The sequence below is a fragment of the Bacillus rossius genome, chromosome 12 (assembly GCF_032445375.1).
Source record: "Bacillus rossius redtenbacheri isolate Brsri chromosome 12, Brsri_v3, whole genome shotgun sequence".
Lineage (NCBI taxonomy): Eukaryota > Metazoa > Arthropoda > Insecta > Phasmatodea > Bacillidae > Bacillus > Bacillus rossius.
Window position 1 is genome coordinate 40,193,148 of NC_086339.1, and position 72,089 is coordinate 40,265,236.

General features: G+C 35.6%; 2 protein-coding genes across 2 annotated transcripts in view; both read right to left on the reverse strand.

Moving 5' to 3' along the window:
- Positions 1 to 28,045: 28,045 nt before the first annotated feature.
- Positions 28,046 to 52,889, reverse strand: LOC134537964 (inositol monophosphatase 1-like). Its single transcript, XM_063378983.1, has 6 exons — positions 52,824 to 52,889; positions 40,304 to 40,437; positions 39,548 to 39,810; positions 38,703 to 38,814; positions 34,352 to 34,509; positions 28,046 to 28,158 (listed from the first exon to the last, which is right to left on the reverse strand). Exons 1-6 carry the CDS (start codon positions 52,887 to 52,889, stop codon positions 28,046 to 28,048), a joined length of 846 nt encoding a protein of 281 aa, XP_063235053.1.
- A 9,569-nt stretch (positions 52,890 to 62,458) lies between these two features.
- The window catches only part of LOC134537965 (inositol monophosphatase 1-like), a 20,876-nt gene continuing 11,245 nt past the window's right edge, over positions 62,459 to 72,089 (reverse strand). The window contains exons 2-6 of the mRNA XM_063378984.1: positions 69,301 to 69,434; positions 66,935 to 67,197; positions 65,349 to 65,460; positions 63,671 to 63,831; positions 62,459 to 62,571 (exon numbers count right to left, since the gene is read on the reverse strand). Coding sequence (XP_063235054.1) covers positions 62,459 to 62,571; positions 63,671 to 63,831; positions 65,349 to 65,460; positions 66,935 to 67,197; positions 69,301 to 69,434 — 783 coding nt within the window. The remainder of the gene's footprint in view (positions 62,572 to 63,670; positions 63,832 to 65,348; positions 65,461 to 66,934; positions 67,198 to 69,300; positions 69,435 to 72,089) is intronic.

Consider the following 72,089-nt stretch of genomic DNA (forward strand, 5'->3'; position numbering starts at 1 on the left):
TAAATTTTGGAGAATAGTTGTAAATAAATATATTTTGTAACTTATTGTCTTGGTAGCACAACTGGCTACCTGCATACTTCGTCAAAATGTAAATGCGTATTCACGCTTATTTTAAATTTACTTACGATTGCAATCATGTAAGTATTTTTTTATTGATCATGTATTTTATAATGAAGTCATTACCTGACAAACGAATCGTATTAACGAATAAATGTTATGAATGAGCTGTTTTGTTTATATTTTATTCCTCCTGTTATTTAATTTTGAGTCCACCTCTATATGAACTTGTTAACACATTTAGCTTCATATTATCTCCCTAAACAATTTTAGGGCTTTGTTTTTCTTAATTTCTGCGCCTTTCATACTTGTTAGTGCGTAGATTGAAGAGTTGTTGTGGACGATTTAACCGGGATTCAAACCCAGAACCTTTCATATTTTTGTATGATTACTTTATTACTATGAAGAAAAATTATTTGGACGTATGACCGAAAATTTAGACAACGCATGTTATTTTACAGCATTTCAAAATGCACCATATTTCGTTTGAAATTTTATTGTACATTGCAGAGATCAGTAATATTAAACAAAATTTTATTTTGGGAAATTTTTAAATTAAAAAATAAGTAACATTTTCTTTAATTTGGGATAAAATATTTTCCAAGAAATTTAAGTAAGGCTTTATTTATTCTCTTGAGGTCAATGTTAACACATGTGTAAATACTTCGTGCATATATTGTGTCTACAGTGGTTTTAATTCTTTGTTTAGTAATTTGTTTTAATTTAATACCATACGTTTGTTTCACACCTTACATCCAGTGCCCCTGATTTGTAGCAGCCCTATCATGCTTGGTGATGTGCGTGTTGCATACGTTCATTTTTTTTTGCAATTTTTCAATAAATGTATTAATAGAATTTCTCGAAAAAGGGAAATAACTCTAGGTGACATATTAACATACTTTTGACAGGCCTGTAAAAATTACAATATTAAAAAGTGTCACAAAAATATGACAAATAAGGGCGCTACTCCCAGTTACTTCAATAGTACATTACGAAAGTGCACAATTTGTGTTGGCTTTATCACATTTTTCTATTTAGATTTGTTATATCTTTAATACGGTACTATAATTTTAATTAACAATTTGTTCAGCTTTAGTTTCAAAAACGTATACCTGACTTGGGAGCACATTATGTACATCATACGTTGTTTATTTCTTAATTATATTTTCTTGATGAACCAGAATTTCGAAATTTGTAGATTAAATTTTGACTATTCATTTATAAGAAAAAAAGTAATAATTGAGTATATTTATTAAAATCTTTAATGCTTAATTTTCCTACCTGTACTCTGAACTTAAACAAAGCGGCATATGTCATCTGAAAATAATTTATAATCTAAAACTATCAACTTTTAATAGAATGTTAAGACCCAAATATAAAAGAAATATTGCCTAACTGTTTAAATAGAAGTATCCAAAGAGACACATTTCACCTGTTTATGTAAAAAATAATTTTACTGTTAGTAACATTCTTGTGTCCGCTTTCCTTGATATCCATGGTGGTAAATTGTTTTGTCCATTGAAAATAAAATTGAATTTAAGCATAATTTGTATAGTTGTTAACAAGTTCTTTTACTATTATATTTAAAATAAAAATTTTTGTTTAAATTATAAATAAAATACAGATAACATCATTTTAAAAAAAGGTTACTCTGTTGATTGAAACATTGGATAAAACTGTTCAATATAATAAATAGAATTTCTTTGGTTCGCACTAATAAGTAAATCTTTTTATAAAAACAAATATTTTACAATAAAAAAGAACTTGAAAATATTAAAAAAAAAAACAACGTTAAAATTTAGAACTGGTATTCCACAACGTTGATGTAAATATCTTGCAGCGAAAAAGGGAAAGAAAGAGGAAATGCAAAATAAACAGACACATTCAGTCGCGTGAGTGCTGATCACACAATCAACGTTAACCCTCTTTTTCTAACAGGAACTTGGCCTGCAGATAAGTGAGGGTTTGGCTGGTATTTCGTGTTTACATGACCGGCGTATTTTAATGAACAACGAATCTCTCACCTTAATTTAAATTTATGATTTCAACTTACATAAAATAATTATCTAAATAAAATTTCGGCATATATATACATATATAGCATGACATGCATAAGCTTTTATCTGTGTTTCTCTTTTCCTGTTTATATTCGTCCCCCACGGCAAAGTAATTAACGGGCTGGTACTAATTATTTCGTTCATCAACTTCCATGTTTGGTGAAAATTATGTTTTGACGCATACGTTACGAGTTTTGAAAACGGAAATTGCTTCGATGTCCCGGAGCTGTTTGCGAGCTGTAAGTCACCGGAGTGATGTGGAAACACAGCGAGGTAATTATGTTTGCACGGGATATTTAAAAAATACAGTAAAATTACATTCTGTACTTTTTACACTGTCAGGACACGGCGTGACCAGTAGTGCTTTACGGAAGGTCACTCGTTATAAAAGCCAGTGAGTTGTAGACATTTTAATAGGGCAGGCGTGTGTTAATACAACAACAATTATATTTCCACGTTTTACTGCTAAACCCTGTTATTTACTATAAATAAAAAGAAATATCTATTTACTATTAAAATAAATTGGTTGTCTGTAAAGTCGGTATACGGATGATAGTTTAACGTAACAACGTCATAACCAAACATTTATGAAATGATTGCATACTTTTATGAATAAAATTGAATCATTTTTATTGAATTATCACTATTTTGTATGGATACAAAGGAGTGAAATGAAATCTACAATTTAATTGATAAATTTCTTTTATTTGCACTCATTAATTCAAATACGTTTATAACTTTAACGAAGAGATTATTTTAACTATAACTTTTATACATGTTTGCTATTTAACTTCTTCCAATCTGTGTTATTCTGTTAAGGATAGGTCGATGATAGAAAAAGTAGGAAACGAATGGGAGTGTTTCAAGGACAATGTGAAGGAAAATGGTTACCCAACACCAAGATGCAAGTCAAAAATAATATATTTGCACCACGGACTCTGCAGCAATGCTAGGAGGAACGGGTTAGCAAAGAGCAATGAAAATGTTACAGTGAAATGCATGAAATCAGAATTACGCCACGGACTCGGTCGCAATGCTAAGAGGTTCAGGTTAGCAAAGAGCAATATAAAATGAGCATAACGGGACACAGCGAAACGGGACAATGTGCTCAAAGGGACACTTTTTCGTACGTGCAGCTGGCGTTCATCGATTTATTAGACGTTGTCACGTCAATAAGTTTTTGATATTATTTTAAAGGAAATTAAATAGTTTCGAGGCACTTATTTTTATATGAACTTAAAATATGTGTCCCAATAAAAATTAATTTAAAAAAAAATGTCTGTAACAGTTATTTATTTATTTATTTCATGTTTTAATTCCCAAATATATGTATTAAAAATGTAAGGAGTTCAGTTTTGTTGTGTGTTTAACTCCAGAACTACCGACTGCTCACGTGACGCACTCATGAGGCGATAGTCGAAGTTCCGTTATCTTACCCTTGGCTCAAACCCGAACCAATACCAATGACATACCAGTCGGTGTCGATAATGTTAAAAATCACATTTACCTACATTTATTTTTTATAATATAATTAACATCATTTATAAAAAAATGAAATGTCAATAAAAATTTATCAATGTCAAATCGAGGATTGAAATTGATGACTATGTGGTATAGCAAGGAACCTCTACATATAAGAAGCCATTTAAACTTTCGACACTTTGCTAAGATTTGAGTGTACCAAATTTCACGTGATTAAACTTAGATGCCAAGGTGACAAAGAAAATAGCCGCAAAAACATATAATATGTTAATGAGCCAACAATTTTACTGCAAAACTTTCTTGCTTGCCACTTATATTTACATATAGCAGGCTTAGAACGAACTTTATCCGTATTACGAAGTGCAGTTGAGAATGATAAGGTACACAAAGTGACAGAGACAGGATGGTCCCACCTCTCACTCCTTGGAAGTGTGGTTCTGGCGAAGGGGGAGCTAAATTGTTGCCCCTTGGAAGGGCAGCCCTTCAGGATTTTTCTGGCAATGGTTTGTTTGTACAGCGACTGGAAGGGCAGCCCATCCAAATTTTGAAAACATGTTTATTTAAGTGTTTAAATAATCCTGAAAACTTGCCCCTTGGAAGGGCAGCCCATCAGGATTTTTCTCACAGTAGTGTTTAAAAGGTTGTCTGAATTGTTGCCCCTTGGATGGGCAGCCCTTCAGGATTTTTCTGACAGTGGTTAGTTTGTAAAGCGACCGGAAGGGCAGCCCTTCCAGTATCTTAAAATGTGTCTATTTTTGTAAATTTATAATCCTGAATTGTTGCCCCTTGGAAGGGCAGCCCATTAGGATTTTTCTGACAGTAGTGTTTTTGAAAGGTTGTCTAAATTGTTGCTCCTTGGATGGGCAGCCCTTCAGGATTTTTCTGACAGTAGTGTTTTTGAAAGTTTGTCTGAATTGTTGCCCCTTGGATGGGCAGCCCTTCAGGATTTTTCTGACAGTGGTTAGTTTAGGTTATGTTAGGTTAGGTCAGGTTAGGTTAGGTCACTTTACAAACTAACCACTGTAAGAAAAATCCTGAAGGGCTGCCCTTCCAAGGGGCAGCATTTCAGTCGCCCCCTGACGAATACACGCTTGAAGTCACTGCCAGTTGGAAACGTGTTGGAGTTCCCCCGTCGTGATCAAACCCTCATCCCGTCTGTGAATCTCACGGTGACTCAACTCGCCCCAGCCGAGAGAAAGTCGACCACTGTCTCCAGAGCAGTGGAACTGACCGAGTGCTCTCTGGCCTTGACGAGGCGAACAACGGTGGAAACCACCATGTTGGATTCAAAATGTTTTAGTTATCACTAATTTATGATTGTCCATTACCAAAAATTTGCGTTCGTAATTTAGAGAGCTCCAATGAAACGGGTTAAATGAAGAGAAACTTCTTTGCTAAGGGGGTAATCATTTTCGAGCGTTACGAACATTCCGATCGCATTAAGGAAAATAGCTAGGTGCGTGGTGGGGGAACAGGGATAGAAGGGGTATAGTTACGTACATGGTGGGGGAACCGATAGAGGAGACAGCAGGTAAGGATAGAAATTACGCAGCATACTTGCGCTCTTGCGCTCTTGCGCTCTTGCGCTCTTGCGCTCTTGCGCTCTTGCGCTCTTGCGCTCTTGCGCTCTTGCGCTCTTGCGCTCTTGCGCTCTTGCGCTCTTGCGCTCTTGCGCTCTTGCGCTCTTGCGCTCTTGCGCTCTTGCGCTCTTGTTTTAATTCAAAGAATCTACAATTCTTTTATTCGTGTAAAAAAAAGTTTCATTTTATTTGAGGTCAAACACGCGTCCTTACTATTCTCCATTATTATCTCTAGTTCTCTTAAAACATATGAGGAATTTATCTTTATATATAAATAATAAGCAAAAATATTCTTTTCTGTCATTTTTTGTAGTATGTACTTTACACATCGACAACAGCACCACTTCACTGCTCTGATACCTATTCTACGAATTTCTGGGCTACGTTGCCACTACTTTATTTAAAAGCCTTGCATATTTTTCATAACCTGGCTACTCATTAGGCCACATATACAGAATTTTGGTTACACACTAGGCTACACATTTAACAACAAACAACGCGACGCACATTCCCCGTCACCAACGCACAAATCTATCCATGTTTACTAACATCGAAATACAATCCCTCACATTATATCCATCAGCGACACATAAAAAGTTATATACCAGTTGCTGAGGTAGGATAAACAATAGATATATATTCACCTACAAAAGTTATAATTTATCTACATATGTGGCTCCAAATGACCAATGAACTCTGGCTTTAAATAATTTCTAATGGCTCCAAATGGCTGAACCAGTGGGAATAATAGGTTACAAAAACGGGCTCCAACTGACTTTTAATAGATCTACTCAATGATCCAAATGACTACGCAATTGTTCCAAATGGCTCCATATGGATTCAAATAGCTACACACATGGCTTCAAAAGGTTTTAACTTGCTCAACCTAAATACAAATGGCTTAATATGATTTCATTTTGCTACACATGTCTGTACATATTTTTTTTCTGTCTAAAAATTTGGCTAATAACATTTATACATACAGCTAAATAAACATTTGACTACGCATGAATAAACACTCTCCACGCATCTACTTTGCTACACATAGAAGGTTTTTGTTACTCGTTTAGCATCACACTGTTAATGATGGCTTATCATTTGGATATTGATACACACAGAAATAATGATCTTTAAACTCACTATTTTATTATTTACTTAATGAAATAAGTCCTAACCATTTTTAACAATAGACAAAAAAAATTTCAATACAATTTTTGGACATACACCAATGCTGGTTTAAACTGTTTGCCAAACAAAACTGTCAGAATGATAAAAAAAAATATTTTTTAATAGGCAAGAACGTATAAAACCAACCAAAATCAGCCAATGTCAAATGTCAAACGATTAGACAGCACAAAGAATACCGTGAAATGAATTTTTCATAATAATAACACAGCACAGACAAACGTAGTGGGCTGTAAACGGCGAAACAATTGCAGCAAGAATAGTAAAAGCATACAAACAATACAGCTACATAAAGACAAACCAAACGATGATGCTCTACAGAAAATCTGTTGATCACAACGACGTATATCCAAACCATCAATTTTAAAGCTGATCCTTCTCTGAGGACATATATCATAAGAGAAGATTCTATTTTTTTTTTACAGCCGGTTTTCCTTGAGGTCGTCTCTCTCCTCTCGGCATGGCTCTTTCTTCTAGGGCCAGCTATCCTCTAAGACTGTCTATCTCATCCAAAGCCGGCTCTCTTTTCTAAGGCCGGCTCTCGCCTCTGAGACGGTCTCTCTCTTCCTGAGGCCGTCTCTTTTCTCTAAGACTAGCTCTCTCCTATGATGCCGGTTCTTTCTTCCTAAAGCCAGTTCTGCCCACTAGGGCCAGGTCTCTCTTCTAAGACCTCATCTCTCTTCTAAAGCCTGCTCTCTCTCCTCTAGGGCCGGCTCTCTCTTTTACGTCCATCTCCCTCCTCAAAGGCTATCTCTCTCTTGCTAGGGCCGGATGTCTCTTGCTAAGGCCAGCTTTATTTTCTGAGGTTGGCTCTCTCCTCTGAGACCAGGCCTTTCTTCTGAGGCTGGTTCAGATTGGTTTAAAATTTTCCGAGCTGGGTTGAAAACTGCAGGTGTAATTTTAACAAGTGGGTTTATCTTGTGAAGCCAGAGGCAAACAAAGCAAAAAAAAAGCCCTTGTGTACACTACGACCATTTTTCTCCATTTAACCAATCTATAAACTTCCCTCTCTCACAAACATTTTTTTCCTAGCGGGGTCATTTATTTCGCATAAAACAAGTGCTGGAAACGAGCCCTAAAAAGTCATTTATCAAGCGACAGTGTTGCTTGTGTCGCTGATGTTCTCGTATCAATGGAGTCGTGTGCGCCGACAGGCCGGTAGTAGGTCGGACGAGTGGACAAAAGCTCGTGGACGTGCAAAAAGGACACAAGTTCGTGGATTGGGGCTGTCTTGCCTGCGGGATGCACGGCTTGAGAGAGTGGTGTGTGGGGTGTCTCGTAACGATGGGTCGATAACATAGTTCGTTTAGCACTGCTACTACCTTGGATGCTGCTATTAGTATAATGCGTAGAAATTGTTGCCAAGCAGCGAAAATTACCCAAATAGTAACCGGAAATTAGAGCTTGATTCGTGCATTCAAAAATCAAGCTAAAAAAGTATATATATTTTCTTGACACCACTCGGCTTTCCTTAAAATTCGAAAGATTTTTCTAATATTTAATTATTTTTAAATTTATTGTAAAAATCGAAGGATCAAAAAATTGTGACATATGGGGAAATGTTTTTTTTAAAATATTTTAATTGTTTAGTTCTTTTGTTTCCTGGCCTTTTAATACTATCGTCAAATGTAAATTTTTCAGTGACTTATATATAAAACGTTCTACGAATCAAAAAGATTTACGAGAAAAATATTGCGCGTTTAAAACACATCAGAAAAAGAAATTAAACTTTTGTTTTAATACAAGAAATATCCGCCTCTCAATGCAGCACTCTAGCGTGATCCGCGTGATATTTCGATAAACAAGGACACAAAACGAATTCTTCTGCAGCAGGTATAGAATATCTTCTCGGCACCTAAATAAAAAAAAGTATATTTTTATCTTGGTTAATGATTTCTGTCATTTAAATTATTACTAGTGTCAATATAATTGTAGATTTACTTGCTAAGTAAACGTTTATATACATTTATATATATATATATATATCTTTATATATATATTTCTTGTGTGCGTGTGTATGTCACTGAACTCCTCCTAGACGGCTGGACCGATTTTGATGAAATTTTGTGTGTGAGTTCACGGGGATACGAGGATGGTTTAGATTCACAATTGGATATTTTATCTCGATTCTGAGTTAAGAAAAACTAAAAAAAACACGCTTTAAAAGCAAAAATTGCAACGCATTATTAGAAGCCATTAAGTTTTGCTATTGTAAGGAACTAAGTAGAGAGTAAGAAAAAAATAAAGATCCTGACAGTTTATAGCGTCGCCATATTTGTTTCAATTTTCAATACCCTTTTTGTATATTACAATTTAAATTGCAGAAAAAAATCATGTTTCATAGCCACACAAATAGTGAGGATGGTTTAGATTCACAATTGGATATTTTATCTCGATTCTGAGTTAATAAAAACTAAAAAAAACACGCTTTAAAAGCAAAAATTGCAACGCATTATTAGAAGCCATTAAGTTTTGCTATTGTAAGGAACTAAGTAGAGAGTAAGAAAAAAATAATGATCCTGACAGTTTATAGTGTTGCCATATTTGTTTCAATTTTCAATACCCTTTTTGTATATTACAATTTAAATTGCAAAAAAAAAAAATCATGTTTCATAGCCACACAAATAGTGAGTGTGTGTCATTTCTCTATGTCCACGAGGTCTCGCCGCGTCAATTTTCTCCTTGGAGCGAACCCGTCCGCTTAATTAAATAAACAGCTTTTATCGTTGAATGATTTCATGATTTATTTAATGAAAATATGCTCTCATAAAAAAATTAGTTAGATAGACATTCAATAGGTGTCTTTCTCTCACTCTCTCTCTCTCTGAAATGTATGTAGCTTGCTCGCGGGTCAGTAATGCAGACAATCTTTACATTCTAGCTCGAGACGGAAAAAACAGTAAATTTGGTTTACAAAGACATTTTATGAAGTGTCTTCCCGTCATTACATTTGAAAGTAGAAACATATTTACTCAAAATTTAGGTAGTAACATATTTTTATTTCAAAGACTGAAATAGAGGTGAGAAAAATTATCATTTGTGAACATAAGAAAACTACTACAACTGTATCAACTGTTATGTTATAATGTTTAAATTTCTAAATGGTGCAAGATAATACAAAATTCCATGCGGAAAAAGTCGTGGGCAGCAGATACGTATAGTTATAGGTGTGGGGCTATGCATGCTGATTTTTCATATACTGCATGGATGCGAACATGTAAGAATACTCTATCTATCTTACTAGAATAAAACAGTACTTTTTCTGTCTGTCTGTTTGTACGCAATTTTGATGAAATTTTGTGTGTGAGTTCACGGGGATTTGAGGATGGTTTAGATTCACAATTGGATATTTTATCTCGATTCTGAGTTAAGAAAAACTAAAAATACACGCTTTAAAAGCAAAAAAAAAAAAACTAAGCATTGTTGATAATTAGCCTCCATGGCAACGGGCTTTTGCATTGTTGTTGCCTTCTGCGTAACCATGGGAAAGGTTTTTGGTAACGGCAGTGGCGTGCCCAAGAGGAGGGGTATGTATAATGAGAAGATACAAAATGTCCAGCGTAGAAATACTTACCGCCATATCCATATCTCACAAAAAGTACATTTGGGCAGGACAATGTCTGTCGGGTCCGCTAGAAAGATATATAGAGAGATAGAGATATAAATAGAAAGTTAGAGAGAGTTATAGAGATATACATAGAGAGATAGAGAATTAGAGAGATAAAGAGAGATGCTTAGTATACGTTTAAAAAATTACAAAAAAAAATTGATTAAGGCATTGCAACGCATGCCGGGCATTATCTAGTATATATATATATATATATATATATATATATATATATATATATATATATATATATAAGTTTATCACATTTTGCGAACACGAAAACTGTCGAAATTTTTCACACATCAGTTCCAAACTCATACATAAAACCTATTAGTGAAAAATCTCGGTCGAGTTCATTCATAGGCACTATCCGACGAAAGGGTTAGAATTGGGAAAGGTTTTTTTTTTTTTTGAAAAACAGAAAAATTACTGTATCTCACATAGTATGGAAAAAATAACATCAGTTTGAATATATTATAACTCGTTAAACATCCCAAAAAATTGTCTAATAAGTTTCTGACACGACCAACCATACCTGCAAAGGGTTGAAATAACAAGGGTTGGAGGAAATTAAAATCGTAACTCCCTTCGTTGGCACAACATTGAATTCGCACAGCTTATGTATTGTATTAGTCTTATAATTTATATCTAAAACTTTTGTCTGAAACATTTTTTGACGTGATAACGTCTTATAAATCTATGAACGTCGGCTGCGCGCACGAAAAATTGTCACGTTCCGCCTGAGCCGAGCGTGTAAGAACCGGCCAACCACCGTGCGAGAAAATCTTCTATACTATCAAACAGGTTAAGGTGGGCTTTTTAACTAATTGTTTGTTATTATATTTAAAAAAATTATTTAAATTAAATTTGCAAAAACTGTAAATAATATTTGAAAATTATAAAGTATGCAATTTTTCATCAATGTTTTCTTATGGCGTTATCACGTAAAATTATCGTCCGGTAACCGACTTTACAGACAACCCTTTTTGACGCATGCGCCGTATCTCTCTTCCACTCGATTGAAACAATAATCGATTTGACTTTTCAATCATGTTTTCGTCGTTTGAATTATTAATATTATATAATTTAACGATCGTCCACCGATTTTCAGCACAATAGGTACGGTTATTTTAAAGTAACGTCGAATTTTCAAATACGTTTTACTTGTACGAACAATGGTGTTTAACAGTTACACATAATAATTCAAATTACACCCGGGATCTTTGCACAATATTTTAAAAAAATTGTAACACATTATAAATAAGTTTGGTGTATTAAGGATGCGTATTTGTTGATGCGTTGATTCGTATTATAAAAACGAAAAAATATTATTCCTCTATGGTGCTGATATCTATGGAGACGGATACGAACCGAACGAATCGCGCTATCTAAGCGTGTCCGCGGCAATCAGGCACTCGTTAATACGTATTAGTAGTATAGGAATGATGGTCCTGCGCCAGGCGTCAGGCTGTGGTTATGGTGTCGGTGTCCGCCATCTTGGATTGTGACGTCACGGCAGCCATCTTGGATGACCTTGACCTTGACCTTTGACCTTGACCTTAAGTTTGATCCTCAAAATTTGCCAAAATTGGGCAAAAATTGCCCAAAATTCCTCAAAAATCGCCAAAATTTCAACTTTTGTGGAAAAAAATTCCGCCAAAAAATCTCAAAAAATTTGATAAATTTAAAATTCCCGTTTTCGAGGAAAAAATTTCCCGTTTCGAGGGAAAAATTCCCGTTTTTAGTCCTTAAAAATCCCAGCGGCTGAAAATTCCTAAAACTGGCTTAAAACTCCTAAGAGTTAGTCGCTTATAAGCCATTTCTAGGAATAAGGATACCATGACCACCATTTTGGATTATGACGTCACCGTTGCAATTCACGTTACGCCCGCCATCTTGAAAATCTGCAATTTTTATGTTAGAAAATCGGGAAAATTTTTAAAAATCATTAAAAAAATTATTTGATCGAATTAAATCAAAATCTTAAAAAACCACTGTTGGACTTATCGTTATGGTCGCCATCTTGGATTATATAAATGTTGCATATTTCGTTACACCCGCCATCTTGGTTGAGTACCATGTCATTCTTACACTTTATGTTGCGTCCGTCATATAAGATCCTATTAATGTTGTAATTATCGTTATGGTCGCCATCTTGAAATTTAGACGCCATCTTAAAAATCCGTATTTTTTATGTTAGAAAATCGGTAAAAATTCCAAAATTCATAAAAAAATTAACTTAATACAATTCTGATTGATTATATCGATTCCCGTCCTTGGTTCTAAACCGGTGAGGGCAAAAAATAAAAAAATAAAAACATCATATCCTTCCTCCACAGAAGCCGCCTACAGACTGACCTACCACCAATATCAAGGTATATATCGTAAGCTGGTATGACGTCATGTCCGCCATCTTGTCTTTGTCTGCTAGAGTTCTAGCGACATGTTAGTATAATTTTCTGTTCACCATACCTTTAACCTCTACTGTTGGCATTAAACTTTGACCTTTACCTTGAATTTTGATATTGACCTTGAACTTTGACCTTGACCTTGAACTTTGACCTTGACCTTGAAATTTGACCTTGACCTTGAAAATTGACCTTGACCTTGGTCCTTGACTTTGACCTTGATGTCCATCATGTATCCGTCATTTTTTGTTCAGTACATGCTACCAGGAGCTACCGCCTGCTAGTGGTCATTGCCACCATCATGTTTTCGTCTGCTGGAGGACACCATATTGTGTGTACTTGTCTTACCATCATGCTAGTTCGATTATAACATGCTACAGTGCAGTAATCATTTATTATTACTGAAGTGACCACCGTCTTGAAATTTGGCCACCATCTTAAAATCATGTAATTATTTAGCTAGAAATGCGGGAAAAATTCCAATAGTCTCCGAAAAAATCAATTATTAATTTGCAAATTGATTCGATGGATCCCTGTCTACGGTTAGATTCTTGACCAGTGACAGTTGTAACTAATTATTAAATAAATTTTAGATTCTGTTTTCTATTACCTTTCGCGGAGTTTATTAATCATTCACTCTACGAAAAACAACTCATGTCAATGTACCTGACCATCGAATTAATACAGTGCCGATTAGCCTATTATGAAAGTCTAATTTTTCAATAATCTGAATAACATATAAACCGTTCATGTACAAAGCTACACATATAGATCCATTGTCTTCAGTCCATGAGACCGAGTCATGTCATTATCAGACGTATAGGCTAGTCATTTCAGGACCACATGACCTTCGTCGTTAGCTAATTTAATTCAATTAATCCATCGTGACATTTTTTATACATACTAAATGACCAAGTGACTTTGAAAAATATTTTAGTAACACCAAGAGATGATAAACTAGTAAATATTCAGTTACTACATTTTGTACTACGCGCAATCAACAAAAAGGAAGCACCAACAACGAAAAGACAACACCACCAACGAAAAGGCAGCTCCGCCAACGAAAAGGGAGCACACTTGGAAGCACTGACAACGAAAAGGCAGCACCGCCAAAGAAAATACAGCACATTTGGAGGCACCGACAACGAAAAGGCACCACATTTGGAAGCACCGACAACGAAAAGTCAGCACCGCCAATGAAAAGGCAGCTCATTTGGAAGCACCGTCAAAGAAAAGGTACGGACCGCAAGACCGGGTCATGTCAATATCAGACATATAGACCATGAACTCAGTACACACAGGAAAAAGGAATGTACACGCAGGAAAACGGAACGTACACGCAGGAAAACGGAATGTACACGCAGGACAACGGAATATACACACGCAGGACAACGGAATATACACACACAGGAAAACGGAATTTACACTCAGGAAAACGGAACGTACACGCAGGAAAACGGAACGTACACGCAGGAAAACGGAATGTACACGCAGGAAAACGGAACGTACACGCAGGAAAACGGAACGTACTCGCAGGAAAACGGAACGTACTCGCAGGAAAACGGAATGTACACGCAGGAAAACGGAACGTACACGCAGGAAAACGAAATGTTCACGCAGGAAAACGGAACGTACACGCAGGAAAACGGAATTCACACACAGGAAAACAGAACGTACACGCAGGAAAACGGAACGTACACGCAGGAAAATGGAACGTACACGCAGGAAAACGGAACGTACACACAGGAAACGGAACGTACACGCAGGAAACGAAATGATCACAGGCTCCAATATTCATTGGCTCCAATATTCATTGGCTCCAATATTCATTGGCTCTAATATTCATTGACTCCAATATTCATTGGCTACAATATTCATTTACTCCAATATTCATTGGCTTCAATATTCATTGGTTCCATCAGTCATTGACACCAACAGTCTTTTGGTTCCAAAAGTCTTTTGGCTCTAAATATATTTTGCTAGAATTCTTCGAGTCTAAGAGACTATGAGGCCACATAGCTACGAGTCTAAAATGATCTAGCTGATTACGAGTTATACACGGTTTGCGAGGCTAGAGCTACGAAGCTTCTAGTTCAAAACGGGAAATTTTTCCCTCGAAAACGGGAATTTTCAATTTATCAAATTTTTTGAGATTTTTTGGCGGAATTTTTTTCCACAAAAATTGAAATTTTGGCGATTTTTGAGGAATTTTGGGCATTTTTTGCCCAATTTTGGCAAATTATGAGGATCAAATTTAAGGTCAAAGTCAAAGGTAAAGGTCAAGGTCATCCAAAATGGCCGCCGTGACGTCACAACCCAAGATGGCGGACACCGACACCACAACCACAGCCTGACGCCTGGCGCAGGACCGTCATTCATATACTACTCGTATTTTCCTTTGTTTATCGCGAGGGGCGTTATTATTAATGAATTATAAATAAAATTTCGTGCCCGGGGCCACAATTTCATTTCATTTTGAGCACTGGAAGACATAAAAACGTAAAATATTCTCGACGAGTTTTAATCTCTGCCCCAGCGCACCACGAGCGTCTGGGTTGGAGATTAAAGGCGAATTTCTTTCTTAAACTTACTAATACTTATTTTATTAACTGCAAGGGCATTTTTATTAAATTCCACGTTTAATTTCACGATGAACAAACTTCGTCGGTAAATGTGTAATTGCGAAAAAGCGTAAAACATTCTGGACGATCTTGAAGTTAAATAGCAAACATGTATAAAAGTTATAGTTAAAATAATCTCTTCGTTAAAAAATAAACATATTTGAATTAATGAGTGCAAATAAAAGTAAATTTATCAATTAAATTGTAGATTTAATTTTACTCCTATGTATCCATACAAAATAGTGATAATTCAATAAAAATGATTCAATTTTATTCATAAAAGTATGCAATCATTTCATCAATGTTTTGTTATGACGTTGTCACGTTAAACTATCGTTCGTAAACCGACTTTACAGACAACCAATTTTTTTTTTATCAGACGAGCGAAGGCTGCAAGTACCGCGACTGTACCGCGCGCGAGCAATCCACTGGTCACCCCCACGGGCCGGTGACGAATATCGACTCTGGTCCGTGCTTTGCATCGCTAACAAGCGCGCGTCTCTAAGCTGGGCGTGACGGGGAATATCGAGTGTCCGGCCGTCCGGGATTTCATTTCACGCGTCGCGGGGCCGAAAATTTTAAAAAAAAGAAGAAGAAAAAAAGTGTCACCGCTTGCGACATACGGGGTTACAATTTGCATGTCAAGTTTCTTCCACGTGTAATGGAAATCATTCCTCCGTAATAGTTTTACACGAAACCGTAACGAATTACTTTTCGAGAGAACGTTACTTTATTTATTTATTAGAAAGTATTATTTTAAAGTTACAAAAAAAAAGCTCTAAAACAAAATATGACAACATTCACTTTATAAAATTTAAGCAAAATCAAATCAAAACGATTTAAAAAAAAAATTGTTCCAGTTTTTGAAATAGAGATGAAAAATATGAAAATGAATATCCCAGTTATACATTTTAATGGTATCAACAATTAAATATTAACTAAAACAATTTTAGATAAGCCCATGCGCGAGTACTGCTTTGTTTTTTTTTCCTCGCTTGCAGCAACACCTACGCAAAATGGCGACCCTTGAGCGTAAAGCGTTTTGGGTTCTGCAGTTTGTTAAGAGTGATTTTTTAATTTCAATTCAACGTGCGTTTTGTTTAAAATTTAATTGTGATCCCCCAATTGTGGTAAACATCCACCGATGGTAAAAGCATTTCGAAACGACCGAATTTGTTCGTAAAGGAAAAAGCACGGAATGACCAAAAGTGTCTGTACAGATGTCGACCTTGTTAGAGCATCTTACCTGCGTGGTCCTAAGAAATCTGTTCGGAAAGCAAGTCTTGAACTTCAGTTGCCCAAGACGACCGTTCGTTTGGAACTTTTTAAGAACACGTTTACACTTGCGTCCATACCGGTTATAGTTGCTAAATGCTTTAAAGCCATATGATGCGATTTTTTTTTTCCTTTGCGGCTTTATAAAAGATCGTGTCTACGTTCCGCCGCTACAAAATGATTTACCAGAGTTGAGACACAAAACTTAAGAGGCCATTGCTTCCATTTCTCCGGACGTGTTAATCAAAGTCTGGAAAGACTTGGACTTAGGTTGGATGTGTCCGTACAATTAAAGTTGTACATATTAAATTTTGTAAAAAAATCTATGTTATTTTACCTTAAATTTGAAGGTTGATTGTTTTTTAATAGTATAAATTAAACTGTAATGACATACCCTTGAAACAGGGAAAACCTGTATTTAATAATTCTCACTTCCGTTTTATAGTTTTAGTTGTAAATATATCATACACTGTTTTAAATAATTTCACTAGTTTATTATTTATATGTTTTATTTTATTAAGCGTGGTGAATTAAAGATAAAAAAATTTAAAATTAAAAAAAAAAACATTGATAGCTTCAATAATGCATTGATTTTATTTTTATATCTCATAAGTTCCACTGACGTGTATTTTTTATTGTAAGGCTGGAGCATAATCAAAGATGTTACATTCGATGGCAAACCGGTGAACGCAGTCTTCGTCATGTAAGTATTACCATTATTTGTGTAATACGGTGGACTGCATGGAGCAAGATAGTAGTAACACTGCTACGAACGCCCGTCAGGTAGTTGGACATCTGGAGAGCCCTCACAGCCACTGACGTCACACGCATACCTTCGTGTGCGTGGACAGGCGCGTGGTAAGGGGGAAGCCTTCTTTTCACAGACAAGAGAGCCAAAGCTCGATCGTGCATCTACGGTTTTTTTTTTTGCTCATTGCAACTCATGATAACTAATGGTCAATAAGGTTAGGTTAGCTACATTATAAATACTTAAAAACATTGTGGACGGTTGATTTGGTTAGGATAGCTACATTAAATATACAGTGAAATCATGTGAACGGTTTCCTAGCCCTGGATAGCTACATATTAAAAAGTTATTTGCTAAGCAACCATAAAATGATTTTACAGTATTTTTAATGTAGCTATACTTACCTAATATAACCAACCATCCACAATGTTTTAAAGTATTTATAATGTAGCTAACCTATCCTAATCGACCGCAAAATGTAATGCCACACCGGTTTATACAATGAGATATAACAAAAAAAGCGAGCATGAACTTCGGGGAACTTCGGTTGTGGCTCTCTCGTCTGTGAAATGAAGTCTTCCCCAAGTAAGGGAGCGAACCACTGTCTGGCCTAGCTCCAATGAGGAGTGTGAAGTGCGGAATTGACAAATATTCAGTGATTTGCGAACATACAATAAGTTTTCAATAACTATTTAGTGTAACCAACTTGTTGGATGTCAGAGAAAAAAAATGCCTGACGGCAAAGATTTTAAACATTATTGGGTCTGAAGCAAACGCACAACGTATAAGTAATTCAATTTATTTTAAGACAATATAATTTCTTATTGCCCTCATATACCTAATTTTGATTACTTTTTAGGAAAAAAATTATCAGGCACGAGTATTTTCTCTTTATTTAAATGTCCATGAGCATTAAAAATACTTGTATTGCTATACTTATGACTTTGAGTACGTTTAATAATTTGAGCAATTAGATGCAGAAGTGTTTTCAGTTGACTCAAAAAATACCCATCTGGGGGCTGGAAAGCAAACACAAATATCATAACTGAAGACCATGTGAAGACACTGTCAAAAACTGGGACATCAGGTTTGCAAAAACAGCCCAATTAATTACCTTTGTGTGTGCTGAACTTAAATAAGCCCACTACCTGCACTCTCCAATGGAGAATGGCTCGACAGAGTCTCTCTGAGTCCCTCTGTTCCAACACACGTGTTCGCACACCCACTTGTCAGCCGCGCTGCACACCGCCTCACGCGAACTTCGCAAACGAAGCCCACCGCTCGTCGCCCGCTATCGCTTCCCAAGAGGCTTGCCAAGATTCTCTCTCGCTGGTCTCCCGCGCTAGCATCGCCACCGAAGAGACTGTCCCTCATCGGGAAGCCGCCTTTTCACAGACGAGAGAGCCAAACTCCCGATCGTGCATCTTCGGTTTTTTTTGTTCATTGTAACTCATGATAACTAATGGTCAATTAGGTTAGGTTAGCTACATTATAAATACTTTAAAACATTGTGGACGGTTGATTTGGTTAGGATAGCTACATTAAAGATACTGTGAAATCATGTAAACGGTTTCCTAGCCCTGGATAGCTACATATAAAAAAGTTACTTCCTAAGCAACCATAAAATTATTTTACATTGTTATTAATGTAGCTATACTTACCTAATATAACCAACCATCCACAATGTTTTAAAGTATTTATAAAGTAGCTAAACTATCCTAATCGACCGCAAAATTTAATGCCACACCGGTTTATACAATGAGATAGAACGGAAAAAAAAAGCGAGCATGAACTTCGGGGAACTTCGCGTGTGGCTCTCTTGTCTGTAAAATGAAGGCTTCTCAATCAGCGAGGCCTTCGTCCGTTTTGAATTTCACAAAACCCGACTGTGGCCAGTCCGACCCGAGTTCGGTGAGCGGTGGCTGGAGCAGACGTGACTTAACCCGGTAGTCGCTCGGCGCTGGTCGTAGCCTCAGGGCGCGCCTCTTGATTGGTCACTTGCGACGCAGCCCGAGAACAGACTGCGCTGTCGTCCCCACAAGTGGTCAGTCAGCACCGCAGCTCTGACGTAGTTCCCACTCCGCGTGAAAGCGGTGAGATGCGAACACTCCACACACAGGGACCACAGCTAAGAAATTTTAAGAATGAAATTTTAAGAATGTGATTTTTGAAAGTAATTCATAAAAATTTTCATAATCGGATTAATAAGCCCCACAATTTCACAGGAAAAAAAGGGGTTTTCTGTAAAGTCGGTTTACGGACGATTATTTTACGTGATTACGTCATAAGAAAACATTGATGAAAAATTGCTTACTTTTCAATTTTCAAATATTATTTACAGTTTTTGCAAATTCAATTTAAATAATTTTTAAATATAATCACGAACAATCAGTTAAAAAGCCTACCTTAACCTGTTTGATATTATAGAAGATTTTCTCGCACGGCGGTTGGCCGGTTCTTGTACGCTCGGTTAAGGCGGAACGTGACAATTTTTAGTGCGTGCAGCCGGCGTTCATCGATTTATAAGACGTTATCACGTCAAAAAAACAGTTATTTTAACTTAATACATGTACTATGAATGTAAAAATAAATTTCTCTTAATTATGATCTAAGTCTAAACAAAGTCAAGTTCAATCTATAAAAAAAGTGTCAAAAACCTTTTATGACCAAAATGCTTTTGAATCCAAGATAGCTTATAATCATAAACAATGTAAATAATATTAGGTATGTAATATTTAAACAGTAATATAAGTTATTTTACTTTAATTGTAAAGTTTAAATGGGATGAACAGAGCTTTTGAATCAATTTGTTATTGCTGTGGGGCCAGCGGCCAGCTGCGCGCTCGCAGCGCCGTGGTCCAGTACACGTCTGTTTCTGCAACTACCTAGCGATCACACTTCAACGTACACCTCAATCATGCTTCAAATGAATTTACTTAAATAGGTATCAATGTTTTTTTTTCTCGAGTTTTACAATATACTTAACACAAAAAACTTAAAAAATAATGTATTTATTATACTTCTGGTAGAAAAGTTCTCATAGTTCCTGTTATCACATACCAATTAAACACTTAAAAGTCTCCCCGTTAATTAAAACAAGAGTCTGCATTTTCACAATAAATTAAAAAAATAAATAAAAATATTTAGATGCAAATATTCCTTAAACATAAAAAAAGTCTTTTCCCGAATGTCGATATTAAATCAAATACGCGTACCAATTATATGATGTACCAAATGGGGACAGGCGTTTACACATGTGAATATTAAATATTATATTGGTGTTTAAACATATGAAACTTGCGATTCCATACTTGAAATATGCGCTCCACTGCAAACGTAATAAAATTTTTCCCGCAACTCTTTTGAATGACTTGAGCTAAAAAAAAAAGATGGTTTGAGAGAAATATCGTTATATTACATCCTAAGCAAACATCTTGGGAGTTACTTTTTATTTGTCCAGATATGAGATTCTCCAACTTCTGTTGTTCGCCCTTTGTTAAAATGAGCATAAAAGTATTTCCTTTCGTTTTTATACGGACGGATATTTTGTAGAACTATGTTTAACTTTGTTTCGAAAATCTCAAATATTGTCTTTGTGTTCATTTTTATATTGCTTTAAATAAATGGTGAAGTTTTGCTATAAAAAATAACCTTATGCGTTTAAATAAATTTTAAAGCGGCTATAAACAGAAAACGCCAAAAAAATTATAATTACTTTTATATATTATAAAACTTACTATCGATATATGGGAATACTTAGTATATGTGACGGTTACAATGTGATATTGTTGAAATAAGCACAAACTTTCTTTCATGTTATGGTGACCTTCAAGAGATATAAAGAATCAACTTGCAAATTAGTAAATTTTAATTTTTGCTAGGTTTATTGTTTTGCGGTTAATTGCAAATTATCACTTATTACACTAGTTATACAATACTCTTGTGTAAGCAAATTCCAAAAAATACCTTAAAATGTAGGTAATATATAAAAGTTTAAAGGTGTATATTGTAATATATCGAAACGAAATCCCGCTTTATTAGGACATGTTTTATAAATAATCTGGAGAGAAGCCACGAAGTAACTAAATTCCTGAAAAAATAATGTGTGGTTGTGTAAATATAACCTGAAAGCCATAGCATAATACACGCGTTTTAATATAGATAAAACAGAGTTTGAAAACGGATTTAATCCCTACTAGCGTGAGAGTACTTGGGGCTTAATTAAGCTTATAGTGTCACATTGTCGTGGTAATGTCTCCCGCCAAGCAATAACTACAAAGAAACTGATGCGTGAAAAACTAGGAGCGTAATGAAGAAAGTTAATTCCCACAACAAAATCCACGTATCTGTACAACGATATGAGCAAAAAACTGCATCAAGCTTGTATTATTAAAACACTTGGGCTTTAAACTTCATACAAACAAACATGTTCAGAATTTTAACGGGCTTAGTATGGTTGTGTTCAGATCGCAACAGGAATAAGAATTTCGAATTTCATAAAATCACACATGGACATTTCAGCAGCGCTATGCTCGTGAACAACCGTCTGCCATACGGTCATTTGATTGCAGTGATCCGAGAAATCCTCGCCGAGAGCAAGTTGCAAGTGTAGTGCCCATTTCATTACGATTTAAGATTATAATACATTTTCTTACGGCCCTTTCACATCGTTCTACTCAACAGAATTTCATCATACCACTTATGTATAACGTATGACTCAACATTTAGTAGGTAAGAAAAATTGTATTTACATATGAACGGCTTTTTACCACATGATTATAAAAAAGGAAGTGCATAGAATACGTAAAAAGAGGGTTAGATAATATTTTCCCAACATAACTTCTCATATTCAGAGGTCACTTCGATAATTTATAGTATTTTTCAACGCAAGCATGGGTGCTACATAACTATGAACAAAAAAAAGAATGAAACTAATTGAAATAACACCTTAAGTAAAGCATCTATTTTAATTTAATCATGAAACCACTTGTGATTCAAAAGGCCTAATTAAATTTATTATATTTAAAATTCTAGTTCGCAAATCTCAACTAATAATAAAACTGTCCATTTGTATGAAATGATAGAAACTATAGGAAATGGCTCGCTACATCATTAAGAACTCAAAAATATATATATTTTTTTTTCATTTTGGTCTGCTTGTCTTTTAGTCTGCTAGTCAGACTGTTAGTCTGTTTGTTCGAGTATCAATCGAAAACTACTTGACGGATTATGATAAACTTACTTTTATTTTAAATGTCTTTGAACTTAAAAACTAGGCTATATATAATAACAGAATCCCACCCATAAGCGGGTGAAAAGAGGTAAATATGGTTTGAAGAAAATTAATTTTATCTTTAAAACCAATCCAGCCAAAATAAAATATATTTGGTAAAAGTAAGTAACTTAAAATACATCATACTAAAAATTTTTTAATTTTGTTTAAATCAACCCCATAAGGGAGAAAAAGAAGTTTGTATGTTTTAAAATTGAATAATAATAAATCCTTATTTAATTAAGCGTAATAATTACATATGCCAATAATAAACATACGAAAACTAAAAATTAACATTTAATATTTTGCAAAATTCGACCCCTGATGTTTGAAAATGGGGTAAGTATGATTTTTAAATGGAACTATAAAATCTCCGAATTGAATTCAGTACATTAAATAATATTGGGTAGCTACCAACGAATACATATACTCTACCAATAAAATAAACCACAATTTTTACATTTTGTGAAATTCAGCCCTTAAGGGATGAAAAAGCAGTAAGAATGTTTTTAGATAAATTATTATCTGAATTAAAATAAGAGCAATTAATGATTTTGGTTACCAGTTATAATCATACAAACTTAAACAACCACGATTAATAAAAATGTTAAGAAATTCAAACTCTAAAGTATTTAAAAAGTGAAAGTTTTTAATAATAATTATATATCAGAATATAATAATTTTATTAATTATTTTGGTAACCAATTAGAAACAAATAAAAACTACCAACCACAAGTTTTATATTTTGAAAAATGCAACCCCTAAAAGATTAAAAATTTTATTATGTTTTAATGATTAATTAATATATCTCCGAATAAAATTACGAGTAATTTTTGTTTACAATAATATACATAATACTACCAACCAAAATTTTGCCCTTTTGTGAAATTCAACCCCTAAAGCAATGGCCACACAGGGCGCTATGCTCAATATGTTCGCTATGTTCGCTACGCGAGTAGAATACAGCCAGCTGCATCTCAGGTGTCACTGGCAACATTAAGCTGTGTTCGCTATGTTCGCTATGTTCGCTGTGTTCGCTGTGTTCGCTGTGTTCGCCATGTTCGTTATGTTTGCTATATTCGCTATGTTCGTTATGTTGGCGACGTCGTATGGTGTGTGGTTTTTCTAAAACGTCACTGATTTTTTTTTCGCACGAATGTACTTCTACGTTTGATTTTTATGAAGTTTAATTTCTCACACAATTGTGCTTTAAATAGTCACGTCGACGGAAAAGTGCATTGAAAAACTACGTAATTATGCAAGTTTATGAAATAAATCGATGGACGAATATAGCAGGTAGGATATGAAGGATAATGGCTGGGATTTTATTACAGGGGAATGCTATCAAACTGAATTGAAATGATACTGAAATTATCAATGAATTTGGTTTCGTCCACTTTAGCAACTTCTTCATGAAATGATTAAATTCATCACATTATTTTTTGTTTTTATATTAAATTCATAAACGCAGTTATTTTTACGTTTACATACGGTAAGAGCCAGAAAATCCCACGGCATACTTCTCACCAACGTCGCGAACTAAACTATCCTGTCTGGCCACCTGGCGCAGCGAACATAGCGAACATCGCAAACATAGAGAACATCCCGAACATAAAGTAGCTTTCTGTGTGGCCTCGACTTAAGGGGTGAAAATGAGGTTAATATTGTGGTACCAACCTTCTGCACCTGGTAGGTAACACAAACTCAACACCCGACTGGTTTGATTGCAATAGAATTTAAAACAGATTCCAACATAATACCAGAAGTACGCACACGAATACAGCCCGAGTGCTAAGAAAAATAATGTAAATGGTACAGAGTAAATACATTACGGTGTCGAAGTGGTCATTTTATGGAATCAAAAACAGTTTTGTTAATCAGAATAACTCGGGGGTGAAATTTGAAGCAATATTTTACGAAAGGCTTGTTTTTTATACAAACATGAATTAAAATATAGACTCCAAAATATTTCATTGTATTACGCAAACATTGGTTACAAGAATAAGCGCAAAAAGGTTAAACACCGAAATATTAGAAAATATTGTTTGTATAAAAAGTTATATTTATAAAAAAAATTACGTAACAATTTATATTTAAAACATCTTATAAAATGATTATTTCTAAACTGTCGGCAATTACTACAATATATCAAAATATAGGACTGCATTTATATTTAAAAAAATAATTAACAAAAATTAATATAAAAATACACCCATTTAAATTTACTAAAAAAATGTTCATCCATCAAAATTCTATACAGATCACTGGGGGATTGCGCGAATATATCGTTTTTAAATCAATAGTCTTACTTCTTGAAATATAAACTTAAAAAATATATATATATATTCTAAACTAAGTTTATGTTCGCCCACTGAAGTACACACAATAATGTAACGGATATTCTGGCCCACCGAAAAATGTTGTAGCAAAACATTCTAGTTTATCCAAACCAACACCATCTAAAATCAGATTTGCTGTACTCACGATTTCTCTCGTCGCTGCAGCAGAAACACTCGTAGCTAATCTCAAACAAGGAATTTAAATTTCTTCCTGCCTTTTAATAAATATGTCTGGCCTGTCCCCGAAAGCCGAACAAACGTGCTCGAGGCTCATCGAGTGAAATTCAAAGTCTCGTGAAAAGTTCTGCACCGCGCCCGGGCATTCCGTGTTCACTCCAACAGTCGCGGGCCCATTTGACTCCCCGCGCGCGAGGCGCTACACCGAGGTCTCGCCTCGGCTAGCAGAGGACTCCGAATGTCTCGTCACTTCCCAACACACTCCGGCCAACGTCTTTTTTAGAGGGCAGCTAACTGACAGTTGCTATTGCCAACTGTCACGCAAACTCTCCACACGAGGAAACTGATTCCGCGCAACTCCCCAGCGATACAATATACATAAAACAACAAGACAATTATTAAATAGGCTAGGATAAATATCTTTTAATTAAAAAAACTAAAATAACAATCAAAAGTGTCAGTTCATCTTAACTGGGTTCGAACCAAGGTCTCTGAAATTAATGTCTTAAGAGTATTTTTAATGAAAATTTCTACTAAAATTTATTCATACAATTTTTTTCCACTAAAACAGGATAATATTTTTGAATTTTCAAGATGGAATAGATTTTCAAAATGGTAAAAGTTTTTTATTCAAATTTTATTAAAAAAATGTTTTTAAAATTTAAAAATTTTCCCTAATTTTTTAATGAAAATTATACATTTTCAAGATGGCGGTTGTAACGAAAAGTGCATTGTTGAGAGTGGGGCATTCTATTCAGAGATGGTTGAAAGTTTTATTGTCCATAATGGCGGAAAAAGAAAATGGCGAAACCAAAATAGCTACCGGAGTCAAGGTCAAGGTCACCCAAGACATTGAATATATATATTCAATGCCCAAGATGATCACCGTGACATCACAATCTAATATGGCCGACCAGCTCCTCGGCTTCTCACCCTGAACTCTCTGCCAGTACCGGCCAATTTATACTATTGGCAATGTAAATAAACAGTTTATTAAATTAAAACTTATTAAATTAAATTAAAGTTTAAATAAAACAAAAGTAAGAAATTTTACATATTTACACTTACAGTGTATTTGTTATTATTCTATTTGTAAACAAACTAAAATTCCAGTGTTTAAATAAACTTATTTTGGCAAAAGTTTGCAAATATTAAACCATTTTTGGCTCTCTAGTTTTACATTGTTATTGGACTATATCATTTTATTATTACTTTCAAATGAGGTATTGGTGACAATCAATAATTTTAAACCACATAAAAACATGGGACAATAATGGCAGTAGACAAATAAAAACACACTATGTAGTTATGTTGTTTGGAAAACTGCAAATATTTTTAATAACTTTATCCCTCACTGTTAGACAAATATCCCACATAAATAAATTTAACTTTAGTACAAAAATCAGGCAGTTTGAATTTCAAAATAAATCTGGGGCAGTGATAGATTAGCTTAAACGATCATCCTTAAATTCGTAATTTCCGGAGGTATGTAGGGCACACACATAAACCAAAAGTTCGTTTGCCCTGATAGATTTTATGTCACCCAATATGTTCACCACTTGAAAGTTTTATTTTAACTGGTTAGTCTATTTATAATGCGCCGGCTAGCTAGTTCAGGGTGAGCAGATAACTTTAAAAACAAGACACCTGGGGTTAGACGAAATAATGTAGTTTGTAATATATTAAAAAAATTAATGTTTATAAAAATTATGTCACGAATTTCTATTAATTTCTTTAGGGTTCATTTGTCTATAGGGTCATAAAAATCAGATGTGTGTTTTGGGTAGCGGTGACAATTAGGGAAATTAACAAGCGCCACAATGGCGTTACTTACGGTATCGGCGACAATCGCAATTTCTATCCACAATTAAATAAAATTTTACATATTTCCCTAAAACATTTTCTACACACGTAGCTTTGCACATCTACTTGTGTCATAAATACACACAATCCTATTTACTTTCAATTGTTATATTTATTTAACAAACTATATTGGCTTTAACTTCGAGTGTCCTTTGGTCTTCAAAAAGTCCCCAACCTTCTTTCGATCGTTGCCAGCCCGTTCAAAAACGTCCATATGGCGCATTCTTATTGGCCCGTACGAATCGTAAGATTTAAACTTTAAGTCCAAAACAATTACACACAATTACAACAATAACCGAAATATTAAATGTTTTTCAAACTAAAACTTAACCAAGGAAAAATACGTGTTATTAAATTTTGTAATAAAAAAAAATAAGTTTTTAAATGTATTGTTGCAAACGACTCGGTCCACAGTCATAGAGAGCATTCACATTGATAGATGTTTACTGTTTATAATCAAATAATATTGACACTCGATACTGTTTTGTAATGATTCACAATATTAAATTAAATGTTTGCAAACGTAAATATAAACAAACAATCTGGGCCTATGTTTCGGCACAGCTCTGTGCTTATATGACAAAAATAGCTACATCACATTGTAAGCCGAAAATTTTATAGATAAGCTGCGACAACCAGTCAGTGGTCTAGTTCGCTATTTTTAATTCATTTTCATCCATCTTGCTTTGGGCAGCTGCTAAACAGAGCGACGCCACCATTTAAAATTTAAATTTTGTAGCATTTTATTGAAAATAATATCGTTTGAATATAAATATTATATTACAACAAATCACGTTAATTTTTTTTTCCTTCAAAACTTTTCGTCAATGTCCAAAAATATTTATTTATAGATGTCGGAATTTTATTGGTGTAGAAAATAATAAATATTCAGTCACAGAAATGATCAAAATTCTGGTAAAAACACTTCTGAAATAGACCTTTAAATATAAAAGTAATAATATATAAATATAAATTTATTTTATTATTTTTCCTTCAAGTTTAATAAATATAATTATTATTATTATAGGAGATAGTGTATCCATTTAAAAACAAAAAAAAAGTTAAAAGGGTGTTGCATATACAAAAGAATATAGCACAAAGATGTGGAATGTTCGGCTAGAAAATATATCTTTAAAAAGTAACTTCATTAATAAATTATTTGAATATGTAGTTATACATTTATTTTAGTTTAGGTATAATATTTCTTCAAAGGTAAGTGTTTTAAAGATTAAAACCCTAAACAATTATTAACCACGGCCTATGATGAAGAAGAAATCCCACATTTTCCCCGGAACCAAAATCATAATGTTTGTGCCAGAAGTTAACGCAGGAATTCAGAAGACAATCTTCACAGCTTCAAACGCGCCAGTGGGGTCACGCAGATGCAGATTGCAGGTAGTTGTTTACTTCCTTCAGGACGCTGGTCGCCAGCGCCTCCGTGCCAGCGCACAATGCCCTGCCGGTCATCATGTCAAACTGGCCGCCATCTGGAACCACAGCCAGGGTTGACTGACATTTTTAGCGACTCTAAAGCTTAATTCATTTCGACATCATACCAAATATTATGTAGCCTAGATTTCAAAGAACCATTTGTATATGCATAATTAAGCTACGTTCGGAAAAAATGAATTATAATTGCTACATGCATAAAATTTTTGTCTCACTGCATTTCAAATTAAAATAATTTTGTCACAAATGAAACTGAAAGTAATAATATACTTGAAGAAATATATAAATTTGTATAAATTATAAGTAACCGACAATGGAAAAGGTTATGTCTGGAAAGGATTGTTAGTTCGTGGTTGTGTTGTAAGTTTTATTCAAAACGAGACATACGAGCATAGAAGTAATTAAATTAACACTAAGCTTTGTGCAATTTTTCTTTCTATAGAAAATGAATATATATATACCCCAAAATAAGCTATATATATATATAGCTTATTTTGGATTTGGTGGTCGTCACATTTTTTCGCCTGCGAGTGTATGGTTTTTTTTTTTTTTTCGTGTTTTCTTTGTTCCTAGAACAAACAAGTATCATTCTGTCTCTTAATACGTCGATTTTTAATGACATATAATAATTGTAAGAAACCTTGATACCACTGTTTGCATCTCCTTTGAACAATACAATACTATATAATACAATAACAACAAACCTTGAAGAGAGTTCTGGCCGGAATAATATCGAAAAATAGTAAGATTCTTGAAATTGGTATGAATGTATTCACACTTTTAACGTTAATGATACTTCCACTTTCTTCAGTATTTCCAGAAAATAAGCAACTATACTTTAACTAGCTAACTTACCCCAAGTGAAGCATTTTGGACTAAGCATAATGGGGGATGCATCCAAATAAAATTAAAGAAATATGATACATTGCGTTTATTATGAAAGATTCCGTATTAAACTAATTAAAGGACAATCATTTATATCCTCCTTTATTTAATTTTAAAAAAGGTAAAATGTGAAGTTACAAAAGTTACGGCCATTATAACCGTGTTGCATGTGTTATTTTAACTTGAGTCAACATTGTTTGGAAACAAGAAGACAATAAACGATCTTGTGACACTGGAATTAAGCACAACAATTTTCATAGCCCTCAATTTTTGGTGTTTCTTAACCACCTTCGTTCCCTGCCAGCTTCAGCGAGCCGGAGATCATGGGCCCAACAAAGCAACTCTTGAGAAGCACAGGCCAGCCGTGGTGCAGGACGGGAGGCCAAATTAGTTGTAGGCATATCAAAAAATATGGTCCGTGTGTTAAGTTGAACCCACGTTATGCAAAAAAGGAATGCGTGCGTAGTGAGACAAAAAGGAAAATGACCCAAAACAGTAAATGTTGTTCTTTAAATGGCCACACAGAAATGAAAATAAATCTCACTTACCAATTGCTTTGGGCAGCACTGAATTTGAAACAAATTTTGGGTGATGGAAAAACAGCAACACAACTACAGACAAACTACCACAACTATAAATACATGGGCACTTCTTCTTGGAGAAAGCTCGAGAAAGAAGGGGATGCATCTACAACGTGACTACATGCCGTAATCGTAAGTTTCGCTACCAAACACTTGGTTCGGAGAATCCTCAGAGATAGACGATGCGTCCGATATAGACAGTCTGGAGGGGAGGTTGCCATGCCTAGTTAAAAGTAGGCTTAGGTGTCTCAAGTTAATAAAAAGAGAGCGGTGATGAGATAAGTGTAGGAGAGAGGAGGAGATGATCACAGCCTGGAAAGTGGTGGTCCCTGGTGGGGAACACCAGAACCTCGAACAAAGTGTTGTTCAGAAGAGACTGGTAGGTGATGCGCCGAGCACTAGAGTGGGGCTAAAGTCTAGAAAAGAGATTCCCGGAGGTCGCGGTCTCTGGTGGGTAAATCACAGTAACATCTAGGAAATACCTTAGTTTAGTTCCTAACATGGCCCACACATCGCACATGCTAGAAGCATGCCGAGGACTCTCTTAAGTCTAGGGGCGTCCCCACGGGGAGGGGGAAAGGAGTGGGGTATTACACCGGAGCTAGCCTAAGGGGTTGAGAGAAGAGGAGAGTCAGATTTAGGATGATATTCATATTTTTGTCCTCAGCAATCCCTTAGTCAAGAAATTATTTTATGCAATCTCATTTAAATGTTTGTGTGCCATACACAGACGATATTTAAGACGATCCTTTATTTTTATATATATATTTTTTTGGCTACAGAATTGTTTAAGATTCATTTGTATCTGCTTAAATTATTTTAAGTTAAGTGTTTTATTACTGTGTTTATTCCTGGTTGGCCGATAGGTTTTAGCTGCCTCTAGAAATTTGAGTTAAGTGTAAGCATGTAATAACTAAAATGTTGGCAATAATTTTTATTAAGTTCTTTAGTAACTTTTGATTTGTAATTTTATGCTATGTATTTATATAAGGTCTTAAAATGTTTGAACTGTTTCGAGAAATTAATCGGTCGATGGCCCTTAGAGGGCGTGACGTCAGTGGTGGTTGACCGCGGCAGTACGGAGTGTGATGGCTGGACGCGGCGTGCTGTTGCGCATGCGTATCGGGCGTGTTTTGGTTTATAATAGTGGTGCATGAAATGAAACACTTTTACGTGACGTTACGTCTACACGCGGTGTGGTGCGTTATAAACAATATTCCTAGAACGACCAAGTGATAGAAGAGTGCTACGCCGTGCAAGTTAAACTATTGCGCGGATTTTTGCGCGCAGATGCTTCGCATCTGGAAACAGTGTTACGACCGGACACGTAAGACACAGCTGTGTAGCGAGGTGCTCAGGTAAGGGGCATAACCGAGGACAACAAGTAAGTGGCCACGGACTTACATGTTTTGAATGGTTGGTAGCGTGGTTATCAAACAAGCAGATTGAACAAGTAGCGGTGCGCTAATGTGTGTTTGTATTCTGTAAAAAAAGAAAACTCACAGTCGAAGCCCGTAGACATATTGCAAAGATAGGAAGACTTAGCACGAGTGTATTGCGTGCATTGGTAACGCGGCGATAAAGTTGCGGAGTTAGTGACGTCACTGACCTTTTGAACTGGTTGGCAGTGCGCTTAGCGAACTTAGACTTTTCCCGGCACTAAACTGTTATCAGGTTTCTTTAAGAGAAGATAACGATTGTAATTTTCTTAGGATTGTAAAATACCTTCGTAGCTAGACGTAATGCGGTAGTAAAGTAGGGAGGTCTCAGAATTTTGAGATTTTTCTTTAGAATTCTTTTTATATACAAATTTATGAATAATGTATTCTATAGTAATATTATATTAGTATTAAATGGGAGCGTGCCCAAGTTGTAGCAGATAATATTTGATATGGTACGAGCCTTTCAATCATAACCTTTATTTGTCTTTATTACATATAATTTTTATGAATGTTTACATATATATATATTTATATTAGGAAACCTGTCACATTGGTCTGTTGTTAATGCATTTGAATTTTTTTTTCTATTTAGTTTAGTGTTTAGTGTTTGTATAAAAAAAGTTCAGAAATCAGTCTAAAAATAAAGTGCCAAAAAGTAATTAATTTGTTTTCGGACAGCTGTTTCAACAAAAAAAAACCTACTTTGCCTTTATTTGAAAGTACATTTTACTAAGAAATATTAAATTGTATATGTTTTTATGAATTTTTCCTACACCCTGATATGATGGGTTTTAATTCAGAAATTTGTACGATTAAATAATTTTTGATATCAGCAATGTTGTGCAAAATGGACGCAAACACAAGTTGGGTGTGGAAGGGGTCTTCTTTTACTCTGGAGGGGTGAAAAGTGAACACATGGTGTACAGATATTTTTCTCGTATATATACAATATTTTTAAGTAGTTTTATTTTAGCAATTACAAACTAACTTTCCATAAATCATACATCGAATTAGTCGTTTATTTACTTTAACTTAAAAAGAGTTTACGGAATTTCAATGTGATATTGTTGCACATATTTTCTTATACCAACAGCAAGTATTAACATTAAAGAAAGTTAAGTATAATCTGTGAACGGCAAGTAATTCCTAATGGGACATAATTCCGGGACCTTTTTAAATTAATTTTGTCGTTGCAATATTTATTATAAATTAAATCCTAAAATGTTATCTGTATTTTTATGATATTTAACTTCATTTTACACATTCTTAACTTTATTTACTATCATTTCTGTAAAAATTCCCTCTTTGCCCTTTTTTTTTGTCATTCCAAGAGATATTTTTTTGTACAGTCCACTCAACTTGGTGACAGTTCAGTAAGCTTTCGATGCTCAAATGTTTCGTTATTATTTACACTCTTAGTCGGTGTCAGTCATTCATCAAGATGGCTCCATTCAGTAATGGTTTTGACTCCTCTTGTTTTTCACATTTATGGATATGATTTTTTTTTGTGATTGTATTTGTGGTGAATATATTTGGTACTTCAAGATTAATTAAACTTCTGTGTACCTTTCCTTTGTCCTCTGTTTTGGTTGGTCAAGAGAGAGAGAGAGAGAGAGAGAGAGAGAGTATTGTCTAATTTGTTGGGTTTTTTTTGGCAATAATTTGCGAAACTGCAACCGTATGTGGCAGAAGGTTCGAGTTTTGGGTAATTTTCATGGTTTGGATCTTTTTTTTTTTTTAACTTTTTTTCTGCATGCCAAATGAGGTCTCGTTTAATCTACGTCCTTCTCAGCCCGGGAAACATAGTTCCACGCCGGCTGCTGTAGGCGAGGTTTTCTCCTTGATTCTGTCACGGAAATTTCTCATATTCCGCTAAGTCCGGTCTTTCTATTATGAACTATTAAATAATTGTTTGTCGTCCGACCGAATGTCACCTCATCCTTTAACTCGTCACCGAGCTAATTATTTTTCTAATAATAATTTCCTGAAGAAGATTATTATCTACCTGTAAATTTTAAAGACCAAATGGCTGATTTCTTTATTTCAGAACACAATTTTACAATTTTATATATTTTTAAATAATAAAGTAGATCATAATATTATTAGCATATAATGAGTTTGCACCCTAGGTTTCCAATAACTAATATACATTTATTAATTAACGAAATTTTTAAACTATTTAGTTTACATTTTTATAATTTGTAACGTCTTTCTCTGTTTATTTAAAACAGAATTTTCTAACTATTTCATCACAAATAGATATAATTACTTAGAGGTGTTTATTATCATTCATAATGTTAGGTCTCTCTGGATTTATTTTATTATGATTTATGTGAAGAATTCATTTGTAAAGCTGTTGTATCTTAGTACGTTTCCTAACAAACATTTTGTAAGTATCAATTCCTTACTAAAATAATTTTTGACGTGACAACGTCTAATAAATCGATGAACGCCGGCTGCACGCACGAAAAAGTGTCCCGTAACGCACATTGTCCCGTTACGATGTGTCCCGTTACAATGTGTCCCGTTACGCTCATTGTACGCATGCGCCGCATATCTCTCTTCCACTCAATTGGAACAACCATCGATTTGACATTTCGAGGCACATTAAACTTGAAACACTCCCATTCGTTTCCTACTTTTCCTATCCTTAACATAATAACACAGATTGGAAGAAGTTAAATAGCAAACATGAGTAAAAGTTATAGTTAAAATAATCTGTTCGTTAAAGTAATAAACATATTTGAATTAATGAGTGCAAATAAAAGTAATTTATCAATTAAATTGTAGTTTTCATTTCACTCCTTCTTTGTATCCATACAAAATAATGATAATTCAATAAAAATGATTCAATTTTATTCATAAAAGTATGCAATCATTTCATCAATGTTTTGTTATGACGTTGTCACGTTAAACTATTGTCCGTAAACCGATTTACAGACAAGCAATTTTTTTTCTATAATTCAATATTATTTTAAAAATTTATTAAACAGAGTAGTCGTTATAGTAAACACTGAATTAATACATAAAGCTTTATGAAAATGTGTGCTGGGATGCTAGACCTATAAACAGCTTCTGTTGACATAATTGTTCAACAAAATTCGCCAACATTTTAAGTTTCAACGCCGCAGGCTATGTGAACATACGCGGACTTAACGAAAGTGGGATAGTTTTTGCCTGAAATTATTTTTAATATTTTTGTAAACAGCTTGATATTTTATGGTATGAATATATATATATATTCCATTTTATTTGAAAGAATGTAATATAAAGATGTGGTCTGGGGTGACTCGCTTCTCATATGAAACACCTGTTGTGTTTACCTCTCGATTCGATGACCACACCTCCTGCTTCTTGTATTATGAGCGTGGCAGCAGCCACGTCCCAGCAGTGTATTCTCGAGTTGTCCCAGTAGCAGGCGTCGATGCTCCCTGCCGCCACGAAGCATAGCTCCACCGCGCAGCTGCCCAGCCACACGTGTCTACAAATAAACGCTAACAAACTTCTGACTGTCTTCTCCAACACAGTGTTTTATAAAATTAAAAAATATATATATGCGTGTAATTATGAGGGCCAACACAGATCTTCTGTATATTTATTTTTGATTTGATACACTAAAATATTTAAAAATGAATAGATAAAAGTTATAAAAAATTGATAACATATTATAAAAAAATTATGATGTATATAACATTCCATTTCAAAATCCTGCACACCAAATTGTTTACTTGTATTTAAAAAGTAAACTTACACGCCTACCACCATGGCTTAGTACGTTGATATATTTCGGATGATTATAAGAGATAACGGAAAGCAATTATTTTAATTTTATCTCTGCCAGCGCGTAGTAACCAAAAAAATTTTTTTTTTGTAATATCTATACGTATTTTAGTGAATTAGTTAAACGAATACATTAAAGAAACTCTCTAGTTCCAAAGCCAATTTATACGTTCTTCGTTTGCCAAGATACATTTGTAACCAAGAAATAGGCTTAATACATAGAGTGAAGCCTTGAAAACGAAGCCGGTCTCAACAATGTAAAATTTCTCACAACTTTCGATGAATAGAAAAAGTACTTTTGGCGCCCCTCGTTTTAGGTATATATAATCGGCATAATAATATAGGTTTATATTTAAGAATTTGCACATTTTAAAGAAACATACTTAATGTGTATCCTTCTTATAATATAATTAATATAGATTAAAATATAATCGAAATTTATTTAAGATATTTCATTTTAATATTATATTATTCAAATCAGTTGATTGAATATAAATAACTTATAGGTATAGGTTTATAATATATATATTGATTAGGACATATTAGTAATATTTTTAGTGATTAATTAACTGACATCTGTTCCCGTCATCAGGAACCATCATTTAAAAAAACACCTTCCCCATTTCTACCTCTTTGGTCGGATTTTGACTGTTAACTAACATGACCGAGTTTTTTCATGATTATATTTTATGTATCAGTGTGGAAGTAATTTGTGAAAAATTACGGCAGTTATCGTGTTCCTAAAAAATGTGATGTATGCATAAATAAACTTTTGAGTTGAAGATGGTTTTGTGGTCAATGGACCATGAAACGAAAAATTAAATAAAAATTTTCCGGAAGTCCCACCATAATTATGGTTACGGTAGTATTCCTTCGAAATCTATCAAAACCAAAAATTTCATACGTGTATCCATAAACAGTAAAACGGTCCCATGACCACTGATTTAAATGTAATTTCTTTGGAGAATGGTAAAAAATATATCTACTTTGATCGTTATAAATATCTATCAAATTTAAGGTAAGATTTCAAACACGAAAAATAAGTATGAGAATTCTCAGAAACTAAGACTACATATTATTGCAAACATTAATAAACATATATTTGTAAATAATTTGCTAATACTAATTTATTTTAAGCATTATCAACATGGCAATTGTTAAATTACAAAAAAAAAAAAAAAAGACAAGTTAGGTGTAGGAACAAAAAAACGCAGATTAAGTAACACGTACGCTATCCTTGTTTAATACGGTACAAGTTACCCTTGACGTTAATATTTTACTAAAAGCGTTTGGTAACCACGAAGACAAAAGCAAATATTTTCAAAAATTATTCACTAACTACAGCTGGTCAGTTCTAATTTGCGAATAGCTGGGACGAGTAATTTTTGTTAGTATTAAATAAAGCCTAACTTCAAAAATTAAAAGTTTGCAAGGACAATATATTTATATATTAGGGTCATTCTCCAAAAAGTGTGCGATTTGGATTTTGAAATCTCAAAACTTAAAAATATGATTTTTTCATTATTATTTTTACACGTTACCTACAGTATTATGTACATTATTCCTGTTGTGATTGTTCTTCAAAAAGATAATATATTAAAAAGTTCACATTCACGGAGGTGAGATTAAGTTAACGGAGGTGAGAAAAGAGTTCATAGAGTAGAGTTAATCTCTAGAAGCCAGTATAATAAATAACCACAGACAGGCAGAAAATTTACCTATAATATTAAGACACAATTACGCTAATTTACATAAACTTAAATTTCACATTTTGATGTAAGCAAGTAATTTGCACTGTTAAATCAGCCTCCGATTTCAAGTTTCTATTCAGTATTAAAACTTACTAGTAATAATTTGAAATATTGCATTACACACACACTGGTCTCACAAATTAAAAGTATTTTAAATACATTTCATGAAAGGTTTTCATAGCCTTCCAGATTATTGCTGAATAAATAATGCCCACGATTGTTCACCAAAGGTTTTTCAATAATTTGGACTAGGTATATCTATTCTTGCAACAACAGAAGTATCCTCAACTTCAGGAAATATAAATTTCTTAGATGTTGTCCTTTTTAGTCATTCTGAAATGTAGAACGAACTGTAATTAGCTTACTAGATCCCGCAAATACAAAAAATAAATTTTTTACAAATCTATTTACAATTAGGGTTGTACAGTTAAAGTAATAAAAATATTTAAAATTCAAATTAAATATTATTAGTGAAAGTAAACTTTGCATACATTTCTTGAAGCATCACTCCAGAAAAATTGTTTTGCATAGAATACGTAGCTACATTTAAGAAGCTTGTGACATTTCATGTTCAATAATTTTTATTTTTATTTTTTTAAACACTGCATTGTAGATTTTGCAAAATAGTGATTATTTATACTACAGTTTTGAAAAATGGAAGTGTCTGTTACTATAATAACCTTAATTGTAGGTCACAAAGAAGAATTGAACATCCATTTAATAGCAATGCATCTTTAAGAGCAAAAAATGTTATTCTGTTACTTCTTCTCACCTCCGTGAATATTGCAAGTAACGGAGGTGAGGGTAACGGAGGTGAGAATTTAAAACTTGAAGTTAAATAATTATGATATTTTTGAGGTTAGGACATTTGTGTTTGTTGATTTCACTTTTATTCCCCACATTATTACATTTATCTATAGAATGAAAGTTAAATCCAATGTTTCTTACCTTGAAATAATTATCACGGAGGTGAGAACTTCAAAACAAATATCCATATTTCATACTAAAAACTTCAGAAAATACACATTTGAAACAACTTACTAAACTGCATTTTTAAGAGTAAACAAAATGAATATCATGCCTTGCTTTTGTCTACAGATTGTTTCTTGCAATGCACTCTATAGTAAATTATTACAGTTTCAAGTCTTACTGATGGAGGTAAGAACCTGTGTGAGGGACAAACATAAAACACCCAGTATAATTATGAAATAAATAAATTATGCACTTTATTTTATCAACAAAACCTTGTTTACAGGTATACATTATGGCAAATAAATAAAAGCAGATAAAAATTGTGCCATTCAAATAAAGTGAACTGATAAAAGTGCTTAGTTGTCGGCGGGGACAAGCCACGGAGGTGAGATATTGCACACTTTGTGACAAATAAAAACTGAGATTATATTGTATTCAGATTTTCTACAGGTTTTTTAAATTTTATTGGTTTCCATTGAATTTATGTTGCATTTTCAAGCATTAAAAATATGTTATATTACTCTAAAACTGACCGGGACTGAAATTGCACACTTTTTGGAGAATGACCCATTAATACAATTTGACAGGTAGAAAAGAAGAAAAAGTATTTATTAAGCGGGAAGAAATTATGTTATTATACATAACATATTGTAATACTGTCCATTACAGCAACGACTTAGGAAACATCCACATAAAATTGTTAACCATGATTGCCATCTATATTAATGTATTAAGACATAAACTATCAACCATCTTAAAATCTGCGACCAAATTGAGACAGAGAAGGAAGATTCTCGAACTTTTTTTGCACGCACCAACCCCGCGCTCGCACGGCACAGCGGCGGGATATACCTATAGTGTGGTGCACACACAGGTAGGAACAATAAAGAAGCGTCGGGGAGACAAGGAGGAAGGTAACCCTCACGCCGCAAGCCCAAATTGTGTCGCGAACATCATTTCAGAAGTTACAGAGAAAGAAGGGGCGCCATTAAGTGCGCACAGCTCAGATGTATGCAGTAAAATTTTACTTAAATTTCATGTGAGACGAGAATAGTTCTATTACTAAACACCTTAGTAAAGTGTTTCACAACTCACTGTCTATTAATTTTAAACACACTTATAAAGACCACAGACAACAAATAAAAATGATTCTCTTGCACTGAGATCTTACCCGTGGGTCTTCTTTGACATTTTTCCTATTAATTCGAAGTCAATCTCAGCTCTTTCACCTTTTGAAGTCGTTGGCAATGTTCTTCGTACGTTCACTAAAGCTTTGGAAATGTCTGTAAAAGCGTCGGAAAATGACAACAAATTCTTAGATTATTTTAATTCATTATTCTTAGATCCAAGTTCCAGATATGTGAAACTTTCATAAAATTTGGAAACATTACAATTTTGCTTATAGTATTAAAAATTGCATTAAATAAAAACCTTTATATTTCTAGTTAGAAAACTAAACAATTTAAAACCAATGCTTAAACCATGGAAGTTGTTTTTTATTCTCATCCTAATGAAAATTATTTCTTGATAAAATGTTTTTTTAATATTAATTATAGTATTAAATAGAAAAAAAAACATTAAAGGAAAATTGAAGTATCCAATTTATTCATCAGAAAAATTAAAAATAACAATGTTACAAATAATAATAATTGTGGCATGATACAATTAAATTAAATTATAATTTTAAAAGAAATATTTTAAAAATTTAATAATTGTGTAGCTTCAAACTTATGATGTAAAATAAATTAAGCATTAAAAATTACGTAAAATAAAAAATCTTATTTAATTAGCTGTAGATGAACGGGTGATAGTAATAGTTTGACATTATTATGTTATCAAAAGCAATGAATGAGTTTTCACGGGTATGAAAATCAACGACCAGAGTGTAAAAAAAATTGTATATTTGCAGAAATAGCATACAAAATTTAAAATGTTTTCTGTTTGCATTGTAGATAACAAAAACGCAATTCTGAAAATATTTTAATGTTTAATCTGCCAGCAAAAGAGGTCTGATACCTGTTACGCTGGAGACCCTGATGGGCTCGGAGTTGAGGAGGGCTCCCCTGCCAGCCACGGCGGTGTACAGTTGCTCCAGCACCGGGTTGTACACGATGCCAATCACGGCCTTCCTGTTCACCGCCAGCGCCACGCAGACCGCCACCAGAGGTAGGCCGTGCACGAAGTTCATGGTTCCGTCGATAGGGTCGATTATCCAGGTGGGCGCGTCGCTCAGAGCAGGCTGCGAGCCTTCAGCGAACGAGCTCTCTTCCCCGATGAATCTGAGAGTAGGTACAGTAGAGATGATAGTGTCTGGACTTAACAATTAAAACATTTGGTATGGATCCATTGTGGGATTTTAGCGAATACAAAAACTTTTCTAAATATAAGTATGTAGATCACAGTTCTTAAATGAATAATTTGTATTTTTATAATGAAGGCTCGGTTTCACTAACCAAACTGGTACTTCCATTTTATTGTAGTTACTTTTAACTACAATATGTCATTTAATATAGTCTAATACAATCATTGCATATTTAAGGAGGTCCTAATTTTTCAAAACAGATTTTTAATAAAGGTTTTTACTGATCTTTAGAAGTTAGTGAAAGTTATTGTGTTGCTCTTTGATGTTATTAATTAGTATTTAGTAAATATGTGTTGTAATGTTATATGATTCCTTTCTGACTACACAATTCAATAAAAAAACTACTAAATGCTTATCAGTCGTTACCGTCACTAAATTTGTGTTTTTTTTCTACAGTATCAATAACTCACTTGTGGGAAGGGTATTTCTTCTTAAGGCTGCTGAACAGGAAGTCTTCCACTCTGGTGTCATATACCGTCACTAAGTCGGCAACATGGGTCTTCGTGCTCACACTCTTCACTGATCTGAACCCTTCCATCACGATCTGCGTCACAACCATAAGCCAACTTTTGACCAACTCTATCAATCGCTTACAAAACCTGTGTGACAACCACTAGCTTTCAACCACGATGAGGGTGACAACCAAAAGCCCTCGGTACGATCTGCGTGGCAATCACAAACCCTCCGTCAAGTTTTGTGTGACAACCACTAGATGTCCGTCAGTCATGATCTTTGAAACAGCTAGAAGTTCTGCTTCACGTCTATTACGACACTACAAACCACACGAGCTTATTATGCCCAGTGCTTCAAACCCTCAAGACTTTGAGAGTAAAAGTTATCTTGTACTTATAATAAATAAAAATGTGTAGGTAAAGTTTATATTGTTTAGTAAAGTTTGCCAATATATTTTTATCTAAGTTTTTATCCTTTTAAGATTTATTATTTTTAAAATTTATTGTTCTAGCTACATGATTAACAATATGTGGTTTACATAATTTAACTCAAGAAACAAGAAGCCAAGACAAGTTATTCGTACGGAGGAAGATTTATTGGTCTAGTATGATTACCATAAATTTAATTGTGATAAAGGATTTTCAATACATCTGCTTTTTATTCTAATTGTTTTTACTGCTAAGAATTATACTAAATATATTCATTTTTAAAACCTCTGGTCTTGACACTTGATAGTTCGAGCAGTATTATAATGAAAAAGTTACAACTATATTAAAAAACCATTTAAATTTTAAAAGTTTCCTTACCTTGTATACAAGGTTTGTCCATAGTTTAATGAGACTGGGTCTTGTAAAATAAATTTATTGACCCGATCGGTATATATTTATTTATTGTTCTTCGGCTTGTGCCAACAACTAGAACTTTATGCATTCGTGCCTTGTATTTTATCTGATATTACAATTTTCTTGTACATCGCATACCTTCGTTGCACATTGGTCCATTGGATATTTCCCGTGTACTCCTTAGATACAAGTATTTCAAGACGGAGCAAACGGTAATTTATGAATTGCTATATTAAGCACACAAAAATGTTGTAACCTATAAAGCTTGTGTCATGGAGTTGCTATATTATAATTTTCTAAGCTCAAAATTTGATTTTTTTTTCTAAGAACATTGTCCCCTTTTGTATTTGAGCCCTTCGAAGATCATTTACTTTACTACCAATATACCAGTTTAAGTGAAAAATCCCAATATCAAAATGAATTATGGCTCATGTGCGACAGTTAATTATGTTGAACTCGTAAGATGAAGTAATTGTTTATATGGATTATATATATACTGTGAAAAGTTTAATACTTATAAACTGTTTTGAGTTTAGTCACTCTCTTGTGGTAAAAACGTTTTGTGTGTATAAAATTTTATTAATGTATTTTTATTATGAGTAGTATATATATAATACTTCCTCCTAAAACTTGAGCATAAATGTAGAGCTGTAGTCAATGTCCGCCATCTTGGATTGTGATGTAACGGTGGCCATCTTGGATTAACTTGACCTTGAACTTGGACCTGATCTTTGATGTAAGCTGCCATCTTGAATACCACCATCTTAAATTCAAATTTCCCACTCCCCGAATGTTGCGGTTTTCCTCACAGCAGCTTTCCTGACATCGAGCACCCTAATCCTTGGATGTTGAAATTTTCGTTACGGTCACCATCTTTAATTCTGACGTTATGTTCGCCATCTTGTATCTGACATTACAACCACTTCTTTCGATTCTGACGCCATGTCAGCCATCTTGTTTTCGTCTGTTGAAGCCCGCCCTCTTTTCCACCATCTTCGTTTTTTCGGTTCTGGTGGAGGCCGCCATCTTGGATACCACCATTTTTCTGCTGTTTGTTCCTAGAGAGCACCAGCATCGCTCTGTCTCATGTAAATGTGATTCATGTTCCATTACCTGCCAATGTTGTGATTGTTATCGACTCACTGAATTTAATTTTTTTTTTACAAAATACATTGTAACTGCCATGCTTCGAACCGTGAAAGCTTGGACCTCTGAGTTTGATAACATACAGCTCTGACCGCACAGCCATCGAGAAAATTACCATATTAAGAAATAAATATGTTGTGGTTCTTACAGTACCGACCACCTTAAGTTTTTTAACGCTAATTTAGGTTGTGTGATTAAATATTGCATTTTAAAACATTAATCTGTTACCTTGACTAGTACTTTATAAAAACACGTTTATAATGTTTCTTTAATTATATTAAAAATATTTTTATTTACAAATATAAAAATGCTTATTTTTGTAGAGTGCAAAAAATTGTCGTCCAGTACCGACCAACAATTATTTTAAAAGTTTTAAGATCTTATATACTAATATTTTAATAATAATAACATTTTAATCCAACAAAAAATGAAAAAATTCACTACACTTGCTTGGATGAGTTCACTTTTTGCAAAGGTTACATTTCAAATATAATATGCCTTCTTGAGCTGTACATTCAACGTGTGCCCAACCTTTACATTGGACACACTGCACACAGTCTTCTTCAAATGATTCACGACAAATGATACACTCTGTTTTGTCTTCTGTATGCTTTTTCCAATCAGAATTTTCACAAAAGTCTAGTTTCTTCATATATTTTCTAGTGATCTTCTCGCCTTACTTCCTTTCCATTTCTCCAGTAACGCCGAACTTTATCGTCTTGATTTTTTCATCTCTCTTTTCATTTCTTTCAGCCCTTCTCTTCTCTGCTTTTATTCTTTTCTCTTCAGTAATTTTTCTTTTCTCCACAAGTAGATCTTTATAAGGTGTTGAGGTAAGGATCTCCGATTGTTGTGTTCGTTGGACTCTTTTTTTCACTTTGACCTCTGAAGGTTTGTTGGAAGGAGATATTTTTTTCAATTATTTTGTTGAAATCAACAGTTTCTGAAGAAGAAGACGAAGAACAGGGTAGTAAAATATTTATATTTGAGATTGAATCTGGAGCTGATGATGAAGTGTCTGGTTGGTGTTCATTGAGATAAGTTGGAGTGAGAACTGTAGAATATTTTGGTTGTGGTTCAGTTCGAATGGTCGGTGTGAGAGCCGATAAAATTCCCTGTTCTGATCGATTGTTTGGAGAGAGCAAAGAAGGACCCTGCTGCAGTTCAGTAAGATCAGCTGGAGGAAGAGGTATAATGCAGGTCCCGATTTGGAAACTATACAGTTGAAAACATTCAAATTTGTAGTTGGCATCGATGTTGCAGACTGGCATTGATCCTCCGAAGTTACTGGAGTATCTTCATCATCAGTAATCTTTGACTCTCGAAAGTGTTCAGAAGGAATGAAATCTATATCTGAGAACACACCTGGGTTCAAAGGCCAAAGTCCTGTACATGCAAAAGCTGACTGTGCCAAATTCATTTTACAGATTGAAGTGTAGGCAGTGTTAACCAGACCAGCAACATCCCTCTGAGTAATTTTTAAAGGTCGATACTTCCTCATCCAGGCACTATTAGCTTGATTGAATGCTCCTTTGAAAGGCCGCATAACCGCCCGATCCAATGGTTGCAACTGATGTGTAGTGTGTGGAGGTAGGCTTAACATGTGAACGTTATTTTTCTTAGCAAACATGATAACATCGAGATCTTTATGGCTGCTGTGCCCATCAAGAATGAGAACTGGTTCTTCTTTAGTGGGATGAGTCCTCTCCACAAATAATTCCAGCCATTTCAAGAATGCTTTAGTAGTGATCCAGCCACTTTCCTCAGCTGCAAAAATACTTCCTGAAAGAGCATCTTTTTTCAGAACAGCATCTACTTGTTGTTTATTGGGGAAAACAAAGAGGGGGAAACAAAAATGTACCCAGCAGCATTTATGCACAGTAAAACTGTAACATTTTCCCCTCTTTCTCCTGATGTAATCTTGCTTACTTGCCTTTTCCCTTTTTGTGAGATCACCTTGACATCATTGTCATGAACAATTGAGACCCCAGTTTCATCACAGTTGTGAATTCTATTGGCTGGGAAATTGTGTATAGAAAGCAGCTCGGAATAATTATTAAAGAAGCGATCTACTTGATGTTTGGTAAATCCTAAAGCTCTCTGAAGGCTTGTGGACTCTGGAGTTCTCAAAGAAAGCTCGAGATGACGAGCCATAAAGTCATAATAAAACTGCTTCCCAGCTATTTTGTGTTCCTTATTAAACTGGTGAGGCAACTTAAGATACTCAGCCAAATCGAATGCTAATTTCATAAATTCTCTCCTGCTTAAAGGCATGAAACTGTCATCTTGGTCTTGCATTTAAAAAACAAGTTTTTTTCCATTTCTACATCAAAAGTTATTTGAAATCTGCCCATCTGAGGGGTTAAATTTACTGTTTTGCCAGTTTTAATGGCTCTCAGTCTATCTCCTAATGTGGTTTTGGGAACAGAAAACATCTCAGCTGCTTGACGTTGTGTCGTACTGTGCGAAACAACTCCTTGTATTGCCGATCTCATATCGTCTTCTTTCCATTTTCCTTTCTTCTTTCATTTGCAGCCATTTTTCTCTGAAAAGAGAAATAAAGCTTAAATGATTTTATTTTGTTGATATATTTTTTGGTCGGTACTGGACGGCAGTTGGGTGGTCGGTGCTGTACGACAGCAAGGTGGTAACATTAATGCAAGCTGCACATTTATCTCGTGAAATATCACGAATTTAATACCATGTAATTTAACCTTATACTCAAGAGATTAAGTGGATGCTAAAAAAGAAAAAATACCTTACCCCAGAAAGGAGATACGCCTTCGTCAAATCAATTTATCGCGCACGAAATGTAAACGAACATCTTCTCTGGCTCACGGTTTCCATAACTATGAACAAAGATGGTAGTCGCCAAAGAATATAATCAATGAAGATAAAAGTTATTCACGAACGCCTGCAAAGTGCTGCTATCTAGTGTCAGAAGTGAGAACTATGAATGGTCGGTACTGTAAGACGGTCGGTACTGTAAGACTCTCCCCTATATAAAAAATAACACCAATATATGGACTTGTATTTTTTTTAATATGTAAGTGTAATAGCATTACCTTTTTGAGACCGAGCTGGCAAATTTATTTTCAATACTTGCTTCCAAAAGCGCTAGTTAACACTCATCGCCTGATAGAGGGTGCCACCACATTTTTTTTTCAGTAATCGATACAAGGCGCGCTAGTGTCATGTAGTACACACCCAATCTGCTATAGTGTGCTGCCGCCACATTGGTATAATTTATACCCACCAGTTTGCAGTAATTATTTATAAACTTGACATCAGCCATTTTTTTGCCAATTTGGCCACCATATTGAAATTCTGTAATTATTTAGCTAGAAATTCGCGAAAAATTCCATAATTATAATTATTAAGCTTATTATAATAGTTATTGATTTGATCGATGAAGGCGTTTAGTTTGATCCTTGGTCAATAAAAAATGTATTTTAATTAGATGTCACAATAAAAATGACATATACGTGAAATAAAACAACATTAAAGATTATTTAATTATTTCTACAAGAACAAATACAAACAACTAATGTTTCTCGATTTTTGCATCAGCTACCCACGAATTAAAGCTAGTCCACTGCATACCTTGACATGTATTTTCAATGTATCAGGTCGACTAATTGGTACATCACATTTTACACACAGAGAAGAATTTTCTATTTCATTAAAGGGATAGTGCTATATTGCATGACTTTTGTACTGGGAATATTTGCAAATACTTTGGCACAGAATGTAAAGTTTAAATCTGATGAATGTTTAATCAGTCCTTTGCAAATCCACATGTGCTTTTTTAAGTTTTCATAGAGTGTAAACTGACTACAATACCTGTTGCAGTGATATTTAATGCGTTCACAGATCTTACTACAATTGTTTATTGTGTAATCACGAATTTTCAAGATTTCGATGTTGTCTCAGTGCGTACAGTCGCATGATGGGACACCGTCAGTTGCTGCTTCTTTTATCGTTGTCACTGGCGCAGTTGAAAACCACTGCAACACTGGTAAAACGTCAGCCACGAACGTCCTCAAGGTATGCTCTACTATCGATACTGCATCCGTCGAAATCTCCTGTAGTTCTGAAAGAGTAGCTTCAACTGTTGTCACTTCCTACTTGTAAAAATCTTCAAAGGGCGAAGCTTAAGAAAGTTTGTTTTTATAACATAGGGAAGAACATTTTTAACGACCAGTCAGACAGTACAAGTCTAATTTTCCGTCGTGCTAGTAGCGAATGTTTCGTCGGAACACTCATTGAACAATGGGGAACTGACCTTGAGAGTTCATTTGTCAATCAGTGATAGTAACTATTTTAAGTGTTACTTAATTCTACGATTTTAATTATGTGAAATAAATTCTTCGGAGTCGTCTTGCTGAATTACAACAGATTTCGTCAAGTTTATTGACTTTTCTTTAACTGAACCAAGGCTAAAGAAAAACAGTTTTTTAAAGTCAATAGTTATAGACAATGATTGAATTCCTCGTCATCGATAGCTGATTGCTAGAACCACTTTAGTTTCTACGAACTTATGTTTATAGAAGAAAAAGTGACGACGACATGTTAAAACTGAACTGTGGTGTAAGAGGTAAGCTGTTCAAGATGCACTGTAGTGTAGCTGATGAACAAATCGAGAAATGCTAGTGTTTTTTTTGTTTCTGTTCTTGTATAAATTATGTAAAAAAAATTTAATTAATAGTTTGTTGTTTTATTTATCGTACCTGTCACTTTTATGGTGATATTTAACTAAATTGCCTTTCTCGTGTTGACCAATATTCTAACTAGGCACTGTTATAGGTGGCGAATCAATCAATATTTTAATAAGCAATACTTTTAATGATTTTTGGATCACCTATTGAAATTTCTAGCTAAATTATTACAGAATTTCAATATGGCGGCCAAGATAGACAACAAGATGGCGGATGTCAAGGTAATAAATAATAACTGCACTCTAGCGGGTAAAAATAAAACTAATATGGTGGCAGCACATGCTAGCAAACGGCGTGTATACCTACTACGTGACACTAGCGCTCCTTCTATCATCGATTACTGAAAAGAAATTGGCGGCGGCACCCCCTACAGGCGATGTGTGTTAACTAGCGCTCCTGGTAGGAAGTATTTAAATTAAAGATGGCGGCTTGATCTTCAATGGGAGAGCTAATACTTCTTCAAATATAAAAAAAATTAAGTTTAAATATATGTGTTGTGTGTTTTAGATAACATAACATATTTATTTCTCGGTCTGGTAATTGTCTCGATGGCCGTGCGATCAAATGCATATGTTTTACATAACAGAGGTCCAAACCATCATGATTCAAATCACCGCGGTTCCAATGTATTTTATATAAAAAATGAAATTTAGTGTGTCGATAAGGACCACAACAACATTGGCAGGTAATGAAACATCGATCTTACGTGCACGAAGAAGAGTAATGCTGGTGCTCTCTAGGAACAAACAGCAGAAAAATTGGTTGTATCAAAGATGGCGGTCTATGTCAGAAATTTAAAAAAAAAACAAATTGGCGGTCGTGATGTTATTCAAGATGGCACCTCCAGCAGACGAAAACAATATGGTGGACATGACGTCAGAATAGAAAAAAAAGGGGTTGTGATTTCAGAACTAGATAGCAGAATGACGTCATAATTCAAGATCGCGACCTTAACGAAAAGTTCAACATTCGCAGACTGAAGCAGTTGATGTCAATATGGCTTCCATGAGGTAAATTGCAACGATAGGGGAGTGGGGCATTTGATTTAATGATTATAGAGTTCAAGATTGCAGCTGTGTCAAAGGTCAATGTCAATGTCATCCAATATGGCCGCCGTGACATCACAATCCAAAATGGCAAACATCGGCTCAGGCTCTACGCTCCGACTCAAGTTTGAGGAGAAATTAATTATGCTACCATTATAATTGAAACTTTTATCTCTTTCAATTGCACCTGTCAGTTGGTTAGTTTGATCAGTTCTTCTCATTGCAGTTTTTTTTCTACTCTTGTGTTTTGGGATACTTCTTCGTTGAGAAAAAAGACTCAAAATATGTCATGAATATGCCGCCTTAACATGCACCAACTGCTCTCTCTAAAGATTCATTAAATCCATCGTTGCCTCTACAGCAGTAGCAGCAATAACAGTACCTGCACAAGCACCAGTAGCAGAAACAGCACTGGCACCAGCAGTTGCTGAACCACATTATTTACTCTACCATCACTACATTTTCCACTTGTTTGAAGATCTACTGAGATATGATTTAACTTGGTACTGACCATTCTAAGATTCGTATTTATTAGTAAGAATATTCAATTCTGAACAGAATATTTGTGGTAGGAGGTGAACCTGACTCCAAATCAGCATTATAAAATAAATTGGTTGTCTGTAAAGTCGGTTTACGGACGACAGTTTAACGTGACAACGTCATAACAAAACATTGATGAAATGATTGATCCAGAAGAAAAGGAAATATATTCGGCCTGAGACTGGGCCGTAATAGGTTTTTGCAACCAAAACATTTAGGCATTAAAAATATAATATTCTTTAAGGAAGAATTTTTTTTTTAATTTTTCTATCTTTTGTATAATAAAATCTACCTCTGCATACTTTTATGAATAAAATGGAATAATTTTTATTGAATTATCACTATTTTATATAGATACAAAGGAGTGAAATGAAATGTACAATTTAATTAATAAATTTACTTTTATTTGCATTCATTAATTCAAATATATTTATTACTTTTAAAGTGTCGGGCGCGTCGTATTTATTTTTACAAGTACAAAAAAAATTTCGCTTCGGTCGGGATTCGTACCGTTATCCTGTGGATTGGCAGTCAACGATGCTAATCGCACAGCCACTAAGCCACATTGGAAACAAATGTTTCATATGTTATAAATTAATAATATTCCACGCACGATATTTGTTTGAATTTCTTTTAACTAGCATATTCTCTGTTGGACTCGAAATATTTACACGCTCGTAGGCTCATAACTATAAAACGGTGTGTGATTTAGTTGATCAAATAATAACTCATGACAAATAATTACCAATGTCAAACTAAAGTGTGAAAAGTATCATACCAGCAATAAATATTTAGTTACACAGCTAAAACAATACTCATACAACACTGATTAAATATACTTACACTAGTAATTAAAATAATAATTACTTGTAAGAACGCCATTTCCTTGCGAATATACTCCCGTGGCGCGGTGCACAATAACCTCGAACCCCGCTATGTTGTCGTCTGCCCAAAGCCGTGTGTGGCGACATGCGCAGGCGTGATCCAACTGGCGCGACCCGCCTACCCCTGCAGTATGGCGGGGTGAAACCTGAGCAGTACGCCGCCAAGTGCCGGCCGAGTTCTCTGTACCGTCCGCAACATACCAGAGAGATGCCAAGGATGCGTAAACAGGACACATCCATAGTGGGACATCCGTAGTGGGACAATTTTTCGTGCGTGCAGCCAGCGTTCATCGATTTATTAGACGTTGTCACGTCAAAAATTTATATTTTTATTAAATTTTTATTTAACGAAAAACTATTTGAGGATGTTCAAAATATATTTTATCTCTTTTTTCATAATTACTCAATTTTTCAATTAATTTATATTAATTTAAAAAAAATATTCATTTTAGGCCGAACCCAATACAGATTGTCATGAAAATTTGTGATTGTGAATTTTTAATTCTTATAAAATACTTGTAAAATTTGAAAAGGAAAGTGTGCGACTAATACAATAGATACTTTAAAGGAGTGAATGGAGTAGCATTATTAGCGTGAAAAAATGCTTGCAACTATTCAATAATTCGTCTCTTTAACTGTTGTGTTCCCTGTATATTGCACCGCACATTCAGCTGATCCACCATCGACGAAATGAAATATATTTGCAGAAATTGATGCGGTTCATCTGGTGTTGGCACCATTGAACCATGCAAATGATATATTTGTCCTTGTATCTGTAATTGCAAACAATCATTTGTTTAAGAATACGGTGTAACTTCTGATCGTGTGATGGTGTAGTGTGTGTTGTATATGTAGTTGTTATGTATTGCAATTCATTGTGTTGGTGTGAGTGATACTTTACCTTGCAAGTCGGCATGAAGCCGCCTTCTCGAATGATATTAGCTCCAAAGGAAGTCATGCGAAAGCAGTTATTGTATTCAAGGATGTGTTGAAGAAAATGGCTGGAATCGGGATCACTTCCATCGAACAATGGTTTCAGTGGCTGTGGTGGTGTAAGTAATGGATCCAGTTTGACTTTTCCACTTGCGCAGCACAATCCAGCCGTTTCTCTTTTGAACTTTAACGCATTGCAATATCGGCATATAGTCGTCATTGGTCCAATATCTAAATTTTCATCATCACTGTAGTTCGCAGTGGGATCATATTGGAATGCCAAGCGATTGTATGATGCCAATGATCTTCGTGTGCTCACGCGTTGTCTCAATCGGGCATTTTCTCTTATTATATTTTGTCTTTATTCGCTTAAGTTCTGTGAATACACTTGTTGCTGGCTTGCATGTCTTGTGCGGCGGCCGATGTTGGCACGTCGTCCTCTAGGCATTTTGGGCTATGGACAGAGTGGTGAATTTAACCTCAAATGCACGATCCACATAATTTACACAGTTCAACTTACGACCTTAAAGACAAATGCCTGCTGTTGAAATTGAATAAAAATTTGCACAATATACGTTATATGTTTTTTTTTACTTTTTTTCACAATTTCACAGTAAACACAATACCGGTTTGTCACATGAAATTAACTGAGCAGAGAACAATAAGTTGTTGATTTGATGGTTTCCAATTGAAATGTTAGGAAACGAATAACTTATTTTTTTTTCTTTTTTTTCACAATTTCACAGTAAACATAATACAGGTTTGTCACATGAAATTAACTGAGCAGAGAACAATGAGTAGTTGTCAAACAATGTATCACGCACCGGCGCCATCTACTTAAAATGTTGTTTGTCCTGAATTTTTCCTGAATTTTCTTTGCTATAAACCTCACGGAGCCCGAGACCTTTCCAACGACTGCAAAACCGTGGAAATCGGTTCGTGCGTTCTGGAGTTATAGCGTCAGGAAGGAAAACCCGACTTATTTTTATATAGTAGATATGTACTTACTCAACCACTGCTTACATAAGTATCTTTATAGAAATAAACTTTTTATTAGTTATAGTACACAAAACTTAATGGTTTATCACTCGCAAAAAAAATTGAATGCTAAAAATGTTTTGCCTATTTAGTATCTTTATTTTTTATGCTTAAGGGTATGCATGGTATTCACTTTTAAATACCTAGACACAGCAGATAACTATAAGCTGTATGCAGTTTTCTCAATATGCCAACAATAAATGTTAAAAATTCGATGTTTCTGTTTTCAATATATGGTTGCTTAATTCTACTCTATTTACCGGTTACTGCGAATTATGTTCCTAATATTTCCAATTTGTGTTATTCTGATCTGAAGTCTTTATGGACTCTGCATTCAACGAGAAACAATGAAACACACACACACACACACACACACACATATATATATATTATAAGCCTCTGTAAATAACTGGTAAGAATAAATGTTAGAGAAATCAGTTTAGGAGATTTTTTTTACCAGGCAAAATTTTAGATATTTTCGAATGAATGTAAAAAAAAATTATTTCATTACTGCTAAAAAAACGTAATCTTTATAATTTTATTCTCCGATTAGTCTAATGCGGTAAAATTCCCAGCGACTTCAATCACGGACTCTCTGCATGAGGGAATTGGGGCGGACTTTGCTATGTGCCTGCGAGTTTTCTCAGGGTGTTCCCTCCACACTACGAAAGCGTTCCGCCGAAAATTTAACTCATCTTTTCACGCTTACTCTTTATTTACTGTCGTTAATCCATACGAGCCATTCAATCATAATCCTTTTCATTTCCTTCCAAACTAGTTAATCATCCTTAATTTTTTAGAGAATCTCGTACATACGGCATTGATAAGCGTATGTTAAATATATATAATAAAGGTTACTTTTTACAAGCCGATTTCTTTAATTTATTTTTATTTCTCCTAAATGATATTTCAGTTAGTAGGCTATATTCCGAAAGCTTATTAGCGATTGTAGTTGGGTCATAAATAATTTATCTGTGGTGTTATGGAAGAGAGGGTTAAGTCAAAAACATCAAATTTTAAGAGAGGTGGAAGAAAGTCTAATATTATTTTCACGATCAAATATTAGTCGTAATATTATTAATTATTGATATTTTATACAGGCAACACAAACTACAAACCATATAAAGTGTTAAAAGGCATATCCTTCAAATGATCCTTGACTTTCTTCCACCTCTCTTAAAATTTGATGTTTTTGAATTAACACACTCTTCCATAACACCAAAGAATTATCTCACCAGGTTTTTACCAAACATTAAATTTAATATGTTAGAGTCACAGGATAAAACCATGTTATGGACGCTTGCGTGACCTTTGACTGCGGTTGCCTCACCTCGCCGGCCTCTCTGACCAGCTGCAGAGCGGTGAGGTAGCAGTCCTCCACTTCCTCCGGCCGCATGGCGACGAGTGTGCTCCGGCTGCTATCTGCCTCGGCCGACCTCGGCAGGTTAGCGAGTGCGCGATAACAGGGGATTTTTTTTTTTTTTTTTTTTTTTTTTTTCCTAACCTAACTAAAACTAAGTGTATTTTGGAGGGGTCCGGGTTAGGGAGGGACCTAGGTGCGTCTCAGGCCGAAGCCTATACGCCTAGTCATGCTGGGATTAGCCATGCAAGGAGAGGGTCGCATGCATCATGTGCTAGGAGGGGATTGGCCAGCCATGGCAGCGATTGGCGCCATGACTAACTCCCCTCACTCTTAAATCTAGACTATAACTAGAGATAGGTTGGGCCCAGGTAAAACCTGCATAGACACAGGGAAAACCCTGGGCACATTCATGCGGGATGCAAATTGGCATGCATTACGTGTAGGAGTTTACAGGAGACAGAGGATGGTCTGGATGAAGTGTTGGACAGAGTAGAAAAGAGTCTACCATGCGGGGGTTGGGAACTTGGACTCGTAGTCCGCTTTGCTTTTTATCCAGGACTGGATTTAGTGACCAGGGACGCAAGCGCCCCTGGTGGTGAGTGGTTGCACTGACCACTCACTCCGCCGCCAGTCAGCACCTAAAAAACTAAGAAACTAAAACAGAAAAAAGATAAATGACTTACAAACTAGGCATTTCGTTACGAAATATGCAAACACCCAACTCAGGGATGGACGTGCAGTGCTTAAGATAAAACTAAAATAAGAACTAAAAATATATATTTTTTTAAATTTTTTTTAATAGTTTTTTTTTAGATTTTTTATTATTATTTTAGAAATATATATTTTTGATGACTATTACTTAGTATCTAGGACTTATTACTAATTTACAAATCTCTAATATCTACTACTATACTACTAGTTAAATATAGAGGAACTGTCGGTGTATAAAGTTACAGGTGAATTAAGTCAAGACCTATTCGCATTCTGGCGTTGTTGCAAGCTTGTAATTCAAAATCCCATGTCTTTCAGAAACACAACCGGCACTGGAGGTGAAGCCTGCCAGGCGGGCCATGCCCATCGTACATAGGGAGTCAGCCCTAACACAACAGGCAGTGAACTCCCGGGAGCCGAACCTACACCTGCGTGCTTCGGACCATTTTGAATAAGCAAATTATTCGTTAATGTCTATAATTTAAGTTTCAACTCGCGGGAGACTGATTGGCCGATCGCTCAGCCAGCCACAGCACACTACGGAGGTCTGTGAGCCAAGATTGAATTTGGCATTTTATATTTTCCATGCAACTCTGGATCTTGTTCGCCCAGTGATGAAATATATGGGTTTCTGCTTATGGCACATTTATCATAGAATTTTTGCGCAGTTCGGAAATAATAATGTTTTAAAAGTTCGAGTTTGAGCTCTCTGTGCATAGCCCTTACGGGGCAATACACAGGCGCATCTGTCGCAATACGAATACTCTTATTCTGAATTCTCTGTAGCTTGATTAAGTGAGATTCCGCTGCTGTTGCCCACACCGGCGCTGCATACGTGATTATTGGTTTTATTAGTGCGTTATAAATTATTATTCCGTTTTTAACAGAGCTACCTAAACGTCTGCTCATGACGGGGTAGAGGGTCATGAGCCTAGTGAAAGCTGTTTTTCTTTTCGCCTCTATGTGATCGCGCCATAGTAGTTTCCTATCCATGTGTACGCCTAAATATTTAACCACATTTTTGTGAGGAATTTGCTCATTGAAAAGTGCTAGTCGTGGTCTATCTTCAAGTGGCGGGAGATGTTTACGCGTAAAAACTATAGCTTCTGATTTAGTAGGGTTTACCTTAATTCGCCATTTTGTGCACCACTGTTCTATTGAATTTAACGCGGTTTGTAATCTGTCTGCTGCGAGTTCTAGAATACTAGATCTGCTAAACAATACCGTATCGTCCGCGTAGCAGCCAATCTGAACTGATCGGTGTGCGGGCTTAGGCATATCGTAGATATAAATATTGAATAAAACCGGCCCCAAGATGCTGCCTTGTGGGACTCCTGCTTTAATTATTTTTAAATCGGACTGTGCTCCTTCTGTCGTGACTCTAAACGATCTATTTTCTAAATACGAGGCCAGTAATTTAATATAACAATCGGGGAAGCCAGTTTTATATAATTTATAAATTAAGCCTTCATGAAGTACTCTATCAAAGGCTTTTTCTATGTCCAAAAACGCTGCGAGATTATAGCTATTCTGATTGAACGCAGTTATTATTTGTTCTGTCATACGGACCAGTTGATGCGTTGTTGAATGCGCGCTGCGAAAACCAAATTGTTCGTCCGGCAGTACGTCATTTTCTTTAATGTGAGTATTTAGTCGCTGTAGAATTATGCATTCAGCTACTTTTGACAATGTACTCAGCAGACTAATGGGCCTATAATTTTGGGGCAGTGTCTTATCTTTTCCGGATTTATGAAAAACTATCACATTCGCTTCTTTCCACTGCGATGGAAAATACTGTAGTTTAAGTATTCCATTTATTAATTGAGCTAGGTATTCCAAAATTTCATCGGGCAGCTTCTTAAGGACTACTGCCTGAATGCCATCGTTTCCCGGTGCCTTACGTGGTTTCATACGCCTGATAGCCTGTTTAACTTCCTGAGATTGAGTTAAGTAAGGTTTTGAGGTTAAAGGCTGATTAAGTTTAATTGTAAGGTCTCTGTATATTCTGGCATTAAATTGCGGGTCACAGGGTTCGATATTAGGTTGAAAGGCTAATTCAAGGGTATTCGCGAAGGCTTGTGCTTTGTCTGTCGGTGTAAAAGCGAACCCAGTGCGTGTTTGTAGCGGAGGTATTTTATCTATCTTATGAAGGAATCGCTTTGTCATACTCCAGGTGCTACCATCTTGCACCTGTAGCTGAGAGACTTTCGTCTCCCATTGGCTGCTCCTCCATAGAGTTATTTCATCGGAAATTATTTTCTGTAATTCATTAATTCTCGCTTTAATGTCGCGCTGCCTACGTCGAGTATATTCGCGCCTTAATCTATTTTTCTGAGAAATTAAATCCCTAATATACACCGGCAGTTCATCTTGCTTAAATCTAACCACCTTTTCTGGGATGCACGAGTTAATTGCAGTTTGAATTTTAACTGTAAGTTCAGTGACTGCTGATTCGATGTTATCTTTTGTTTTGAAGTTGGCAGCATCGGCTGCAGGCAAATTATCGACTAAATACGTCTGAAAGCCTCTCCAGTCAGCTTTCTTGTAGTCTTTAATTTTTCTCGGAGGACTGATGTCAGTGTCCACGTCATCGAATAGTAGATGTACTGGAAAGTGGTCAGACGACATTTCGTGAAAGACTCTGAGTTCGAATCCCGTTTGAACTCTCTTATTTAATGCAATATCTAAAATATCGGGGTTGTGCCTTAGTACTCCGCTATCGTGAGTGGGCTCTGAGGGAGCATGTACTTGATAATTTTTGTTAGACTCGTGTCTTTGCAGCAGTAGGCCATTGGCTGTATTGCTCCGACAGTTCCAGTCTTTATGTTTGGCATTAATATCGCCAACTGCTAGGAATGTGGGAGCTGAGCCATATAAGATGTCCAGCTCGTTTTCAGTTAGTGACCTGCCCGGTGGTGCATACATCGAAATAAGCACTATTTGTTGTTTATTGACTTTAAAAGTAATTGCAACAGCTTCTAATTTATTAAATTCAGGTAAATGAAATTCACTATGTTGTATACTTCTGTGGATTAGTAGGGCAACCCCTCCACTTCTGGTATCGCGGTCGCGCCTATAAATAGTGTAATTTAAGATAGTTAGACGATCTGTTGGAATTAAGTGTGTTTCGTTTATCGCCGCGATTCTAATATTATGTTTAATTAAATGATCGGTAAATTCGATTATTTTATTTCTAATTCCTCGTGCATTCCAGTAAAGGATGGTACTTAATCTACTGTCTACGGGGGTAGTATTAATGGCAGAACCTAAATTAAGGGTGTGCGGCATTAAAGCTGGCCGCTAATGCTGTCACGAAGCCCGTGGTGGCTTTTATTTTGTCCTCTATTGACTTGGATGGATTACACCAAATAGCCATTAAAATGCACATTGGTTCCAGGACGTGTGCCAGGTTAGGGTCCTGTGTAATGGCATCCGATTGGCCTACGAGCTTCAGAAAGTCGCTCGCGTCCATCGCTGGCTTCTCCGCGGGATTTAGCTGCGGTGAAGCAGTTGGCATTACTGTTGGTGAGTCAGTCTGCAACGGGCTGGCTTGTTGTTGCCCAGGCGCGACTTTCTTGGAATCACTGGGGGTAGTGGTGGAGTTGGGTGGCGCCTTAGTACCTGGCTGATCCATCACTTGACCTTGCGCCCGGCCTTTACCGTTTTTGTGCCCCGAATGGTGTTTCTTCGGGAGCCTCTGGGGCAGGGGCTGGCCTCTAGGCCTGGGTGGGTTTGCCAAGACAGGATACTCCAGTTCATGCCTATCGCTCAGCACTGAATATTGGTTAGGGCTCTGCCATTGCGGGGGGGTGGGGTAGCTCGGGGCTCGCCACGGCTGCCTTGGGGGCTGGGGGCAGTAGCCTGAGGGGCCGGCTTGTTGTGGGGGCGGGCGGACTTGAGCCGCGGCTGTTGCTCGCTTGTTTTCGCGCAATGCGCGTTTGGACTGCAGCTCTCTGTCTTTCCGCTCCTGTTGCGGGAGGTGACGCCAGTTCTCCCTCTTGTAGGCCATGCAGCCTCTGTAATTGGCGCAATGCGGGCCTTCACATCGCGCGCACTTTGCCTTCGTCCTGTCACCTCCCTGGGGGCAAACCTCGGTTTTGTGCCCTTGGCTGCACCATCGGCACACAGGGGAGGCTCTGCAGCCTTTTGCGGGGTGGCCAAACCTCTGACAGTTGCCACATTGGAGGGGGCCTTTGGGGTGTCGATAGTCCTCAACACGAATGCTGAGGCCTCCGAATGACTTCAGGTCGTAAATCCTTTCTGGATTTACGGCCTTCGGGAGCTCTACGACTAACTTATTTATAGGCTGCCTTGTCTGCCTGTTGTACAGAAACCAGAAGTTCTGCACTGGAAGACCCATTGCGGCGAACTCGGCCTGAATGAATTGTTTGTCGGTGCTGCTATGCACTCGACAAAACACAAACTTGTTCGGGATCTCGTCCCGTTGCAGCAGCACAGAGTGTTGCACTCCGGCCTGCTCCAGTGCACGCACTGCCCTGTGGTACTCCTCCACAGTGGCAGTGTGAATCATGAGCTGGTCATGGCCGCGATTGACGCACGACCAGCGCTCCTGCAGTGCTGCATCCAGCACTGTTTTAATGGCCGGGTAGCTGTGGCCAGAATCAACAAATACATACAGGGGTTTCACCTGCATTTTCTTTGCCTGAGGGGCAGGGTTTGGCGGGGCAGGGCTCGAACCTGCGGGCGTGTTGGCGGCCGTTTGACTGGCCGAGTTGTTTGCCCTTCTGACGGGCTGCTTGCGAAGTCGCTCGGCCTGCTGCCTGGCGATCGCGGGGTTCGTCAGTGGGGGGCGCAGTCTTTCGTCCTTTCCTCCCGTTTTTTGTTTTTTTGAGACGACTGTTGTAAAGCCGTCGTTACTAGACATTTCTTGTTCGTCGTCGCTCGGCAGGGGCACATCGATACACTCCTGCATCACCTGCTCGTCACTTAACTGGTCAGTCATGTCACTAGTTACACCCTACAACGCACTAACACCCACTGACCACGCACCCGGTATTAAGCCGGGTTGTGGCTAGGCTGTAGGGTTAGCTACAACCCGGGTTGTTTTGCACGCTTACACTTCTTAGAAAAAACCTGGGAATACCACCTGGCCTGTGTGCGAGCAAACAGGCTGTTCCTGGAATCTCGCAGCTCCGCTTGACGCGTCCGTCCTCGGCCAAGGCTCGAAGCGAACTCCCGATAACAGGGGGTCTCGCGGCCCGCTCACGAACACGCCCGACGACCGCCGACCACACACGACGGCCGGGACGCCGGTGTCCGCACGTCGGCGCTGGGACTGGCCTCATGGCTGTGCGGTTTGCAACGCTGACAACCATTTGATAGGTTGACGGATCAAATCAATCTGGGACCGCGGCCTCGCCATGTCCTGACTTTTCAAGGTCACGCGTCTTTAATGTCGAGACTCGTGTCACGCGCTGCGGTCTCGCTCCGGGAAGCCTTCCTCTCACAGACGAGAGAGCCAAAACCCGAAGTTCCCCGAAGTTCATGCTTTTTTCCCCCGTTACTTTTGTGTAGCTATCCTAACCAAATCAATCGTCCACAATGTTTAAAGTATATATTTATAATGTAGCTAACCTAATCTAATTGACCATTAGTATCTATCCTTTTATCAACACCGCCATATTTATTTACAATGAACAAAATAAAAAACCCGAAGAGGCACGATCGGTGGTTTGGCTCTCTCGTCTGTGAAAAGAAGGCATCCCGTCTCGCTCCCAGGCCGTAGATTACAATGACAAATAACTTTTGAGAGACCAGGTATCATTGAAACAATAGTTTATTTTTTGTTATTTAACCATAAAATGGGGATATCAAATAAGAAAATTTCGCTAAAATATTGTTAAATGATATTAACACTCTAAAATAAATAAATAAATTATATTCCTTAATTCTTATACCATTTTAGTACAATTTTTCATAGGAATATGGAAACGAGTTGCGTTAAAGCGTTAGAAAAACGTAATTGTTTTTACATTCCCTAGTACTTATATCACACGTCTTCTGCGCTCGTTTCTTAGTGACAGGCCACTAAACTCTTAGCATTGCAAATATCCACCATTATCATTCGTACTATTGACATGTGAATAGACGCTTTTGTTTTTTTTTATAATGTGCTTTATAAATATATGTTCAATCTTGGACCATTTATTTTTAACTCAAAATTAGAATGACTGAGAATGTCACCTATGGTTAACCCCAAACGGAATGGTAGAAGAAGCACTGTCTTTGTTGTGAAATGAAAAGGTTTGAGGCTGCAAATGTGTAACTATTTGACAAAATTTGTATGTGAAGTAGGACTTTTCGGACAAAAAAAATTTGATAATATATTCCTATCATAAAAATGGTAAATATTTTATTATTGATTAAAAATTTTAATCATAATAAAAAATTTTTGGTATAGCGCTGTAAATTCTGCCATTCTCAGAAATACAATCTTAAAGATTACAATGATCTGGTACTGCATCAACGCGAGGAAAATATGTGCTTTTAAAAATTATACACAAATATCTATTCCTGTAAGTAATACAAATTTAATTATAAAGAATTTTTTGAAATTATATAGTTTTATTTATTTCTAATGCAGTAATTGTGTTCTTTGAAGAAAAAATTGTTTTTTAAACAACAGATTATTTAAATTTCATGGTTCAGCCGCTTCGAAGTGCTATTAGTAGCGATGTTTAGCTCTACATTGCAGGATTGAGAAATTTACTCTGATATAGAAGGTGGTTAGGTTCTATATATAATGCCAGTGGTCTGCAGACCTCTTTCTATTAACTTATGTGTAAGCTAATTAGCGTAGGACTTTTCTGTCATTGGGTTCTCTATAAGCCAAACATGGCAATCACTAAAGCTCATGATGAGGGCAGCAGTTTCCTACTAGCCAAGGATATGAATTTTGTAATTCCTCCTAAATTACTTCCGACATAATATATTTTCTGCAGTGTCAAGGCAGTCATTTTCCATCTCACTCATGCAGCTGCATAATTTCAATCTGAAACAGCAAGGACTCAACAATAGGAAAAACTTTCTCCTTAAAATATGACAAGACGATAGATTAAACCCGTTAAAGAACTGTGCCTGTGTCTATGTCCTAAAAACTGACAAGAGAAAAGCCAGTGCAATCCTCAAAACTTAAGACTATGAAACAAAAATATCCCCATCAATTGCATGAAGCAAACAATCGCAATCACAATAAAAATCCTGCACATTTTATAGGAAACCTACAAACCCTATTCGTAAACAAGGCAAAATACTGTCAATTTTCGATGTAGTTTAAATGATCACAGTGTCCCAGGTCCATAAAACATTCAAATTCTTAAAAATGATCTTTAACAAAGCCCTAGCAGCAAGGAAACCTAAAATATGGCATAAATATGAGTGACATTTTACATTATTTTCCTACAGTAACAAAATTTTTTACTTATAATGTAAGTACCCTGATGGGGATCCCCATTGTTTCCTTTACTAGCGAAAACCTTCATGGCCAACTTTGAAGAGACGTCAATTAAATCCCATACTTTGAAATATAACTGCTGGTACAGATATGTGGGTGGCAAATTATTTTTGTGTCATCATTGCGAGGACAATCTGATACAATTATTGGAGCACATCACAGATTTCATCACAACATCAACCTCACCATATAACTGGAAAAAGGAAAACAACCATTACTGGATGTGCTTGTCTTCATAAGACCAGTTGGGAAACTTTGCCACACTATTCCTTTTTACCTATACATATTTAGAGTTGTAATATACACAATGCTAAAACTATCTGGGAAACCTATTATCTGTGTGCCCTAAGTGAAGAATAAAACTCCAGCCAAACAACATACCAGAATTTTCTAAGTACAATGTTTTTGTGTCCTGGTTTACATGAGAAAGAGAGGATAATTGTAAACAACAAGAATCCAGGAACACATTAGGGACTATAAAAACATTAGAAACCAAGATCGGCCATAATAAAAACTGTTCTATCACTTCTATCACAGTGTGTATTTGATTAATTTCGAAACAATAGCCAACGTATCAAATTTCAGGGGATAACACTGAGAAGCCGTATAAATATTTAAACACCGAAACAACATCAACAGAGATTACAGCTACAATTCAAGAAAAACATGAGCTGCACTTATTGAACAGCAAAAAAGAAAAAGAAAAGAGGAGCGAAGCTAGACAAGACCAAATAAAGAAATTCGTCCATGATAATATTTACAAAATGTTTGGCAGATTAGGAAGTCAATGGCAGGAAAGCACACCCATAATTGGTTGAATCCTGAGAAAATAGAAAGAAGTCCAAAGGCCAATATAGAGAACCTTCCCACTTCATAGCTCTCAAGATTATTTTTCAAAGTATAACTTTACATTACGAAGCGGCCAAACTTTTAATGTCAAGATATTTTTTTTTTTTTTTTAGAAAATTCTTCGAAAGCCTACAATTAACTATATTTATTTGCAATTGATAACTAAATATTTTTCGTAAAGAAAATAAGCGAGGACATGAATTAAATGACAATGTTGTCATTGTTATTAAGATAAATTTTTCTTATTTTTTGTATAAACATTAAAAAATTTTAATAATTAAAAAAAGTAGTGTGTTATGTTTGAAATAAGTTATGTTTTATAAATGGTTCTAAAAATCCCCCAAAAAATAAAAATATTCAACATTAACATTTTTAAACTACTGTAATTATAACCACATATATTTATTTATTATATATATATAAAGTTATTGTAGTTGACAATATTTTGACACATGATCACCAAATTAGATTTTGATGTCCACAAGGACATTTTTCATAAATAAAATATGTATTTAGGTTTTTAAATATATTCCCAATTTTACCAAACTATTTATATAAGTAATAATAGTCACTTTGGTACTGTAGAACATTTAAAGTGGTTCACTTCTTTCAGGACGCTGGTAGCAAGTTCATTCGTGCCAGCACAAAATATTCTGCATTTCATCATGTCAAACTCGCCTCCTGAAATATTAATTTCATGTATTAGAAATTAAACATTAGTACTAATTAGTGCGATTTTTTTTAAATTTTTTGCATCAAAAAATAGTTACGTAAATTTTAGAATAATCTATATGACTTAAAATATTGTATCAAATAGATATGCCCAGTGGTATGCCAAATGGTATGCGAGTGTGAACAATGGTGTATGTATATAAACACGTAGCATAGCTTTAAATATGATTTAAATAGTTTTAAAAACAAAAGAAAACAAAATCAAATAAATAATATAACACTCTAGCAATTTAAATGTGAAACAGTATTGATGAATAAACAGATTTTTCAAAGAAATAGTAGCCAAAACAAACATGGTGTCCGGTACCACACAACTATAAAAAAAATACGCGAAACAAATATTGCGCTCGACTCAAGCTAACGGGCGAAACATGTGAAGGTTTTAAAATGGTGTACAAATGGTGATTAAAGTCAGGACTAATTTCGCCCAGGATGGTGGCTGTGTTGTTACCGAAAATCAATATGGTGGTGATGATGCAAAATATTTAACTTCATCATAGTCTTTAGCTTGTTTGGAGCCCTACTAAGGTACACTTTACCATTCTTTACTGGTGCCCATACCTAAACTCAATATGTTGAGTCCAATACATTCTAAAATTTGCATAATATAACAAAATTTATTAAAAAAAATTTATATTCTAGGATGTTTCAATGTATTTATACTTGCAATGATAAATTATATTTATTGATGGAATTGCGTAAATAATTAATATTTTAGATGATTTAACATGTTTCACTGTATTTAAAATACAACTTTAAAATATGTTACTAAGCACATTAAAAAAAAATACATTCTTTATTTTATTCATCCATTTAAACCCCCAGGCTGGTAATGAAAGGAAGTACCTATGTTTGCATTAAACCTATGACACCAGAATTTTTTTAATATAAAATTGTAAAAATGCATATTGAAAAATCATAATCATGTCAATATGTTTTGTTATATAATAATTTATTTACTTTCAAGCTGTGGTGTTAGTTCTCATAATAATACAACTTATTACAAATTTTGTAACGGAACATTAACAAATAATTGATGTCGCCTCACCTGTCTCCGGGTCAACGAGCACACCTCCTGCTTCTTGTACTATGAGTGCAGCTGCAGCCAAGTCCCAACAGCCGATGTTTGGCAGGTTCACACAAAAGGCGTCTATACTCCCTGCAGCCACGAAGCATAGCTCCACTGCACAGCTGCCCAGTTCTAGGTGCCTTGTCAGAAAACAGAAAAGTTTTCTTAAACGAAAAGTCAAACCAATGATCAGAACCAATCGTATCAATAGATTAACAACTATTTTCTTAAATAATTTTTGTAATATTTTATAAAAGTTAAAAATAACATAATTCCAATACAGCAGTCAATAGGGCCGATCAGATGGCGGGAGTTATGAAAACTGGCGGTTTTGTTCATGAAATTATTGCATTTTAGCAAATAAACAATAATCCAATATGGTAGCAGCGAACTTTATCAGACGAATACAAGACAGCTGATCCAAGATGGCCACTATGACAAAATACTGTTTCGATAATATTTGTCCCTTTTCAAATGGTTGGGGCACAATGAGGGTTGAACTTGTTGCCATTTTTATTCGAATGACCTCGCTATGTTAGATGTAATTATTTTTAATAACATTTCTTTAAAATTTTAATTATTTTTTTTTAATTAGATAATTTTTTTTGGATTATATTGACTGACTTGTTATATGGTAGACTTGATGCTATAATTCGAGATGGCAGAATCCAAAATGATGTAAAGTTCTATAATCCAAGATGGCGGAATATAATACGCTGAAAAGTTCTGGAATTAAAAATGGCAGGATCCAAAATACAGGCTGGGGACAAGGTCATGGAGATTGCGGCAGTATGTCACAATACGAGATGGCTGTCGGACCGACATCACAACCTTAAGCCTGTCATTGTACATATATTTATATACTACTTTGGTGCGTTTGTAGAGGAGAAATATTTTTTTATATAGCTGAAAACTCTTTATTTGTTTTGTGGATGAATCCGCAATTTAAAATAACACGATATTTTGCTGTCATATCGCATCCCTTGCGTCACACCCGTCACGCTATAGTGCTTTTCAGCATGATGTGATTACGAATATTTTTTTGTAGTATCAATTTACAGTTATGAGTTACAAACTAATCGCTTGTGTAATGACTTGTTAAGATATATATGCACAGACCAGTTTTTAGACTTTAAACATTCACACTTATTATTAATATCAGTTGTTAAGTCTCCACCTAACATAACATTTAATCCAAAGCACAACCTCATAAATGTAGTACTTAAAAAATATTCAGACACTTAAAAGACCAGAAGCTGTATTTAAATATAATAAAGTGCCAGTATTATAGGATTAGTAATTCATGTTTATTAGAAAGGAATCTCACCCTAATACCACACAACGAAGAACACCAAGGAAATTCATTAATTTACAATACAAAATTGCCTAGATTCTTACTTATGTCATAATTTAATATTTAATTTATCTTACATTGTCTTATTATTTACATTCGTTTCTATTGAATTTCTATTATTGGTGCTGTCAGTGGCTTTTATTCGTACATGTAAATGTCAATCATATAATTAATATTTCATAGACATCGACCAGTATTATTTGTATTCAACAAATACTTAAGAGTATGTGCTTTTTGTAATTAAATTAATACATTCAAATATAGTAGAAAATTTAAAATCAAAAAAGATATAAAAAATCTTACCCATGTGTTATTCTTTTCAAGAAATTTTTTAAGCCGTAGTCCACCTCTGGAATTGAATCATTAGAGCTTTTTGGGAGAACTGTCCAGAAATTAACCAAAGCTTTGGTCATGTCTGAAAATAAGTGAAAATATAATAATAAGTATCTTAAATTATATATAAATATTTAAATTTAATTTTTCAGATATACATGCTAGCTCTGATTTTAATGTTAAGAAGCAACTCTCAATATAAAAATAAAAGAAAAACTAATGTCTGTCATTTTCGTTAAAAAGTTTTCTTTTTATCTTGTCTTGACAAATAAGTTTAATCTTATGGTCTAAACAGAGCTAAAATTTTCTGAAATAACTTTGTTGAGAATAATTATTAAAACTGTATCCATTGTCCGAATCTGTATCAGTAAAAGTACGGTCTTTAAGTGTACGATTTTAATATGCTTAAATTCCAACACCGAAGACATGGATTAGTTAGCTTGGATGCCATTCTACAAATTGTCCTCTGACACAAAATAAGTTAGTATAAAATGTTTAAATATAAAAGAGTATTTTAACTTGAAAAACCCTCAAGCCCCTATAACATTTGTTATTGATTGGTTTTTAAATGTGTATGTGTATGTGTATGTGTGTATGTATTTACATATTTATACACTTATATTTAAAATAATTTACCCCAATTCACTAGGCTCTAGCTTTTACATGAATGACGGTTATATATTTCTTTGGATTGTAATAGATATTAAAAAATATAATTTTTTATCCTCGTAATAATGTTCAATGTAAACGTCACCTAACGCATGGAAAAATGTCTAAACCGTAATCAAACTCGTTCCACACTCTAGCGAGAATTTCAAGTGTTCCATCAACCACTTTTGTAGCAATGCGGCATTCCAGCTCGTCCACAGTTGTTGTAATTGGGGGGGGGGGGGGGGGGGTACGCATTCACAAAAAAAAAAATCCTTAATGAGATCAGGTGCTCTTGAAGGCTATTGGTGCAATGTGCGAACAGACGATCTATCGTTCAGGATGATCATTGTTTTACGTTTCGTTCAGGCTCCTTGGAGTGATCTGTGAACTTTCCCTTTCATAATCTTCAAACTTCTCTGCCACAGTCGAACTCTCTAAGTAGTCGGAAGTTCATTTTCGCAATGCCGATGGAAATAAAACAGAGTAGTCGTAGCCTAAATACCTTACACTTATTGAAACTGAGGGGAAAACATTGCTAATTGTTTCTGTGTGTTCGCTATCTCCACGCATACACAAGGTGCGCGCTAGCCTAACGGTTGTCGCAGCTCCAGAGTGATGTATATCCGCACCTAGTGAACGGGCCATTTGTAACAAGTGCCACGGAAAATGTGACCTATGAAGTGTAGTTTCATAATTGCCTTGAGGTGCTGTTCGTGTTATTTAGGATAAATATTTTAGAAACACACAACCAGGTGGTATGAGTATGGTTTACTTTAAATGCTTTACCGGAATTTCCTTCTCAGTATTCATAGAAGTTCAAACAGGTGATAAGTGATAAATTAAAAACGTAACACACATTCGATATAAGTAGATACATTACTTTGAGTGACTGTACGGTCTGATACCTGTAACGCTGGAGACCCTGATGGGCTCGGAGTTGAGGAGGGCTCCCCTGCCAGCCACGGCGGTGTACAGTTGCTCCAGCACCGGGTTGTACACGATGCCAATCACGGCCTTCCTGTTCACCGCCAGAGCCACGCAGACCGCCACCAGAGGCAGGCCGTGCACGAAGTTCATGGTTCCGTCGATAGGGTCGATTATCCAGGTGGGCGCGTCGCTCAGAGCAGGCGGCGAGCCTTCAGCGAACGAGCTCTCTTCCCCGATGAATCTGAGAGTAGGTACAGTAGAGTAGCTAGGGTGTGATTCTTACAAAAGAACACTTTTAATACATTATCGCATTAATGCTTCTGCACTTAACATTTGAAACAGATATCTGGCACTGACTGTATCACTTTCTCCAGATGCTATGAAATTTTTAAGGAACTATTTGTAGTTGTTATAAATATAAGAATAATTCTTACAACCCTAGGAGTCACCATGTTAACATTTAGGACCTTAGTTCCTGACCCACCCATCTTTTTACTCTAGAAGAGTATTAAAGTATAGGGAAGTTCGGGAAAATATTGGGCAGCATTCTGTATCTTTACACTTATCGATTAAGTATTGCCTTAGTCAGGTAAGTCGTAAGGTGCACTCATAAACTACTCCATGCTTGTTCGGTTCATTAATTGCTCTGTTAATTCCTTTAACACCGATCAGAACTTTACAGAGGTGATCGTTGGGTCCTCTCTCTCTCTCTCTCTCTGGCTTCGAACCCGAGACCCAAGAGGAGTACATCAAGATGATTGGCTATGCAACCCGCTCTATTCGTTAATCTCTACCAAAGTATAACTGAATTCTATCTAAAAAGAGTCTTGTTACAACCATCTCTCGATACCGATAGAACTACTACATAATCTCTTTAGCTAAACCACACTCTGCTCTCGTCCTTGAATCATAAGGCTCTTTACGTCCACTGCCTCCCAGTCTCGTACCCCTGCCACTCGCTTGCCCCTACTCCAACAGTGGTAAAAAAAACTACTGAATGATGACACGAATAAAGCGGCAACTGAACAGTCTTCGGAGTGACAAACTCAGAGCCTATAATATGAATCCTCACACTCTTAATAGGAAATGAATACCTTAAATTAGGCCTAACATAAATTTCCCTTAAAATAGGCTTATCAATTATGATAGTAAAAAATTTACACTTGTCTATAAGGAATATACATAATTTAATTATATTTTATCCTTATTTATATATATATAATGGATTTTGGAAGACCAGTACTTGTGTTTAAATAGGTTAATTTTGTGCCTAAAGATAAGTACACTAAAGCTATTAATGTTAAAATGATAAGATATAAATACAGTCTGAGAAAAATGAGATGTTTCTAAAAGCCGATTATGGCCATCACAGAAATGATTTTTTTTGATGAGGACCGCTATGCTACTATAGACGAAAGATTATCGTGTATTTATTTACGACAGTAGGGTCACATGCGAAATATCTGTTGTTATATTAAAATTTTAATGCCAGATTAACATTTAGGCGGGGTTGGTTACCCTCCAAGGGCTAATAATTTTAGCTGTATATTCGGTACAGGAAATCTATCATAACTCTAGGTAAAAGTCATTAATTACCCAACGCGAGTAAAATATAAATATATGCAATTATGTTTACGGTTCAAACATATTTTTAATACAAAAATATTACCCTTAAACCATAAACTAGACATTTAAATTGTTCACAAGTAGTGATAAAATTAAGTAGTACTTAGTACACATAATTTTCAAATATATACAATGCTAACAAATGTATAGTTTTTCTAAAATAACCAAATATTTTACGTAAAATTAATTGGCATCCGTAGTAGACTGGAACTTGCATTGCCTATATTATTTCACAAATAACATAATAAAAACACATCATCAGCTGTGAAAACTTACTTAAATCATAGCAATATTGTACCTTATAGCCTACTTGACGATTTTTTTTTACATAAACACTGTTAAGTAATCCGAACTTCGTTTGCATTAAAATATGGTTACATATTAAAGTTTCTGCTGCCAAATATATATTTTGTAAAATATTACATAATTATTTATCGTGCAATTGGACCAGTCTGTCTTAAAGACAGGACTGCAATTGGTACCAAACTGGCGCCGAAAATCGCAAATATTTCATAAACTGTTTATAAAATATATTATTGTCAACAATTCTGTGTTTTCTATTTACGCAAACAAATACTTTACTAAAAATTAATTTCAATTCTGAAAAATATATTTTTATCAGAGATATGTTGAACATGAAAGATTTCAAAGATATACCTAGGATATAAAAATTCTACTTTAGACAAAATTCTAGTTTTCCCTTGTGTCAAGGTCTTACTGGTGCGAGGGGTATTTCCTCTTGAGGCTGCTGATAAGGAAGACCTCCACTCTGGTGTCATAACCCGTTACCAGATCGGCGGCGTGGGTCTTCTTGCTCACTTTCTTCTCTGATCTGAACCCTTCCATCACGATCTGCGTCACACCCACAACATGCCATCCGTCACAATCCCCCCCCCCCAAACTCCACAAACAACATGAGCTAACCACGTGGGTCTTCTCGCTCACTGTCTTCTCTGATCTGAACCCTTCCATCACGATCTGTCACACACCCACAAAAAGCCATCCATCACAACATTCACGCATCCACAAACAACACGAGAAAACCAAGTGGGTCTTCTCACTCACTGTCCTCACTGATCTTAACCCTTCCATCACGATCTACCACACAATAACAACAAGCCATCCGTCACAAAATTCACGCCTCCACAAACAACACGAGCTAACCGCGTGGGTCTTCTCGCTCACTGTCTTCACTGATCTGAACCCTTCCATCACGATCCACCACACAATTACAACAAGCCATCCGTCACAAAATTCACGCCTCCACAAACAACACGAGCTAACCGCGTGGGTCTTCTCACTCACTGTCCTCACTGATCTTAACCCTTCCATCACGATCTACCACACAATTACGACAAGCCATCCGTCACAAAATTCACGCCTCCACAAACAACACGAGCTAACCGCGTGGGTCTTCTCGCTCACTGTTCTCACTGATCTTAACCCTTCCATCACGATCTACCACACAATTACAACAAGCCATCCGTCACAAAATTCACGCCTCCACAAACAACACGAGCTAACCGCGTGGGTTTTCTCACTCACTGTCCTCACTGATCTTAACCCTTCCATCACGATCTACCACACAATTACAACAAGCCATCCGTCACAAAATTCACGCCTCCACAAACCACACGAGCTAACCGCATGGGTCTTCTCGCTCACTGTCTTCACTGATCTGAACCCTTCCATCACGATCTACCACACAATTACAACAAGCCATCCGTCACAAAATTCACGCCTCCACAAACAACACGAGCTAACCGCGTGGGTCTTCTCGCTCACTGTTCTCACTGATCTGAACCCTTCCATCACGATCTACCACACAATTACAACAAGCCATCCGTCACAAAATTCACGCCTCCACAAACAACACGAGCTAACCGCGTGGGTCTTCTCGCTCACTGTCTTCACTGATCTGAACCCTTCCATCACGATCTGCCACACACCCACAACAAGGCATCCGTTACAAACTTCACGCCTCCACAAACAACACGAGCTAACCGCGTGGGTCTGCTAGCTCACTCTCTTCTCTGATATGAACTCTTCCATCACGATCTGCATAACATCCATAAGCCATCCACCACGCCCTTCACGCCTCCACAAACGACACGAGCTAATCGCGCCTTGTTCCAGCAACGAGGATCCTGGACGTTATGTATTGCACCGCCACCATGGATAATTTCAGAATAAATTTTAATACGAACTTTCTTTTACTTCTCTCTGTGGATTAATGCAGACGAACGCAGAAGGCTACGTGGTTGAAATTAATTGACGATTTATAGAAAGAGGGGCTTATCCTGTCATTTATTTTTCGGGTGCAATAAAAGTAGGATATTTGCCCTAAATGATCTGACATAATAATATATGTAAGTCTGAATTCGATTTACAAACTTCGGCTGCAGGTTTATAACAACAAAATATGTTGAAAACATTTATAGTCTTAAGTGATTCCCGGTGCTAGTGTCTTTGAAATTATCGCTTAACAACAATTTAATTGTAAACTAGTTTAAATACACGGTGTTTTCCGGACTAAACATAGGGTGAAGGGGATAATTTTCCTTGGAAAATTGTCTTTTTAATTGGAACGTCAGGTGGGCAAAATTTTATCAAGAGCTAGCCAAATGTGTATATAGGGGTATAAAATGAAAAATTAGAAGGGAGATAGTAGTGCTGGCAAAATTTCATTCATTCTTTTACCTTTTTGTTAAATTCTGATGTAGATAGTAGTGATCTTATAATTTTTAACGTTGAGTTTACAAAATTTCATCTAGGAGGGTAAAATACTACTTTAAATGCTAGAAAGTGTAATGTGTTTTTTTTTTTTCGTGATCTCGTGTTTTCAGTGAACTTCTTTTCTTTAAATGGGATGTTGACAACTATTTCATATTCTTTGTACGTGAAGTGTTCAAATTTTAACTAAGGAGAGCAAAAATCTTTTTAGGGGGTAATAAATTGGAATGGGTTAGCTATTTATAAACTTCTTGTTGCCAGGAACAACTGAAGTTATAATGGTATTTTAATTTTTACTTTAAAAAAAATGTAAAATATTTACCAAGGAGTGAAAAATTCCTCTTAAAGGAACAAGAAAGGGAAATATGGTAGTTATTAAAATTTTATTGAATAAATATTTTTTAATGAAAATTTATGTAGTCAATCATTTTCTTCGATTAAATGTCAAGTGTGGATGCTGTAATGAAGTGATACGAATACTATACTTTAAGTGGCGGGAAATGTAGAGAGGGTTGGTTTTTAGAAATCTCGTAAGGATAATTTGATAGGAGTAATATTATATTAAATGCAGAAAATTTATTTTCTCTTATCTTTAATGTCGAATTTTGTCAAATTTCATCAAGAAGGAACTGCTTTAGGGTAAATGAGGGGAATGAAGGTGGTTTTCGAAATATCAAGTAGACTGGAAGTTGGGAGAATTTTTTTTAATCGTACGTACACAATTATATTCCTCTTAATTCTAAAGCCAAGTCTGCCAAATTTCATTAATAAATA

What these genes read in the sequence shown, in the direction of transcription:
- LOC134537964 (XM_063378983.1), bottom strand. Translation starts at nt 52,889, where the DNA reads ATGCGGCCGGAGGAAGTGGAGGACTGCTACCTCACCGCTCTGCAGCTG. An exon ending in AAGAAATACCCTTCCCACAA is followed by an intron (nt 39,811 to 40,303) that starts GTGAGTTATTGA and finishes ACCTACTCTCAG; the next exon opens with ATTCATCGGGGAAGAGAGCT. An exon ending in CAGGGTCTCCAGCGTAACAG is followed by an intron (nt 38,815 to 39,547) that starts GTATCAGACCTC and finishes ACGCTTTTACAG; the next exon opens with ACATTTCCAAAGCTTTAGTG.